Source organism: Bombina bombina, chromosome 1 (assembly GCF_027579735.1).
Source record: "Bombina bombina isolate aBomBom1 chromosome 1, aBomBom1.pri, whole genome shotgun sequence".
Taxonomy (NCBI): Eukaryota; Metazoa; Chordata; class Amphibia; order Anura; family Bombinatoridae; genus Bombina; species Bombina bombina.
Window position 1 is genome coordinate 984,906,563 of NC_069499.1, and position 72,089 is coordinate 984,978,651.

The window sequence follows — 72,089 nt, forward strand, 5'->3', positions numbered from 1 at the left end:
TCAACGCGTTTAATTTGCTCTTAGCAAACTTTCTCAAGAGGAAATGACGATGTGATGCATGTTCCTAGACGTACCATTAAGAGTCTAATGTAATGTTTTTCTATTCGCTATTAGTTGGCCAATCGGGTGAGTAGATTGGGACCTGCCTCTCACTTGGTACGTGTATACAAACACCATCACAATAGCGTAGCCCACTTACGGACACAAATATCATGGATATGCCGCACCATATAGTTGATGAGAAAACCAATATACATCAATCCATTGCATATTGTAATCCAGATCGATAAAAATACAAATACAAACGATTTAAGTATATATATATATATATATATATATATATATATATACATAAAACAATATATAAATCTCCTTAATAACATTTATAAAAAATAAGAATAAAAACGGGCCATTTCATAAACTATACAATAAACATTCCATATACATTATCGTTAAGATTACAATTCATAATAATGGGCCATTTCATATATTATACAATAAACGTTGCATATATATTATCATTAAGATCTGTATACAAGAATTTAAAAACTAATCATCAATTTCTAATACATTATTAATAATAAGGTTTGTTAAAAAGAACCGTTAAAATGTTAAAATTATATAATCTACAAGCACCAATTGATAGATTCTAACACAATTTATAGGGAATATTAAAGGGGATAGATCCATATTTATCCTAACATCCTGGCAAAATGTACTGTACTTATGTCATAAAAACCTGCAAGTCTACATCTAAATTTAACCCTTTGGTTTCACACTGTGTAAGTTTCATTAGCCTTTCTTGTTCATTTCCCACTGATAATGGTATGGTATCTAACACTCTAACAGAAAGATTCTTTGGATTTTTATTGTGTACCCTTCTAAAGTACTCTGATACACTATGGTTTTCATAGCCTCTGGTTATGTTCTCTATGTGTTCATATATGCAGCGCTTCACCCTCCTCTTGGCCCTGCCCACATAAATCTTATTACACTCGCAGGTAAGGCAATACACTGCATGCACGAACACACAAGAAGCCCTATCTTTAATTTTATATTCTTTAGAATGGTCCCAATTATAATCAATATCACCCTTATTTATTAGGCCACACATGCAGCAATTTAATCTACCACACTTAAAGGTCCCTCCCTTACTTGTACACCAGGCAGAAAGGTTCCCTTTACACATTTCTTTTTTGGTTCTTAGTTTTGAGGGGGCTATTATATTTTTTATATTCTTATTTTTCTTGAAGATAGTCACAGGGGTTGGCTTCAAGTGTGGCCCCACGATGGGATCAGATAAAAGAATATTCCAATGTTTCTTTAATGTGGATTTAATAAAACCTGCACCCAAATTATATGTTGTTATAAATTTAGCTCCCAGTTTTCTTTTTTTCATTTTGGAAATTATTTTCATTCTTATGCGTGCTATATATCAGATCTTTCCTGTCCCTGCTCTTACTATCATCTCTAGCTTTTTTGACTAGGCTAGCATCATACCCTTTCTTTATAAATTTCTGTTCCAGTATATTAGCTTCATTTTCAAAGTCTTCTAAAGATGTGCAATTCCTATGAATTCTAAGGAATTGACCGAAGGGTATGTTCTTCTTCCACTGGGGTAAGTGCCCACTTTCTGCATTTAAAAAAACATTACTGTCTGTAGTTTTTCTTTAATTTTTTTACTGCCGTTTTATTTGTAGTGTGATCTATAAACCGCACCAGATCTAGGGATTCAATCTGACTCTTGTTTACTTTTCCAGTGAATTCTAAGTTATAGATATTTTTGTTCAAGTGTCTAATAAAATCAATGGCATCTGTTTCATCTCCCTTCCAAACCATAAGAATGTCATTGATGTACCTGCGGTACATCAATACATTCTCATACGGTTATTATTCCACACATACTTCTCTTCAAAAGCAGCCATATAAATATTGGCATAGGAAGGGGCCATAGGAGTTCCCATGGCCGGACGTCCCCTGCGTTTGCTGATAAAATTTAGCCGCATAAATATTGGCATAGGAAGGGGCGACATATCCGTGATATTTGTGTCCGTAAGTGGGCTACGCTATTATGACGGTGTTTGTATACACGTACCAAGTGAGAGGCAGGTCCCAATCGACTCACCCGATTGGGCAACTAATAGCGAATAGAAACATGACATTAGACTCTTAAAGGTACGTCTAGGAACGTGAATCACATCGTCATTTCTTTTTAAAGATACGATGAGTCCACGGATTTCATCCTTACTTGTACTTGTGGGATTACGCATCCTGGTCAGCAGGAGGAGGCAAAGAGCACCACAGCAGAGCTATGTGTGTGTGTATATATATATATATATATATATATATATATATATATATATATATATGTATATATATATATATATATATGTATATGTATATATCTCCTCCCTTCCACTCCAGTCATTCTCTTTGCCTGTGTTAGTGATAGGAAGAGGTAAAGCGAGGTGTTAGCTTATATTCTTCAATCAAGAGTTTATTATTTTTAAAATGGTACCAATGAGTGCTATTTTATTATAGGGTGTAGCCATATTCCTTGTCAGTCTCTAGAGTAGAGCTATACTGGTGGCTTTAAAGCAATGGGAACTGGTGGGATATAATTCTCACTGCGTCTCCCATACTGTGCTGCCCTTTCTGTGATGGTTAAGCGGGATCTTACTCAGGTTTATCTTTTCTACAGGACTATAGGAGGGACCCAATGGACCTCTGAACCCTGTTGAGGCTGTCCTGCTGTCGGGCAGCATAAGAGGTAAGTGCAGCCTTTATTTCTCTACAGGAAATATTCCTCAGGGACTTATTTACCTCAGCGAGGTTTTTTCTGCACTTATGTACGCTTTTGGGAATTAGGGGCTCTGTCAGTGAAGAGCATTTTTCCCTGACAGCATTTAGCAGACTGTGCCACGCTTGTAGGGGGACTAAGTCTCATTATCAGTAAAAGGGACTCCTCATGGCGACTTATTATAGTAATGGTACATAACTATGGGCTTCACTACATGACAGACATGCCTTAGCAGTTGACATTAACATTGATGGCATTGGCTACCAGCTACCCGTTACATTGGGCATAGTGAGGTGTACAGTCTGTGTGGGTTTCCCTCCTGGCGTTTTCTGTGTTAAACTGTAATGGTGACCGGGAGATGGTTATTTACGCCCACGATGGGCGGGGTTTTTGTTGCGAATGTATGCATCGACTGCCATTTAGGCTGTTCTCAGTGGCAGCAGGCTGATCAGCTTTTCTTTTAAAGGACAAAAGCATACACTGCTGTTAGTTGCTCCCGGTGCCTTTACATACAATAACGGTGACCGGGAGCTGGCAAAACGCGCACGAGGGGTGGAGTTCATAAGGGGCGCCAAAGTAAAGGGTGCCAAGGTCTCTTCTTCCGCATTTCTATATGTAAAACAATATAGCAAGGATCTGAGGACGTTTCCTTTTCTAAAGATCTAGTGACACTTCTTCCTCCATACAATGCTATACGATAGCAAGGAACGGAGGACTCTAGCTTTAGACGTGTGCGCTCTGTATTGGGCACTTCCTCATATCACTTCCGGTTATCGGAAGCTATGGTACTACTGTTGACGCAATTGTTGCGTTCTAAACTTCCTCTGGGTACATAAAGGAATGTATACGCATTAGGATGGTACACTTTCTTAGTTACTTTTATTTTATTATTTGTTGGCTGCATTTAAAAATAAAACATTGCAGTTTAAACTTTTATAAGGAATTTCTGCTTATAAAAAAGCACAAAAAAAATAGTTACTTTTAATATTTAAAGAAACAGTAACGTTTTCTTTGTGTGACTTTATTACAGACTTTCAACTGTTCATTTGCTAATCCATCCTTCGTGATTTGGAGGGGACATAAGCATACACAACAATAAGGTTCTTTTTATGAAATTTAAAGAGACAGTAACGTGTGGTATGTGAATTCTCTTGAAGATTTTCAGCTGTTTATTTGTCTATTCCTCCTTGGTGTCTTAGGACGGAGTAAAAGCACAATACAATAATGTTACTTTTGAGATTAAAAAAGACAGTAACATTTTTTATGTGGGATTTTATTGTGATATTCTTCTGGCCTACTCCCTCTAAGGCGATTGCTGTTTAGGAGTCTGTTGAGGATAGGCCAGTTAGGCCATAATTTTCTTCTTTTGTGTCTCACAGTAATTTATGGCACACATGAAGTGCACTGCGCTTCCTTTTTCACTCCAATCGGAGTTACGGTATATTATATGTTTTTTCACATGCGGTGCAAAGCATTATCAGAGGAATTAGTTTTGTAGTTGCTATTCCTTGTTATGAAAGGAGGGAAATGAGCAGCGCCTTGAGACCCTTAAGGGTGATTAGCCGCGCTTTTCAAATACCAAATACAAAGGGACTCTGCACCCTAAATTTAACAGCTAAGATAAGTGAACTGCTATTCCCTTAGAGGATAGGTCCCATGTCAAGGATTACATGTGGGATGTACACCAGTTCTTACACGGGCAACCAAGGGTGTACTTGTCTACCGTTACTTGTGCGACGGCGGATTGTCTAGATGCTAATACTCAACAAAGCTTCCCTGTATACTATCCAGGAAAGGATTAAGGCTTTTGGATAATTCTTTTATTTCATATTCTCCAACTTATCAAACTGGGAGCACAGTTTGCTCTGTTCCAGCTCACAAGGCTTTCTGATTAGAGCCTTGTTCTACAGAGGTATGCTCTAAGTCTAAGCTTTAGTGATTCCTTACAAAGAACAGTTCCTGTTGGGACCTGGCTTGGGGGAAATAATGTCTTTTTGTATTTAAAAAAAAAAAAAAAATCCACAGCCTGATGACTCAGGACAACTTGACGGGCATGCTCCCGATCCGGCATCGGATCTTGTAGGGGAGGACCTTCCACCCTTGCTCAGGTTTGGGTTTGATCAAAAGCTCTCCTGAGGCAGGTTTTGTGTTTTTCAGGATTATCTGTAGTTCAGGCACACAGAGAGGTGTTCTTACTATGAGTAGGAGTCCTCTCCGATCTGGGAATAATTGTTCCAGTTCCTATATAGTTGGGGTTCCCAAAACAGGAGGGAACCTTCAGGCCACATTTTGAATGTCGAGAGGCTACTCAAATTTCTTAGTGGACCATCCTTCCATTGGGAAGCTATTCTTTTCGTTCTTTAAGGATTAAAAGATACGTACCTGCATGTTCCTTTCACTGGGATCATCACAGGTTTTTTTGTGGTTTCCATTTCTAGATAAACATTTACAGTTTGTGGTTTCCTCCTTAGGTCTTGCAACGGCTCCCTGAATCTTCTCAAAGGTTCAGGGGTCTTTGCTTGCAGCTCTTGGTTCAAAGGGCATTGCGGTGGCGATGTATCTGAACGTCATTATAATTCAGGCACCGCCATTTCAGCTAGCAAGATCGCTTAAGTGTCTTTCTTACGGTCACACGGGTGGGTGGTGAGAACAGAGCTCTTTGGTTCCTCATACAAGAGTCTCTCTGGCGTAGCTTAGGGTCTCTCTGGCATAGCTGGTGGCTAGCACAGCTACTTGGAAAACGGAAGTTTAATAATTCAAATCCACCCCCAGGTGCTGGTACTTTGTATGACAGAAACCTTCATGGTTTTTCTGTTCATGAGGTTTTTTCTGACAGATGTCATTTACCATACATCAATCATCAGGATGGACCAAGGAGTTCCTTGGCGATGACGGTCTCCAGAATGGAGATCCGTTATTGTTGTCTGTTGACAATTTGTTTTTTCTCATCCGGATGTGTTCTCCAGCCTGGTCCTTAAATAGGGTCAGCCGGAGTTGGATCTCGGAGCATACAGCACAGAATGCCAAACTTCCGTGGTACGGGTCGAGATCCAGAGTTCCTCAGGCGGCTCTGATAGATGCTCTGGCGGCCTCTTGGTCCTGTAATCTGACATAGTTTTTTTCCTCCATTTACTCTCCTTCCTCGAGGGATCGTACAGATAAGACGGAAAAGGGTTTCAGTGATTCTCATAGCTCCAGCCTGTCTTCACAGGATCTGGTATGCAGATCTTGTAGAGATGTCGTTTCTATCCCCATGGAGGGTTCTGTTTAGAAAGTTCCTTCTGATTCTGGGACCCTTTTATCATTTAAAGCTAGGTTCTCTGAAGCGGACTGCTTGGAGATTGTATGGTTGATTCTAGACAAACAAGGTTTCTCTGATTCGATCATAGATACCTTTAAAATCAGGCGTGTAAGCCTGTCGCTAGGAAGACTTGTCATAAGATATTGTGTACAGATCTTTATTGGTGTGAATTCTAGCGCTACTTATGGTGTAGACTTTGGTTTTCTAGGATTGTGTCTTTTCTCCATGAAGGATTGGAGAAGGGTTTATCAGACAGTTCCCTAAAAGGTCAGATATCTGCCTTATTTTTTACACAAGCGTCTGGCAGCTGTTCCAGATATTCATTCTTTTTGTCAGGCTTTGATTAGAATCAGGCTTGTGTTTAAACCAATTGCTCCTCCATGGAGTTTGGTTTTAGTTCTTAAAGTTCTTTAAGGTGTTCCGTTTGAGCCTATGCATTCCATAGATATTAAGTTGTTATCGTGGAAAATTTTTCTTCTTGTCACCATTTCTTCTGTTCGAAGAGTGTATGTGCTTTCGGCATCGCAATATAATACGCCTTCCCTTACTTTTCATTCGGATAAGGTGGTTTTCTCTTGTAAGGTGTATCCAGTCCACGGGTTCATCCATTACTTGTGGGATATTCTCCTTCCCAACAGGAAGTTGCAAGAAGACACCCACAGCATAGCTGTCTATATAGCTCCTCCCCTAACCCCCACCTCCAGTCATTCTCTTGCAACTCTCGACACGATAGGAAGTCTCAAGAGATATGTGATGACTTAGTGTATTTTTACATTCAATCAAGAGTTTGTTATTTTGAAACGGTACCGGCGTTGTACTGTTTTACTCTCAGGCAGAAATTAGAAGAAGAGTTCTGCCTGGAGGTTGATGATCTTAGCGGTTTGTAACTAAGGTCCATTGCTGTTCTCACACATAACTGAAGAGTATGGGAAAACTTCAGTTGGGGGAACAGTCTGCAGATTACCTGCTTTGAGGTATGTTCAGTATTTTTATTTCTAGAGAGATGAATAAGTTCTAGAAAATGCTGACAGAGCCTTGTGTATTTGAGGTAAGCTAGATGCAGTGATTTAATAACGACTGGGATCATGCTTACAAAACAGGGTAATACTCATGTTAATACTCGTATTACTTAGTGACAAAACGTTTACATGTTTTCATAAATAGAACGTTTTTTTCTCTGAGGGAGATAAGTCTTTATTTGGGGCCTAGTTTCCACATGGCTAGTCATTTGCTCCTAGGAGTATTTTCTTAAGGCCCCTCTGACATCCAGTACATGGTGGGAGGGGCCTATTTTCGTGCTCTAGATGCGCAGTTTCCTTCAGACTGAGACATCCAGCTTCCCTAGAGGAGTCCTCTGGCATCTGAGGACCATCATAAAGGGTTTATTTCTTCACTAAATCGTATTTGAGGGCAGGTAGGAGCCTCAGCAGAGCTGTGGCAAGGTGCTCAACCGTCTTTTACCGGTGGTTGACGTTTTTTAAATCCGGTTTGGTGGCTAAGGGGTTAATCATCCATTTGCAAGTGGGTGCAATGTTGCTTTATTCCCTTACACATACTGTAAAAATTTTGAAGACTTTACTATATTTTTACACTGTTTTGCAGTTTAAGTGCTAGTTTTTTTCTCTTAAAGGCACAGTAACGTTTTTGTTTAATTGCTGTTTTCACCTTTATTAAAGTGTTTTCCAAGCTTGCTTGTCTCATTACTAGTCTGTTAAACATGTCTGACATAGAGGAAACTCCTAGTTCAATATGTTTGGAAGCCATTATGGAACCCCCTCTTAGAATGTGTACCAAATGTACTGAAATTTCTATAAACTATAAAGACCATATTATGGCGCTATTGTCCAAACTGCCAGGGTTACAAAGAAAGCGAGACAGCTCTGGGGCTAGAACAAATCTAATTTCTCTGCGTCTGACTGCTTGGAGATTGAACGCTTGATTTTATCAAAACGTGGTTTCTCCGAGTCGGTCATTGATACCTTGATTCAGGCTCGAAAGCCTGTCACCAGGAAAATCTATAAGATATGATGTAAATATCTTCATTGGTGTGAATCCAAGGGTTACTCGTGGAGTAAGGTCAGGATTCCTAGGATATTATCTTTTCTCCAAGAAGGATTGGAAAAGGGATTATCGGCTAGTTCCTTAAAGGGACATATTTCTGCTCTGTCTATTCTTTTGCATAGGCGTCTGGCTGATGTTCCAGACGTTTAGGCGTTTTGTCAGGCTTTGGTTAGAATCAGGCCTGTGTTTAAACCTGTTGCTCCGCCATGGAGTTTAAATTTAGTTCTTCAAGTGGTTCCGTTTGAACCTTTGCATTCCATAGATATCAAGCTTTTATCTTGGAAAGTTCTGTTTCAGAATTATCTGCCTTACAGTGTGATTCCCCTTATCTGACCTTCCATGCAGATAAGGTAGTTTTGTGTACCAAACCTGGGTTTCTTCCTAAGGTGGTATCTAATAAGAATATCAATCAGGAAATTGTTGTCCCGTCACTGTGTCCTAATCCTTCTTCAAAGAAGGAACGTCTGTTACACAATCTTGACGTGGTTCGTGCTTTAAAGTTTTATTTGCAAGCTACTAAGGATTTTCGTCAAACATCTGCATTGTTTGTTGTCTATTCTGGAAAGAGGAGAGGCCAAAAGGCTTTGGCAACTTCTCTTTCTTTTTGGCTGAGAAGCATAATCCGTGTAGCTTATGAGAATGCTGGCCAGCAGCCTCCTGAAAGAATTACAGCTCATTCTACTAGAGCGGTAGCTTCCACATGGGCTTTTAAACATGAGGCCTCTGTTGAACAGATTTGTAAGGCGGCGACTTGGTCTTCGCTTCATACTTTTTCTAAATTCTACAAATTTGATACTTTTGTTTCCTCGGAGGCTATTTTTGGGAGAAAGGTCTTACAGGCAGTGGTGCCTTCCATTTAAGTTCCTGTCTTGTCCCTCCCTTCATCCGTGTCCTAAAGCTTTGGTATTGGTATCCCACAAGTAATGGATGAACCCGTGGACTGGATACACCTTACAAGAGAAAACAAAATGTATGCTTACCTGATAAATTTCTTTCTCTTGTGGTGTATCCAGTCCATGGCCCGCCCTGTCACTTTAAGGCAGGTGTTTTTATTTTTAAAACTACAGTCACCACTGCACCCTATAGTTTCTCCTTTTTCTTACTTGTCTTCGGTCGAATGACTGGAGGTGGGGGTTAGGGGAGGAGCTATATAGACAGCTCTGATGTGGGTGTCCTCTTGCAACTTCCTGTTGGGAAGGAGAATATCCCACAAGTAATGGATGAACCCGTGGACTGGATACACCACAAGAGAGAAATTTATCAGGTAAGCATAAATTTAGTTTTTCCTAACCTTGGTTGTCTTCCTAAGGTTGTTTGAACCCAGGACATTGCTCAGGAGATTGTTGTTCCTTTCCTGTGCCCTACTCCTTCCAGAAGGAACTTCTTTTGCACAATTTGGACGTGGTCTGTGCTTTTCTATTTTACTTTCAAGCGACTGAGGACTTTTGTCAATCGTTTTCTTTATTTGTCCTTTTTTCTGGACACTGTTAGGGTCAGAAAGCTACAGCTACCTCCCTTTCTTTTTGGTTAAAGAGTATCATGCGTTTCATTTATGATACTGCTGGACAGCAGCCTCTTGTACGAGTTACGGCTCATTTCACTAGGGTTGTTACTTCTTCATGGGAATTCAATTATGATGTTTCTGTTGACCAGATTTGCAAGACTGCAACTTGGTCCTCTCTTCACACGTTTTCTACCTTTTACAAATTTGATATTTTTGCTTCAGCTGAGGCTGTTTTTGGGAGAAGGATTCTTCAAGCAGTGGTGCCTTCTGTTTTAGGTTCCCTGTCTTGTCCCTCAGTTTTTCATCCGTGTACTATAGCTTTGGTATTGTATCCCACAAGTGAGGATGAAATCCGTGGACTCATCGTATCTTTAAAAAGTAAAGGAAATTTATGCTTACCTGATGATAAATTTTGTTTCTTTTTAGATACGATGAGTACACGGCCCACCCTGTTTTATGAGACAGGTTATTTTTTGTTACACTTCAGACACCTCTGCACCTTGGCTTTTCCTTTCTCTTCCTAACTTCGGTCGAATAACTGGAGTGGGAGGGAAGGGAGGAGCTATATATACAGCTCTGCTGTGGTGCTCTTTGCCTCCTCCTGCTGACCAGGAGGCGTAATCCCACAAGTAAGGATGAAATCCGTGGACTCATCGTATCTAAAAAGAAACAAATTTATCAGGTAAGCATAAGTTTCCTTTTCCTCTTGAGAAAGTTTACTAAGAGCAAACAAAACGCGTTGATTGGAGCTTCATACTGCTCCAAACAAAGGAACATTAGCCGGGACGAGGATCGAACAAACATATGTTGGACTGAACCAGAGTTGCTTATACTGGATTGGGACTCGTCACTCTTTCCCTAATTGGGATTCAGGCTGGGTTTTAATCTTGATCTTGTAAGTGTGTTATTTGCAGCGTGTGCAATAAAAGTTTAAAACGTCTACCTTGATGTGGGGCTGCGCTCTTTTCTTTTGTTTTTTGCTACAGGATCCTTACACAGAGAGTGTTCAGTGACACACCTTTGAAAGCAGCTGCATCCCACGTATCAAGAATTTGGAGAGAACCCTGGACTTTGGAAAACAACTATAGTTTAATTGGGACTTCTCTGAACTCCAATAATTTTTTATCTTTGAAGTGGTAAAAGTATTGTTTTTAGATAAATGTACATTTTTTAAAACAATCCTATTTTATATATCTATTTTGCATTATCTCATCAATTGTTTAATTTATTTATATATTTATATTCTCTACTTTCCATATACTGCAATTATAATTGCCATTAAGATTTAATATTTTTTTTTATATTTATAATCCTTTTAGCTGCGCTGTTAATACTTTGTGTGGGTTTAACCCATTTTTAAAGCATATCTATTAAAGTTGAATTTTTAACTAATTTTGATGTAAATTCTCCACATAGTTGTAACATATCAAGGGGGATAGAGTGCTAATTGTGTATCTTTCTTTACAACATTCTCTAGTTGTAAGTATTTAAGAGTTTTTCCGCTGCGTCATTCTCTGACATCTGTTTTCATCAGAACTTAGTTTTCCTTCCTCATGTGGTGGAGGATTGGAGCGCTTAATGCCCCTTACTGCAGTTGAGCGGTTTGGCCTTCATTTTTAGGCCTCTAGATTTATCCTTTTGGGCTTGATCCAACAGCTTGTACAGGATAGCTGTCTAGCATGCGGAAGGTTTGCAGTTTGAAACCAGTTGCAGCTCTTGACACCTTGCAGGTGTACGTGTAAGCTGTTTATAGTGTATCTAGCTCTTACTCTTTGACGTGTACTGTCTGAGTTATAAGAGACCTTTGGGTCTTCTTCCATTGTCTCCGGGTGAGTTGGATCTCCTTTTAGGGATCTGTGTTTCCGGCTCATGGTTGTTCCCTGCTGGGACTTTGTTTAGCTCAGGGTTTTCTGGAGCTGGGTAGGCTTAGTGCCTTTCTCTTCCTTGTGTCCTCTGCTTGTGCGGAAGTGATAGGGAGACTAGTCCTGTTAGTACGATTTTTTTTACCTCAAGGTATCCCTTGGTTGTCCTGAAGCTCTGAGAAGTATCTTCATACAACTTCTAGCCTTGCTCCTTGGAGCGTTGGACTTTAACTAGGGGTGGTTCCTTCCTTTGGTCAGGGCTTTCGAGTTCTTCTTGCTATCCGGATTTTCTGGATATGCATCCGTATCCCTTGTCTGGATTTTTGGCCAGCTGGGGTGTTTAGTTCTATGGTAAGGTTTGCCTGAACTATTAGGTGCCCAGACCTGTTTTTCCCCCTGAGACTTCCGGTTGCTGAAGCTTCGCTTGGCTTTTTTCCTAATCCAGTATTGGGTGGTTTTTGAAACTTGGATCTCAGGGCTGGTCGGGGTGTTCCACGGTAGTGGGGGCTTGGGCTATGTCCTTGGTCCATCTACCTAACCTGGTCATGGTTGGCCAGGTTTTCTGAGTATTTTTTACTCTTTGCCACCATCATCTGGTGGTTAGCCGTGTGGCTTGCGCCTCAAGGGTTATTGGTTCATATCCAGCTGCTGGCGCTGGATGTCCAATTTCTGGTGTGCCTTAGGGTTGCATTCCCCTGGTCAGCTTGCCAGTGTTCCTGTGGATTCCCTGCTCTGCAGGCAAATGGGTTGGCTGTGCCTCTGCTTGGCAAGCTACTTGTAGGGGGGTAGGACATCTGTGTTGTGAATTTCTCTTCCCATTAGAAGGTGATTTCGGGCCCTGAGTACAGTTGTTGCCCTTTCGGCATCATCCCTTTCCTTAGGGGATATTCTTCTCCCTATGGAGATAGTCCTTGCTTTGGGCTTCTCCTGGATGGGAGACGGAAAGGTGGGATGGGTTCCCCCTGGGGTCTTGCTGGCTCCAAGTCAGACTTATTGGGCCTTTATTTTAATAGATACTTGGGTCTATGGCCTTGCTGTCTGTTTTCAGAGTCGGATTGTACTTGTACTCTGTGGGGATGGCTGTGCTATCCTTACGCTCGTTCTTATACCTGTTTTGAGATTCTTTTGTTCCCCTGTCTAGGATTCCTGAGGCTGGGTTGGTCCAGCTGGGTGTGGGTCTGCAGGTCAGGATGGCCGAGCGGTCTAGGGCGCTGTGTTCGATCGAAGTCTCCCCTGAATGTGTGAGCCTTATTGAGTCTATCCTGTTAGCTCAGTCTGCTAGGGTATAGATTTTCCTTTCAACTTGCTCCATTGATTTCAGAAGAGGGTTTACTCTTCCTTCGGGTTCTGAGGGTATTCCCCTTCTCGGGGGCCTCGATTGAGGTTTGGTGTTACCCTTTTTAGGGACCTGTTTGTAGGTCCGGTGACTTAGGTTGCCTGGAGCGTGCCCTCTGTCTGGGGGTTGCTTTTGCAGTCTGTTTCTTGCTTGACTGTTGCTTCCTCCTCGCAAGTACCCTCTGTGTCATCCTGTTATGGAGTCTGTGTTCTCAAACTTGGGGTTTTTCACCTAGGTGTATTACACGCTTATTCATGGCGAATGCTTTGGTATTCTATGGTCAGACACTGGGAGGACTTTGCCTCTTCAGTTGCATTCCGTGCTTGCAGGATGTTAGAGACTTTTCTTCTTTTCTGTCTCTGTGCCAGTCTTCTCCCGGGTTACGCTTGGTATAGGCGGGGCCTCCTTCCCCTGTTTGAGCCCCTTTGGGTCTCCGTGAGATGGGCTCACTCGTAGAGGTGTTCTTTTTTGTATTGGGGGACCTTTCGGATTCCTTGGTTCTCCTTTACCTTGTCTCCTTGGTGTCTCCTTCATTTGTGGGGGATGAGCGGTGGGGGACCGTTTTGTTGGGAGACGGTGTCTCCTGGAGGACTGTTGGCTCAGTCGAGTCCGTTTGCGGTCTCTGGTTTGGCTTCTGGACTGACTGTGAGTCAGTGTCTTTGGGGCCTTTTCCTCTTCAAATTTTCTCTGCTTTGGACGAAGCAGGTTTTTTTTTTAAATAAAATACGAGTCCACGGATTTCATCCTTGTGGGATTACGCCTCTTGGTCAGCAGGAGGAGGCAAAGAGCACCACAGCAAAGCTGTATATATAGCTCCTCCCTTCCCTCCCACTCCAGTCATTCTTTTTGCCTGTGTTAGTGATAGGAAGAGGAAAACTGAGGTGTTAGTTATAGATTCTTCAATCAAGAGTTTATTATTTTTTAAAGTGGTGCCACAGTGTGCTACTTTGTTCTGGGGTGTAGCCTAGACCAGATCAGTCTCTACAGTAGCGCATTTGGTGACTTTAAAGCAATGGGAACTTGTGGGACATTATTCTCATTGCGCCTCCCATACATGGTTTGCTGCCCTACCTGCAAAAGAGTTTTCAGGTAAGTGCTGAATTTTGTTTTCTGGAGTAGATACACAGAAATATTTGGATCTATATCTATCTATCTTCTTGGATAACTGTATCCCTAAGAGAGGGGAAGTTATTGGGCAGTTGCTGCTAGGACGTGATGAGTGGCTATGTTATAATTTCGCCATGCTCCCTGCTTTCATCGGCTTGTATTACTAGAAATGGCAGCCGAAAGGGCGGTTTATTCTGTTTCAGCATGAACTGGTTGTGCATGTATGATTCATGTTCCTGCTCCTAACGGCTTGCAATACTAAAGTTTACAGCCATAGGGAAGGTTTATCTTAGCTCAGCATGAAAATGTGAAACATGCATGGTGCGTGTCCCGGCTCCCAACAGCTTCCATTCTAAATTAAAAGCTGACAGGGAGGTTTATTTCTCTTCAGTTTGAAGGTGTTAGGTTTGAGTAGAACGTGTCCCTGCTCCCAATGGCTTACAATCCTAAGATTACCAGCCGACAGGGGTTATTTTTGTTCAGTATAGCAAGGTAATACTTGAATGTTACATGTCTCTGCTCCCGACGGGTTACACTGCTAAAATTGGCAGCCGACAGGGAGGTTCTGATTGTTCAAAAAGAGAATGTGATGCCTGCATGATGCATGTCTCTGCTCCCAACGGCTTACAATACTAAATTTTGCAGCTGATAGGGAGGTTATGCTGGTTCAGCATGGAATTGTGATGCCTGACTGGTGCATGTCTCTGCTCCCATCGGCTTATAATTCTAAATTAGCAGCTGGCAGTGAGGTTTAGCACTAAAGTGTTATGCATGACTGGTACATGTCCGTGCTCCCAATGGCTTACTATAGTAATTTTAGCAGCCGACTTGGAGGTTTAGTTATCTTCAATTGAAGGTGTTTGGCATGATTGTTGCATGTTTTGATTCCTATGGCTTACAAGAAATTAGCAGCCGACAGGGAGATTTATACTGCTTCAGCATGAAAGTGTTATGGTTGGTGCAGGCTTCGCTCCCTATGGCTTACAATACTGAAGTTAGCAGCCGACTGGGAGGTTGAGTGAATATGTGTTACATGCATGGTATATAACCCTGCTCCTAACGGCTTTCATTACTAAACTGGCAGCCGATGGAAGGTTTCGCTCCATATAACTTATATTCAATTTGGCAGCGATAGGGTGATTTTCGATAATTATAATCAACTGTGTTATGCCACATTTCAAGGTTCCCAACGGCTTGTTTCTATTTGGAGCCTACTGGGAGGTTCGTTTATTTATACTTATATGTCTATGTTGGATACTAGCTCTCCCAGCGGCTTCTTTTTGTTATACTTTAAGCCACCCGGAAGATTTAGTGGGATACACCCACGATGGGCGGAGCTAAGATTTGCGCCTTTGTTTACACGCCTTTTTGGGCTCGGAGGGAGACAAATTTTCTAGATAGTCTCCAGATGTCTTCTTTGCTTGTACAGCAGAGAGGCTTTTGGCGCTGTTGGACAAATATTTTTTAGGTACTCGGGATGCCTTTTCTTCTGTGCTGGGTTATTCAGCAGAGAGGCTTTGCAAGCAGCTCTACTATGTGATGTCTTTGCTGCGTTAACTAATGTGCAGCAGAGAAGCTTCACAAGCACAAAGAACTTTAGAGTGTTTTTACTAATTCGGATCCTACTACTTATGATGTTCCATCCTGTGGCAAACAGACTCTTCAAGGATTAGCTGAAGTCTGGAGATTTTTATTATACGTTAAATAAAGCATTGCATTTAACATTTAAAGATACAGTATCATATATTTTTGATATATCATTTACAGTTACAGTAGTTCAATTTGATAAAGAGTGAATGGGGATGTGACTCGAACGTTATGTCTTTATGCTAATGTGGAGCATGCAAGGATTTTTCTGTTCCCCATGTCTTAGGAGATATCCTGTTTCATATCCAATATTGTCTCAGAAGCTACAAGAAGTGTTCTGACAATGTTAAATATTTTCCACAGGTTTTTTCTCTGCACTAGTCCTGAGAATTTAGCATCCATTTACCAGGTGTCTTGCTCTTCCTTCACAACCCCCTTTTGGAGTTCTCCTACTGGACATCTCTGCCCTTTTGGGTTTTTTGGGAGCATTGTCGGTTTCTTCCTTGCTGCAGGGAAAGCGCAAGGGGAACTATAAACGTTCAGTGAGCAAGGTTTCTTTCACGGTAGTGGTTATTTCAGGAAAGTACCCAGCAGAAAGGTTGACTCCTCTTCTTTCTCTAAACGGGAAGGAAACTATCTTAGTTCACTTGGAGTCCCAGCCAATCTTGGATCAGGTTGAGATGTTCTTTTATTGTGTAAGAGACCTTTATTGCATAAGAGTAATTGGTCCCATTCCACTTCAGGAACAGGGACTGGGGTCTTATTCAAATCTGTTTTGAAATTCCCAAAAAGGAACCCACAGACATATTTTAGGCCTCAGGAGTCTAAACAAGTTTCTCGGAATTCCATCATTCCGGATGGATACTATTCGCTCTATCCTTCCATTGATCCAGGAGGGTTAATTTATGACAGTGGATCTACAGGATGCATATCTGCATGTGCCTATCCACAGAGTTCTTCACAAGTTCCTGAGGTTTGCCTTTTTGGACAAACATTTTCAGTGCGTGGCTCTCCCCTTTGGTGTACAGCAGAGTGGTGCAGCGGAAGCGTGCTGGGCCCATGTCCCAGAGGTTGATGGATCAGAACCATCCTCTGCTAAAATGTTTTAACTGGCCATGGCACCCAGAATTTTCACTAAGGTTCATCTTGGACCTCTGCTGCTGAGCTTTCTCAGACAGAAGTGGTGTTTTTACAGATTTGTATCCTCGAATATCCATAGCTCAGGAGACGAGGGAATCTCTTCTATGGTGGTTGTCGTTGGTTCGTCTATTCCAGGGGACATGCTTTTGCGATCTCTCAGGGGAGATTGTGACAACGGAGGCCAGCCTGTTAGGATGGGGTACAGTCTGGAACTTCTTAAGAGCTCAGAGAGTATGGACTCAGACAGAGTCTCTCCTTCCCATCAACATCCTAGAGGTCAGAGCGGTATTTACTGCGTTTCGGACCTGACCTCAGTTGGCCTTGGCCAAATTCTTCAGATTCCTGTCGGTCAACATAACGACAGTGGCTTTCATCAGGGAAGAACAAGGGGTTCCTTAGCGATGAACGAAGTAGCCAGGATAATTCTGTGGGTGGAGAATCACTCCTGCCATCTATCGGCGATCTACCGCCAAGGGATAGAAAACTGGGAGACAGATTTTCTGAGCAGGCAGACCTTTCCTCCGAGGGAGTGGGGACTCCACCCGGATATATTTTCAAACCTGATTCTCAGATGGGGTCGGCTGGCGTTAAACCTTACGACTTCTTGTCAGGATGCCAAGCTTCCGAGATACTGGTCCAGGTCTAGGGACCCCCGGGCGGAGCTAATAGATGCCTTGGCAGTTCCTTGGTCCTTCAGCCTAGCATATGTATTTCCCCCGTTGCGCTCCTCCGGGTTTTTGTTCGAGTCAAACTGGAGAGGGTGTTGGTGATCCTCATTGTTCCTGCGTGACCTAGCAGGTTTTGGTGTGCCGGCTAGGTGGACATGTCAGTTCTGCCATCTTGGAAGATTCCATTGCGAAAGGACCTTCTCATTTAGGGTTTCTTCCTTCACCTGAATCTAGTTTCTCTGCAGCTGACTGCTTGGAGATTGGACGCTTAGTTTCTTCTACTAGATACGACGAGTCCACAGATTCATCCTTGTGGGATATTATCCTCCTGCTAACAGGAAGTGGCAAAGAGCACCACAGCAGAGCTGTATATATAGCTCCTCCCTTCTCTCCACCGCCATTCATTCTCTTTGCCTATACTAGTAATTGGAAGAGGTAAAGTGAAAGAGGTGTTAATATAATAGTTTTTATTTTCTTCAAGCAAGACTTTTATTTTAAATGGTACCGGTGAGTACTATTTTTCCTCAGGCAGCAGATGGAAGAAGATTTCTGCCTGGAGGTTGATGATCTTAGCAGTTGTCACTAAGATCCAGATGAGTTCCCACAGAATGGCTGAGGAGTACTAGAGAAGCTTCAGTGTGGGGAACGTTTTTCATGCTACAAACATTGAGGTATGTTCAGTCATTTATTTCTGGAGAGACTGTGATATTTCAGAACAGGCTGACATAGTTCCCATGAGGGAAGGGGTAAGCAGTAATCTTATAAATAAGTAGGGCCATTACTGGAGACATGTGTATGAATGATTATGGGCTAAATGCAGCAAATGATGGCAGCATGGTTAGACACTGGGGCAGCATAACGTTTTTTTGCACAAACGTTTTTATGTTCAATTGTGCTGGAGGGTTTTCACATGGCTTTATTTGGGATGCAAAAACCCACATGGCTAGTTCCTATACCGCTTCATAGCGTTTTTTTAGTCTGGGAGACGTTGCATATGATGGGCGGGGCCTAATTTTCATGCCTTAGATGCGCAGTTGATCTTCATAAGAAGGCAGACCCCTGAGGGGCAGGTAGGCGCCACAGCAGAGCTGTGGCGAGGTGCAGGGAGTTGTTAATCTATTTTTTATAACGTTTTGAGAATAACACTTTTCTTATAAGAGGGTTAATTTGTCCCTTACTTGTGGTGCAATCTTAGGCTACAATATAAGAAAGATGTATGCTAAAATTGTGAGCGTTATAGCATTTTAAAGCAGATTTGGAAAAATTGTGTGCTTTTTTTACTTCTTAAAGGCGCAGTACCGTTTTTCAAAATTAGTGTTTTTTCCAATAAATAAAGTGTTTTCAAGTCTTTTTGTGGTTATTACTAGCCTGTTCAACATGTCTGACATTGTGGAAAGTCAATGCTCTATATGTTTAGAAGCCATTGTGGAACCCCAACTTACATTGTGTCCCTCATGTACTGAAAGGGCCTTACATTGCAAAGAACATATTTTAGGTGATAAAAGTATGTCTAAGGATGATTCTCAGTCTGAAGAAAATCGGGTTATGCCATCCAATTCTCCCGAAGTTTCACAACCTTTAACGCCCACTCAAGCGACGCCAAGTACTTCCAGTGCGTCTAATTCTTTTACTCTGCAAGATATGGCTGCAGTTATGTGTACTACCCTTACAGAGGTATTATCTAAACTGCCAGGTTTACAAGGTAAGCGCAGTAGGTCCGGTCATTAAGGTAAATGCTGAGCCCTCTGATGCTTTATTGGCCATTTCCGATGTACCCTCACAGTGTTCTGATTTGGGGGTCAGGGGAATTGCTGTCTGAGGGAGAGCTTTCAGATTCAGGAAATGTGTTACCTCAGACAGACAGATTCGGACGTGATGTCCTTTAAATTTAAGCTTGAACACCTCCGCCTGTTACTCCGGGAGGTTTTAGTGACTCTGGATGATTGTGACCCTATTGTAATACCACCAGAGAAATTGTGTAAGATGGATAAATATCTAGAGGTACCTACTTACACTGATGTTTTTCCAGTCCCTAAAAGAATTTCGGACATTGTTACTAAGGAATGGGATAGACCAGGCATTCCGTTCTCTCCCTCTCCTACTTTTAAGAAAATGTTTCCCATATCTGACACCATTCGGGATTCTTGGCAAACGGTTTCTAAGTTGGAGGGATCTATTTCTACCCTAGCTAAGCGTACAACTATACCTATTGAGGACAATTGTGCTTTCAAAGATCCTATGGATAAAATTAGAGGGTCTAAAGAAATTGTTTATTCATCAGGGTTTTCTTCTACAACCTATAGCGTGCATTGTTCCAGTTACTACTGCAGCAACTTTTTGGTTCAAGGCTCTAGAAGAGTCTCTTAAGGTTGAGACCCCATTAGATATTTTGGCTAGAATTAAGGCTCTCAAGCTAGCTAATTCTTTTATTACTGATGGCTAAATTAGCGGCGAAAAATGCAGGTTTTGCCATTTTAGCACGTAGAGCGTTATGTCTTAAATCTTGGTCTGCTGATGTGTCCTCCAAATCTAAGCTTTTAGCTATTCCTTTTAAAGGTAAGACCCTATTCGGGCCTGAACTGAAGGAAATAATTTCTGACATTACTGGAGGTAAAGGTCATGCCCTTCCTCAGGACAAGACTGTTAAAATGAGGGCTAAACAAAATAATTTTCGTTCCTTTCGAAACTTTAAAGGCGGACCCTCTACTTCCTCTTCCGCCACAAAGCAGGAGGGGAATTTTGCGCAATCAAAGTCAGTCTGGAGACCTAACCAGGCCTGGAATAAAGGTCAAGAAGCCCGTTGATGCTACCAAGACAGCATGAAGGAGCAGCCCCCGATCCGGGACCGGATTTAGTAGGGGGCAGACTTTCTCTCTTCGATCAGGCTTGGGCAAGGGATGTTCAGGATCCCTGGGCATTAGAAATTGTGACCCAGGGGTATCGGCTGGAATTCAAGGATTTTCTCCCAAAAGGGAGATTTAATCTTTGTAGACCGGACAAAAAGAGAGGCGTTCTTACGCTGTGTAAAAGACCTCTATACCATGGGTGTAATTTGTCCAGTTCCAAAACTGGAACAGGGACAGGGGTTTTACTCAAATCTATTTGTGGTTCCCAAAAAAGAGGGAACCTTCAGACCGATTTTAGATCTCAAATGCCTAAACAAATTTCTCAGAGTCCCATCGTTCAAGATGGAGACTATACGAACAATTTTATCAATGATCCAGGAAGTTCAATATATGACCACCGTGGACCTGAAGGATGCGTATCTTCACATTCCTATCCACAAGGATCATCATCAGTTTCTAAAGTTCGCCTTTCTGGACGAACACTATCAGTTTGTGGCCCTTCCCTTCGGGTTGGCCACAGCTCCCAGAATCTTCACAAAAGTGCTAGGGTCCCTTCTGGCGGTTCTCAGGCCGCGGGGCATAGCAGTGGCGCCCTATCTGGACGATATTTTGATCCAGGTATCAACTTATCATCTGACCAAATCTCACACGGACATTGTGTTGGCATTTCTAAGAACTCACGGTTGGAAAGTGAATATAGAAAAGAGTTCACTAGTTCCACTAACAAGAGTTCCGTTTTTGGGAACTCTAGTAGACATGAAAATATTTCTGACGGAGGTCAGAAAGTCAAATATTCTAAATCCTTGCTGAGCACTTCAGTCCATTCCTCGGCCATCAGTGGCGCAGTGTATGGAGGTCATTGGATTAATGGTAGCGGCAATGGACATCATTCCGTTTGCTCGCTTTCATCTCAGACCACTGCAGCTGTGCATGCTCGGACAGTGGAATGGGGATTATGCGAATTTATCTCTTCAGATAACTCTGGATCTTTTTTGGTGGTTGTCACAAGATCATCTGTCCCAGGGAATGTGCTTCCGCAGGCCAGCATGGGTAATAGTGACGACGGATGTCAGCCTCTTGGGCTGGGGTGCAGTCTGGAATTCCCTGAAGGCTCAGGGTGTTTGGACTCAGGAGGAGTCTCTACTACCAATCAATATTCTGGAACTGAGAGCAATATTCAACGCGCTTCAGGCGTGGCCTCAGTTGGCTTTGGCCAAATTCATAAGATTCCAGTCGGACAATATCACGACTGTAGCATATATCAATCATCAAGGGGGAACAAGGAGTTCTCTAGCGATGATAGAGGTTTCAAAGGTAATCCGATGGGCGGAGGCTCACTCTTGCCATCTATCAGCAATCTATATCCAAGGAGTAGAGAACTGGGAAGCGGATTTTCTAAGTCGTGAGACTTTTCATCCGGAGGAGTGGGAACTCCATCCAGAGGTGTTTGCATCATTGATTCGTCAATGGTACACACCGGAAATGGATCTGATGGCATCTCATCAGAATGCCAAACTTCCTCGTTACGGGTCCAGGTCAAGGGATCCCCAAGCTGTACTGATAGATGCTCTAGCAGTACCTTGGTCATTCAACCTGGCTTATGTGTTTCCACCATTTCCTCTCCTGCCTCGTGTGATTGCAAGAATCAAACAGGAGAGAGCTTCGGTAAGCCTAATAGTGCCTGCATGGCCATGCAGGACTTGGTATGCGGATCTAGTGGACATGTCCTCTCTGCCACCGTGGAAACTTCCGTTGAGACAGGACCTTCTCATTCAGGGTCCGTTCCAACATCCAAATCTAAATTCTCTGCAGCTGACTGCCTGGAGATTGAACGCTTGATCTTATCTAAGCGGGGATTCTCTGAGTCGGTCATTGATACTTTGATTCAGGCTCGTAAGCCTGTCACTAGGAAGATTTACCATAAGATATGGCGTAAATATCTTTATTGGTGCGAATCCAAGGGCTACTCATGGAGTAGGGTTAGGATTCCTAGGATTTTGTCCTTTCTCCAAGAAGGATTGGAGAAGGGATTATCAGCTAGTTCCTTGAAAGGACAAATTTCTGCTTTGTCAATTCTACTACACTAGCGTTCGGCGGATGTCCCAGACGTTCAGTCTTTTTGTCAGGCTTTAATCAGAATCAAGCCTGTATTTAAACCTATTGCTCCGCCATGGAGTTTGAATTTAGTTCTCAATGTTCTTCAAGGGGTTCCGTTTGAACCCATGCATTCCATAGATATTAAGCTTTTATCTTGGAAAGTTCTGTTTTTAGTTGCTATCTCTTCTGCTCGAAGAGTTTCTGAGCTTTCTGCGTTACAATGTGATTCGCCTTATCTTATATTCCATTCTGATAAGGTGGTTTTGCGTACTAAACCTGGATTCCTTCCTAAGGTTGTTTCAAATAAGAATATTAATCAGGAAATGGTTGTTCCTTCTTTGTGTCCTAATCCTTCTTCTAAGAAGGAGCGTCTGTTACATAACTTGGACGTGGTTCGGGCCTTGAAGTTTTACTTACAAGCGACCAAGGATTTCCGTCAAACATCTTCTTTATTTCTTGTTTATTCTGGAAGACGTAGGGGTCAAAAAGCTACGGCTACCTCTTTCTTTTTGGCTGAAAGGCATTATCCGCCTGGCATACGACACTGCTGGACAGCAGCCTCCTGAAAAGGTTACGGCTCATTCTACTAGAGCTGTGGCTTCCACATGGGCTAAAAGCAATGCTTCTGTTGAACAGATTTGTAAGGCCGCAACTTGGTACTCCCTTCATACTTTTTTCCAAATTTTACAAATTTGATACTTTTGCTTCTTGTGAGGCTATTTTTAGGAGAAAAGTTCTTCAAGCAGTGGTGCCTTCCGTTTAGGTATCGGTCTTGTCCCTCCAGTTCATCTGTGTCCTGTTGCTTTGGTATTGTATCCCACAAGTAAGGATGAATCCGTGCACTCGTCGTATCTAGTAGAAGAAAAGGAAATTTATGCTTACCTGAAAAATTGATTTCTTCTACGATACGACAAGTCCACGGCTCTCCTTTTCGTTTTAGACAGATTATATTTTTGTTTTCAAAACTTCAGTCACCTCTGCACCTTTTAGCTTTTCTTTTCTCTTCCTATACCTTCGGTCGAATGACACGGGGTGGAGAGAAGGGAGGAGCTCTTTGCCACTTCCTGTTAGCAGGAGGATAATATCCCACAAGTAAGGATGAATCCGTGGACTCGTCGTATCGTAGAAGAAATCAATTTATCAGGTAAGCATAAATTTCCTTTTTTTTCTAGCGAGGTTTTTTTGATTCGGTCTTAGATTCTTTAGTCAGGCACGTCAGCCTGTTACTAGGAAAATTTGCCTTAAGATATGGCGTAAATATCTTTCTTGGTGTGCCTCCAAGGGCTACTCCTGGAGTAGGGATTGGATTCCCAGGATTTGGTCTTTCTCCAAGACATCTTGGAGAAGGGTTTTCTGCGAGTTCCTTAAAGAGACGGATCTCTGCTTTCTCTGTTTTGTTACATAAGTGTTTGGCAGATGTTCCAGCTGTCCAATCTTTTTGTCAGGCTCTGACTAGAATCAGACCTGTGTTTAGACTAATTGCTCCTCCTTGGAGTTTTTTTTTTTTTTTTTTTTTTTTTTTTAAATTGTATTTTTTATTGATTTTTATTGAAATAAAAGTGGAATAAATACAACAACTGTACGAGACAGTCGTACGTCAAATATAAGTACTGCAAATATCAAAGCATTTACATAATCAATACAGACATAATGTAAATTTCAATGAAAAGTGAGTCAGTGTCCTAACAGGACATAAGCTATCCTCAAGAGAGGGGGGGGGGAGGGGGATGGAAGGGGGAAAAGTGTAGGAAGGTGCACTGAGATGACTACAAGAGGGGGGTTAGTACAGATTTGTAAGGGTAAGGTCAGATCTACTGCTCATGTGGTTAGGGATGTACTGCCATTTAGGTTTCGAAGGTGGGGAGCCAGAGGGTATCAAAACTGCTTTTCCAATCGGACCAGATCAATTCAAAGAGGTCAGTCCTACCCGAGGCGTAGTAGATACTCTTCTCCATAGAGTACATGTATGCCATTGTGGATATAATATCCGACCAGGCTGGGGGAAGGGATCTTTTCCAAGATCTCGCTATATTAAGTTTAACTGCTGATAGCAGGTAAATGCAAAGTGCACCATAATGTTTGGGTAATGTACAAACACCCAAGTGAAACAGGGCCGTCTCGGGAGTTCTGGGTAGGTTAATACCAAAACTGGTTAGTGTAGAGAAACACTTGTTCCAGAGAGGTTTAAGTCTGGGGCAGCTCCACCAAATGTGGATCATATCTCCTACGTGCGAGCAGTCTCTCCAACAAGTGGGGGAGGCCTCTGGGAACATTTTCGCAAGCCTAGCTGGGACGTAATACCAGTGTGTGAGCACTTTAATGTAGGTTTCCAGGATGGTGATGCAATGAAGGGTTTTCTTTGTGAGAAGGAGCGTGCGTTGCCACTCTAAAGAGGGTTTCGTAAAGTCTAACTTCCATTCCCATTTCAGAATATGTTGGGCTTTGTCAACTGGGGCAGCGCCTTCCATGAGGGAGTAGTGTAAGGACATTGGTTTGCCCAATCTGAGCCCCTGTTGCCATCTAGCTTCCCAAATGGTAAGCTGTCGAGATAGAGATGGTTTGAAACCCCACCTAGATAAGAAACTAGTAACTCTGGAGTATTCAAATTTCATAAACAAAGGCGTAGATGGAATTATGCTGAGTTGGGTGTAGGGGGTGAAAGTTGTATGTAGTGGGGTTGACCAAAGGTCTCCCACCTTCGTAATACCCAGCCGGCCCAAGCGTTCGGGTGGGAGTCCGGTAAACCGGACAGAAGGCCAGTTACGGAGGTAATTGGGGAAGGGTGGGGGGCTACCTTGGGGTTATGCCTTAGGCGGTCCCAGGCAGCCAGGCATTCCTTAATAATCGGGTTAGAGGCACCTAGGTTCCTTCTTCAGTGGGATGGCGTCCATATTAGGTCCCTTAACGTAAGGTTATATGGTAGGGAGGCTTGCTCAATAGACCTCCATTTGCTGTCCGATTCCTTAACGCCCCATTGAGAGATATGAGTGAGCATAGCGGCATCCGCATACCTAAAAATAGAGGGGGAAGCAACCCCGCCGTGTATTTTGGGGTATTGTAGGACATTATGAGCAACTCTAGGGGGTTTACCCTGCCAAATGTATTTGGTACAGGCACTCTGGAACTGAACAAAAAGGGTTCTGAGAACTCTTAATGGTAGGCAGCGAAGGGCATATGTGAGTTTAGGGAGATAGCTCATTTTTAGAGCTGCTATGCGTCCTAACCAGGATACACATTTGAAGTTCCAACGTGCGGGGAGGGACCTCAGTTCGGTCAAAAGTGGTTTGAGGTTATCTTCAAGAATTTGGGGGAGAGAGTTGGATAATTTAACACCAAGGTGGGATACATACTTATGGCTGGGGATAAATTTATATTTTTTACATAGGTTTTTGGAGACCTCCTCGGGTAACCCAGAGGTGAATAATTCGGATTTCGAGTGATTTAATTTATAGTACGACAGGGAGCCAAATGTCTCTAGGAGGGACAAGAGTCTCGGAATCTCTCGTAAGGGTCTGGAAAAGAATAGGGTAGTATCATCTGCAAACAAGGCTACTTTGTGGACCGTACCGTGGAGGGTGATTCCCGAGGTCTCGTTATCTGTCCTGATGGCCGCAGCCAGAGGCTCCATGGCCAGTGCGAACATTATCGGGGAAAGGGGGCAACCCTGACGGGTGCCATTAGAAATAGGGAAGGGAGTGGGGTCAAACCCCAGTCCTCTCACTGAAGCCACTGGGGAGGAATATAGAGCCTTGATTGCTAGAATAACACGCGAAGGGAACTGGAAGTTCTCCAAGACCCGCCAGAGATATTCCCATCTGACGCGGTCGAAGGCTTTCTCGGCATCCAGGGAGAGCACCGCAAGTGGCCTATTCAGTCTCTTGGCCTCTAGGAGTATGTTAAGGAGCCTCCTGGTGTTATCTGGGCCTTCTCTCCCTGGTATGAACCCGACCTGGTCTGGGTCAATCAGCGTTGGAAGTAATTTTGCCAGCCGATTAGCCAGTATTTTGGCGTATATCTTAACATCAGTATTGATGAGTGAGATGGGCCGGTAGCTAGCGCAAAGGGTAGGATCTTTATTGGGTTTGGGGATGGTGATGATGGAGGCCTCAAGGAATTCCCTGTCGAATGTCCCTGTGGACAAATTTGGTAAGCAGAGGGACGAGTTCTGTTGGGTATGTCTTGTAGAAAATGGCCGTGAAGCCATCAGGTCCAGGGGCTTTAAGGGATTTTAGTTTTTTGATAACCGATTTAACCTCCTGGCAAGTAATCGGGGAGTCGATGCACTCTTTATGGGAGTCATCTAGGGTGGGGAGCTTGAGGGAGTGAAGAAAGGAATCTGTTTTCCGAGGGGGCTTTCTCTATCACCTCTGTATTGCCCATATTGTAAAGTTCAGAGTAGAACTGATGGAACTGTTGGCCAATCTGGGAAGGAAGTCGGACTGAACGGCCGCCCTGTTTAATTTCATGAATACGAGTGGCACCTGCACGCTGTCTGATTTTATTGGCTAGTAGGGAGTCTGCTTTATTGCCCTTGGAGTATAGGAGTTGTTCCAGCCGAAGGAGATTGGACTGTGTTTTACGGAATTCTAATTGGCAAATATGCCGCCTAAGGTCTTCCACCTCAGTTTTGTGGGTTCCCGAGTCAGGGGTCCGCCTTTGGGTTTCGAGTACCCGTAGTCTGCTATGTGCTTGTGAGAGGGAAATGCCTGCCTGTCTCCGGAGATGAGCCTGCTTACGGATGAAAAGGCTTCGTAGAGTAGCTTTAAATGCCCCCCATATAGTATTATCACTAATTTCTGGGGTATCATTGGTCTGGAGGGTGAAGCAGATCTCCTTCCTGATCTCTTCCTTAAACGGGACATCCGAGAGGAGATGGTGTGGCAGTCTCCATGGGGCTCTGGTTTTAGTCGTATGACTGGAGTCTATGTCTAAGGTGATAAGGTCATGGTCTGACCACGGGGTGAGATGGATGTTCACTGAACGGACCAGGTCCAGGTCAGAGGGGTGGCAGAAAAAGTAATCAAGTCTAGAGTGTGTAGAGTGAGGGTGAGAGAAGTGGGTAAAATCTTTATCTAGAGGATGTAAAGACCTCCATACGTTGAAGTATGTGAACTGACAGATAAGTTCCCGGAACCTACGACTGGTAGGGTCATGGTTGGAGAGGAGCCTCTTAGAGGAGCCTGTTTTCCTATCTATCTTTTCGTCCCATACCATGTTCAGGTCACCGGCGAGAATGACTCTGCCCTGTTTGACCTTCTCCACATGCAGAAGGACCTTCCTGAGGTATCTGGGTTGGAGAGAGTTTGGGAGATAGACCGAGACGAGGGTATATGTGACATGATCCAAATTACAAATAAGGATGAGATATCTAGCCTGTGGGTCTCTGAATATAAAGAGTGGCTCGTAAGCCACTCTTTTGTGTATTAAGACGGCCACCCCTCTGGCTTTCTTTGTAAAGGAAGCCGCCTCAAAGACTGGGAAGTCCTTGGAGATGTGGGGGGGGGAGTCCGCCAGAAGGTGGGTCTCCTGAAGGAATGCCACGTCTGCACCGTGGTGACGGAGGGATCGTGATAGGAGACATCTCTTGCCCACAGTTTTGAGGCCTCTGACATTATGAGTAAGGAGTCGGAGGGAGGCCATTTAGGGATCTTGGGGGGGGAAAAGGAAGGGTAAAATCAAAGGTAGGTTGGGAGGGGGGATAAGGGATAAAGGGAAGCAAGTGGAAATAGTCCACCTATGTGGGGCCCTAGAATGGGCACCAGAAATTGGGGGGGGAGTTAACCTTGTCTAAGAGACAGAGGGACTAGTGCGAGTAGCCCCGCTCAACTGTAAAGGAAACACAGAATAGATAATTAACCATACGTAACAGTTTGAACTCTAACTTAAATTAGTTACAACAAACATTGTAAATAGAAGCAAATCACAATAAATGAACCTGACAGTGGTGTTGAGGTGTATACCGACAATCTCAGGTGGGTGAGGCTTGAGGCCTCAGGGTGTGGTCAGGAGGGTTCGGTTTTGACCGCTTTGGTCTCTGTTCTTTGACAGACCATTCAGGAGCTGTAACCCTCAATCTGGAGCGAGAGTCCTGCTGGTTGCTGGGGGCAGCTTGAAGGCCCCAATTAGCTAGTAGAGTACCTCCCATAGAGGGTGAAGAGACTGTGTGGGTTTGATTGTCCTTGGTCACAATCAGCTTAGTGGGGAATCCCCACCTATATTTGATCCCTGCTTTCCTCAACTGAGTAGTAATTGGAGCATAGAGCTTTCGTTGTTGTAAGGTATGTGAGGAGAGGTCAGGTAGGAGCTGGATATCTTTGAGATTATCGGGTAGACTAGGTCTGTTGTATGCTGCCTGCATCAGCCGGTCTTTGAAGGTAAAGTGGTGGAAGCAGACGACCACGTCTCTCGGTCTATCTGAAGATACGGAACGTGGCCGAAGAGCCCTATGGGCCCTCTCCATAGCATGCATGTTGCCCTCCAGGGGGCCCAAGTATGCAGTGAACAAAGTAGTGAGAAATTCCTGTAAACCACCCGGATTTATCGTCTCAGGTATGCCCCTAAATCTTATAGTGTTCCTCCTAGCTCTGTCCTCTACATCTGCCAGCTTCAGCTCCAGCTGGGAGATTTGTTCGGCCAGATTTTCTGCGTAGGCCAAGAGGTTCGAGTTATCAGTGGCCAGGTCGTCTTGTTGCCGCTCGAGAGAGTCAACCCTGTCTCCTATTTCCTTCTTAAGTTCAGCCGAACTTCTCTGGATCTCAGCAGTGATAGATTTAGTCTGAGCTGCGAGGAGTTTCTGGAGAGTACTTTCCGTGATGTAGTGGTTGAGATGCGCAACAGACTGGGAGCTTGATTGCGAACCCTCATCTTGAGATTCTGGGTCGCTAATGTCTTTACTCATGGAGGGAGGTTTCTTGCTCGGTTGAGAGAAATGATCTAGAACAGTCTGCTTCGAGGCCGCTTGGGACTTGGTATTTTTTCTAGTTGAATGTGACATGATTGATATTTAAAGGAGACCAAGGAGTTTGTCGGTATGGTGGAGGTGTGGTCCACCCTGACCACGTACCCACAGAGAAGTCGTTCGAATCCTGGAATAACCTCAGGGAGAAAAAAGGGTTAAACTTCAACACATGGGTGGTACATTAGCATAATATGGTATATTGTAAGAGCGGGGCCTGCACTGTCCTCAAAAGGAGTGACACCTAGCACATAGTTCTACACCTCAATAATGTTGGTGGCTCCAAAGAGCCCCCACGCACCTCGGGGAGAGGGATACGACCAAGAGGAAGGGGAAAGGGGAAGTGGAAGTGACCAACCCAGACAAGCTGGGCCGGAGCGGTGGAGGCGCGAGGGGGACCAATGCGGCCCGTCCCATTCAGCGGGACCCACAGAATTATCACAAAAACACAAAGCAATAAGGGCACACAACAGAATGTTTCAATGTTTAGAACAACTCTAGTTAGCAAAGGTCCCAGTAGATAACTGGGTATAAGTGATGGGGAGCTCCTCACCTGAGGTGTTGGGATTTAAGTACTCTGAGGCCAAAGCTAATAGGTTATCCTCTAATATACTGAGTAAGGGCCTAAGTGTCGGGTTAGTAGGAAGAGGGTGGGGAGGTGAGGGGAAATTACAGATGTGACAGATTACTGTAGTCCTCTATGTAGCTAATCCAGCTAAAATGATATTCTAGGTGAGTTACATCATTGGTATGCAAGAAAAAAACCCGTAGCCAAGGAGTGTGACACTCGTGTTAGCCCCTCACCTCGGGGAACCTGGGGATACTACCCAAAGGAAGGGGAAAAGGGAAGTGGAGGTGACCCACCCAGACTAGCTGGGCAGGAGCGGAGAGGTGAGGGACCCACGTACACAATTTGTGAAGACAAGAAGTACTACAGGCCTAACTAAAAAGTGAGAATTTAGCAGTCCACTCCTTAATATAGACAACCTGAAAAGGAAGAAATGGTAAAGCAGAAGTACAATGTACACAACCTGTTAGGGGCAAAAGTGGTTAGCAAAGCAAATATATGAAGCTACACTCCACTTTAGGTTAGGAACCTAAAGGCACATAAGCTGTCGCAGCAGCCAAAGGTGATCAGTAATGAACCAAAATAAGCCAAGTTACAAAGTGCACCAAGTCAGTGTGAGTTTATACACGGAAGTTCCTGTGTGTAGGAGGCAGTTTTGATGCAAATTGGCTCCTGGCAGCCTATATCCTTTCGCAGAGGGCCCCATTATAACCGTGTGAATACTAATAAGGCTGATGGGGCTATAGAGCATATAGTCTAGGCTCCAGGACTCTAGTGTCTCTATTACTGTGCCTCTGTTAAACAGGTTGTTCCCCTCTGAGCAGGTGAGAAAGGAAAGGAGAACAGCAGGGAGACTTGCAGCAGCATCCAAGGTTAAATCTGGTTTTCTGGCGGCCGTGCACAAGCTGGTTATGTGAAGGGGTAAGCCCAGGCCGCAATGGTCCCTTAGTTAAAGTCTAGCAAGTGTGCAGTGACCCTTGTCAGAGACCTACACTAAGATGGCCAGCTAATAGGTCACTTTATTGAATCCCACTATTGTGGCTAGGGGCCCAGCAGACGGCAGTTAACTCAACTCTGCTATGGGGTGCAGCCTGATAGAAATGCTGCTATGTAGTGCCTTAGAGTGTGGACATGGATATACTCAAATAGACACAAATAGTTCTTACCCTTATTGTCCAGAGTGCTCTGCTCCTATAATGCCGCTCTACTGCATGGGCCCCTCAGCTGAGTCTGAGGAGTCTGATGATCAGTCCGCAGGGTGTTGGAAGTTCGCGCCACAGGGATTGTGGCACACTTAGAGGTCTAACTTAGAGGTCTAACTGACACACCATATCCTCAACAAAGACCAGCGGAAGCTAATCTGCGGAGTCAAGAGGGCAGCTGGTCAAGGTGACAGTCCGGCTCCAAGGCAGATCCTCTCCAAGTAGGCCGGTCCCCGCAACTCGGCAACTGACAGTGTCACAGCAAAGGGAGACAAAGATACCTTCACAGGTCCAGGTAAGCAGTTAGGAGCACAGCGTTTCGCTCTCAAATGCCACTATGTCCAAAGTAGCGTAACGGATGGAAGTAAAAGCTAGGCTTTAGGCTAGTCCTCCAACGAGCAGCAGGCAGGTAGGCCCAAGATGGCGTCTTTCCGTGCCGTTTACCACATCAGGCACCTCTCCAGGGGCACCGGAGACAAACTGGTGGCTAAGTTCGTCAGGCAAGGGGCAGCGACTTGAGGGTGCGGCCAAGCAGAGCACCCAACCTCCAGGTCCCTGTGTAGTGGACGGCCGGTCTTCTAGGTGTGTGCTCCGGAGCGGATCCCCGACCCTCCGGAGCAATGCGGAGAGAAGCATGTGAGTGGTGTCAGCTGGGGTCACAAGGGTTCAAGTCTCCGGAGCGGAGCCCCGACCCTCCGGAGATGGCATCCCTCAGCAACGTATCCCTGTAGGAGACTGTAGTGTTTGTGGGTTGGTAGCTCTCCTCCAGTGCAGCGCGGCAGTCTCTCTCCAAAGGCTCCGTATAGGGGCTGCTCCCGGTGAGGCCAGATGTTAAGTCCTCAGTTAACTTTTTTTAATCCGAAAAAAGTCAGCCAAACTGTAGAATGGGGTAGGGGTCCACGTTTATGCCCACTTATCACTGATTTAGATGCAAAAAAGTCAGTTAAAAGGGTATTTACACCTATAACTGCTCAGGAGCTCAGTCAAGCACGTCCATGCTGTGCTGCGGCTAGCTCCGCCCCCCCTCGGAGTTTTAAAGTTTTATTTCTGTTTGCAATACTGCAACTTGGATTGCTATTTCTTCTGTTCGAAGCGTATCCGACCTTCGGCATTTTAGTATAATTACCCTTACCTTATTTTTCATTTGGATAAGGTGGTGTTGTAAACTTGAGTTTCTTCCTACGGTTTTTTCATACAGGAATATTAATCAGGAGATTGTCGTTCCTTCCTTGTGTCCTAATCCTTCTCAGAAGGAACGTCTGTTACTCTATTTAGACGTGATTCATGCTTTCAAGTTCTACTTACAAGCGTCTACTCTACGGATTTTCGACAATCGTTTTCTTTGTTGTTTTTTCAGGGAAACTTTGGGGTCAGAAAGCTACGGCTCCCTCTCTTTTTGGCTGTTGAGTATCATCTGTGTTGCATATGAGACTGCTGGACAGCAGCCTTCTGAAGGAATTAAGATTCATTCCACTAGGGCCGTTGCTTCCTCATAGGCATTCAACAGTGATGCTTCCGTTGCACAAATTTGCAAGGCTGCAACTTGGTCTTCTCTTCTTACTTTTTCTAAATTTTTCAGTTTTGTTAATTTTGCCTCAGCTGAGGCTGTTTTTGGGAGAAGCAGTGGTGCCTTCCGTTTAGGTTACCTGTCTTGTCCCTCCCGTTTTTATCTGTGTACTATAGCTTTGCTATTGTATCCCACAAGTAAGGATGAAATCCGTGGACTCATCGTATCTTGTAAAAGAAAAGGAAATGTATTCTTACCTGATAAATTTGTTTCTTTTACGATACAATGAGTCCATGGCCCACCCTTTTCCTATAAGACAGGTCTTTAATTTTGTTAAACTTTAGTCACCTCTGCACCTTGGCTTTTCCTTTCTCTTCCTAACTTCGGTCGAATGACTGGAGTGGGAGGGAAGGGAGGAGCTATATATACAGCTGTGCTGTGATGCTCTTTGCCGCCTCCTCCTGCTGACCAGGAGGCGTAATCCCACAAGTAAGGATGACATCTGTGGATTTATCGTATCGTTAAAGAAACAAATTTATCAGGTAAGAATAAATTTTCCTTTTTTTTTTTTTTTAATATTATTATTGGGTAGAGGTTCAGGCCTGGTGCTCTCAGTATGGGCCACCTATTGTACCCTCCTGTCTTGGCATTCAATGTCCTCTATAGCTTGGGTATTTTCCCAAAAGTAATTAATGCAGCTGTGGACACTTTCCATTTAAGAAGAAAAACATAAATTATGCTTACCTGATAATTTCCTTTTCTTCTGATGGAAAGAGTCCACAGCTCCCCACCCGTAATTTTATGTGGGGCGTCCTTATTATTCTTCTGGTACCTTTCACCCTGATATGCCTTCTACTGTACCTTGTTCCTCTGCAGAATGACTGGGGGATGAGGGGAGTGGGAGGAGTATTTAAGCCTTTGGCTGGGGTATATCTGCCTCCTCCTGGTGGCCAGGTTCTTATTCCCCAAAAGTAATGAATGCAGCTGTGGACTCTTTCCATCAGAAGAAAAGGATATTATCAGGTAAGCATAATTTATGTTTTTCTACTGTGGTTTAGACATGGGGGTGTTTCTTCTCTGTGCCTTAAATGGACAGTCTACAATAGAATTGTTATTGTTTTAAAAGATAGATAATCCCTTTATTTCCCATTCCCCAGTTTTGCATAATCAACTCAGTTATATTAATATACTTTTCTCCAACATAGGTGTGTCCGGTCCACGGCGTCATCCTTACTTGTGGGATATTCTCCTCCCCAACAGGAAATGGCAAAGAGCCCAGCAAAGCTGGTCACATGATCCCTCCTAGGCTCCGCCTTCCCCAGTCATTCTCTTTGCCGTTGTACAGGCAACATCTCCACGGAGATGGCTTAGAGTTTTTTAGTGTTTAACTGTAGTTTTTATTATTCAATCAAGAGTTTGTTATTTTAAAATAGTGCTGGTATGTACTATTTACTCTGAAACAGGAAAGAGATGAAGATTTCTGTTTGTAAGAGGAAAATGATTTTAGCAACCGTTACTAAAATCGATGGCTGTTTCCACACAGGACTGTTGAGAGGAATTAACTTCAGTTGGGGGAAACAGGGAGCAGACTTTTGCTGCTTGAGGTATGACACATTTCTAACAAGACGATGTAATGCTGGAAGCTGTCATTTTCCCTATGGGATCCGGTAAGCCATTTTTATTACATGAAGAGAAAAAAGGGCTTCACAAGGGCTTTTAAGACTGTAGACATTTTCTGGGCTAAAACGATTTATATATAAGCATATTTTATACTCCATAGCCTTGAGGAATTATTTTAATCTTGGGAACTATGTAAAATAACCGGCAGGCACTGTATTGGACACCTTATTCTCTAGGGGCTTTCCCTAATCATAGGCAGAGTCTCATTTTCGCGCCTCTATTGCGCACTTGTTTTTGGGAAGCATGACATGCAGATGCATGTGTGAGGAGCTCTGATACATAGAAAAGACTTTCTGAAGGCGTCATTTGGTATCGTATTCCCCTTTGGGCTTGGTTGGGTCTCAGCAAAGCAGATACCAGGGACTGTAAAGGGGTTATATAAAAAAACGGCTCCGGTTCCGTTATTTTAAGGGTTAAAGCTTCCAAATTTGGTGTGCAATACTTTTAAGGCTTTAAGACACTGTGGTGAAATTTTGGTGAATTTTGAACAATTCCTTCATACTTTTTCACATATGCAGTAATAAAGTGTGTTCAGTTTAAAATTTAAAGTGACAGTAACGGTTTTATTTTAAAACGTTTTTTGTACTTTGTTATCAAGTTTATGCCTGTTTAACATGTCTGAACTACCAGATAGACTGTGTTCTGTATGTGGGGAAGCCAAGGTTCCTTCTCATTTAAATAGATGTGATTTATGTGACACAAAATTTAGAGAAAATGATGCCCAAGATGATTCCTCAAGTGAGGGGAGTAAGCATGGTACTGCATCATCCCCTCCTTCGTCTACACCAGTCTTGCCCACACAGGAGGCCCCTAGTACATCTAGTGCGCCAATACTCCTTACTATGCAACAATTAACGGCTGTAGTGGATAATTCTATCAAAAACATTTTAGCCAAAATGCCCACTTATCAGCGAAAGCGCGACTGCTCTGTTTTAGAAAATACTGAAGAGCATGAGGACGCTGATGATATTGGTTCTGAAGTGCCCCTACACCAGTCTGAGGGGGCCAGGGAGGTTTTGTCTGAGGGAGAAATTTCAGATTCGGGGAAAATTTCTCAACAAGCTGAACCTGATGTGATTACATTTAAATTTAAATTGGAACATCTCCGCGCTCTGCTTAAGGAGGTGTTATCTACTCTGGATGATTGTGAGAATTTGGTCATTCCAGAGAAATTATGTAAAATGGACAAGTTCCTAGAGGTCCCGGGGCCCCCCGAAGCTTTTCCTATACCCAAGCGGGTGGCGGACATTGTAAATAAAGAATGGGAAAGGCCCGGTATACCTTTCGTCCCTCCCCCCATATTTAAGAAATTGTTTCCTATGGTCGACCCCAGAAAGGACTTATGGCAGACAGTCCCCAAGGTCGAGGGGGCGGTTTCTACTCTAAACAAACGCACCACTATACCCATAGAAGATAGTTGTGCTTTCAAAGATCCTATGGATAAAAAATTAGAGGGTTTGCTTAAAAAGATGTTTGTTCAGCAAGGTTACCTTCTACAACCAATTTCATGCATTGTTCCTGTCACTACAGCAGCGTGTTTCTGGTTCGATGAACTAGAAAAGGCGCTCAATAATAATTCTTCTTCTTATGAGGAGATTATGGACAGAATTCATGCTCTCAAATTGGCTAATTCTTTCGCCCTAGACGCCACTTTGCAATTGGCTAGGTTAGCGGCGAAAAATTCTGGTTTTGCTATTGTGGCGCGCAGAGCGCTTTGGCTAAAATCTTGGTCAGCGGATGCGTCTTCCAAGAACAAATTGCTTAACATTCCTTTCAAGGGGAAAACGCTGTTTGGCCCTGACTTGAAAGAGATTATCTCTGATATCACTGGGGGCAAGGGCCACGCCCTTCCTCAGGATAGGTCTTTCAAAGCCAAAAATAAACCTAATTTTCGTCCCTTTCGCAGAAACAGACCAGCCCCAAGTGCTACGTCCTCTAAGCAAGAGGGTAATACTTCTCAAGCCAAGCCAGCCTGTAGGTCGATGCAAGGCTGGAACAAAGGAAAGCAGGCCAAGAAACCTGCCACTGCTACCAAGACAGCATGAGATGTTGGCCCCCGATCCGGGACCGGATCTGGTGGGGGGCAGACTCTCTCTCTTCGCTCAGGCTTGGGCAAGAGATGTTCTGGATCCTTGGGCTCTAGAAATAGTCTCCCAAGGTTATCTTCTGGAATTCAAGGGGCTTCCCCCAAGGGGGAGGTTCCACAGGTCTCAATTGTCTTCAGACCTCATAAAAAAACAGGCATTCTTACATTGTGTAGAAGACCTGTTAAAAATGGGAGTGATTCATCCTGTTCCATTAGGAGAACAAGGGATGGGGTTCTACTCCAATCTGTTCGTAGTTCCCAAAAAAGAGGGAACATTCAGACCAATCTTAGATCTCAAGATCCTAAACAAGTTTCTCAAGGTTCCATCGTTCAAAATGGAAACCATTCGAACAATTCTTCCTTCCATCCAGGAAGGTCAATTCATGACCACGGTGGATTTAAAGGATGCGTATCTACATATTCCTATCCACAAGGAACATCATCGGTTCCTAAGGTTCGCATTCCTGGACAAGCATTACCAGTTTGTGGCACTTCCGTTCGGATTAGCCACTGCTCCAAGAATTTTCACAAAGGTACTAGGGTCCCTTCTAGCGGTGCTAAGACCAAGGGGCATTGCAGTAGTACCTTACTTGGACGACATTCTGATTCAAGCGTCGTCCCTTCCACAAGCAAAGGCTCACACGGACATTGTCCTGGCCTTTCTCAGATCTCACGGGTGGAAAGTGAACGTAGAAAAAAGTTCGCTATCTCCGTCAACAAGGGTTCCCTTCTTGGGAACAATAATAGACTCCTTAGAAATGAGGATTTTTCTGACAGAGGCCAGAAAATCAAAACTTCTAAACTCTTGTCAAATACTTCATTCTGTTCCTCTTCCTTCCACAGCGCAGTGCATGGAAGTAATAGGTTTGATGGTAGCGGCAATGGACATAGTTCCTTTTGCGCGAATTCATCTAAGACCATTACAACTGTGCATGCTCAGTCAGTGGAATGGGGACTATACAGACTTGTCTCCGACGATACAAGTAGATCAGAGGACCAGAGATTCACTCCGTTGGTGGCTGTCCCTGGACAACCTGTCACAGGGGATGAGCTTCCGCAGACCAGAGTGGGTCATTGTCACGACCGACGCCAGTCTGGTGGGCTGGGGCGCGGTCTGGGGACCCCTGAAAGCTCAGGGTCTTTGGTCTCGGGAAGAATCTCTTCTCCCGATAAATATTCTGGAACTGAGAGCGATATTCAATGCTCTCAAGGCTTGGCCTCAGCTAGCAAAGGCCAAGTTCATACGGTTTCAATCAGACAACATGACGACTGTTGCGTACATCAACCATCAGGGGGGAACAAGGAGTTCCCTGGCGATGGAAGAAGTGACCAAGATCATTCAATGGGCGGAGACTCACTCCTGCCACTTGTCTGCAATCCACATCCCAGGAGTGGAAAATTGGGAAGCGGATTTTCTGAGTCGTCAGACATTTCATCCGGGGGAGTGGGAACTCCATCCGGAAATCTTTGCCCAAATTACTCAGTTGTGGGGCATTCCAGACATGGATCTGATGGCCTCTCGTCAGAACTTCAAGGTTCCTTGCTACGGGTCCAGATCCAGGGATCCCAAGGCGACTCTAGTAGATGCACTAGTAGCACCTTGGACCTTCAAACTAGCTTATGTATTCCCGCCGTTTCCTCTCATCCCCAGGCTGGTAGCCAGGATCAATCAGGAGAGGGCATCGGTGATCTTGATAGCTCCTGCGTGGCCACGCAGGACTTGGTATGCAGACCTGGTGAATATGTCATCGGCTCCACCATGGAAGCTACCTTTGAGACGAGACCTTCTCGTTCAAGGTCCGTTCGAACATCCGAATCTGGTCTCACTCCAACTGACTGCTTGGAGATTGAACGCTTGATCTTATCAAAGCGAGGGTTCTCAGATTCTGTCATTGATACTCTTGTTCAGGCCAGAAAGCCTGTAACTAGAAAAATCTACCACAAAATATGGAAAAAATATATCTGTTGGTGTGAATCTAAAGGATTCCCTTGGGACAAGGTAAAAATTCCTAAGATTCTATCCTTTCTTCAAGAAGGTTTGGAGAAAGGATTATCTGCAAGTTCTTTGAAGGGACAGATTTCTGCCTTGTCTGTGTTACTTCACAAAAAGCTGGCAGCTGTGCCAGATGTTCAAGCCTTTGTTCAGGCTCTGGTTAGAATCAAGCCTGTTTACAAACATTTGACTCCTCCTTGGAGTCTCAATTTAGTTCTTTCAGTTCTTCAGGGGGTTCCGTTTGAACCCTTACATTCCGTTGATATTAAGTTATTATCTTGGAAAGTTTTGTTTTTGGTTGCAATTTCTTCTGCTAGAAGAGTTTCAGAATTATCTGCTCTGCAGTGTTCTCCTCCTTATCTGGTGTTCCATGCAGATAAGGTGGTTTTACGTACTAAACCTGGTTTTCTTCCGAAAGTTGTTTCTAACAAAAACATTAACCAGGAGATAGTCGTGCCTTCTTTGTGTCCGAATCCAGTTTCAAAGAAGGAACGTTTGTTGCACAATTTGGATGTAGTTCGTGCTCTAAAATTCTATTTAGATGCTACAAAGGATTTTAGACAAACATCTTCTTTGTTTGTTGTTTATTCTGGTAAAAGGAGAGGTCAAAAAGCAACTTCTACCTCTCTCTCTTTTTGGATTAAAAGCATCATCAGATTGGCTTACGAGACTGCCGGACGGCAGCCTCCTGAAAGAATCACAGCTCATTCTACTAGGGCTGTGGCTTCCACATGGGCCTTCAAGAACGAGGCTTCTGTTGATCAGATATGTAAGGCAGCGACTTGGTCTTCACTGCACACTTTTACTAAATTTTACAAATTTGATACTTTTGCTTCTTCTGAGGCTATTTTTGGGAGAAAGGTTTTGCAAGCCGTGGTGCCTTCCATCTAGGTGACCTGATTTGCTCCCTCCCTTCATCCGTGTCCTAAAGCTTTGGTATTGGTTCCCACAAGTAAGGATGACGCCGTGGACCGGACACACCTATGTTGGAGAAAACAGAATTTATGTTTACCTGATAAATTACTTTCTCCAACGGTGTGTCCGGTCCACGGCCCGCCCTGGTTTTTTAATCAGGTCTGATAATTTATTTTCTTTAACTACAGTCACCACGGTATCATATGATTTCTCCTATGCAAATATTCCTCCTTTACGTCGGTCGAATGACTGGGGAAGGCGGAGCCTAGGAGGGATCATGTGACCAGCTTTGCTGGGCTCTTTGCCATTTCCTGTTGGGGAGGAGAATATCCCACAAGTAAGGATGACGCCGTGGACCGGACACACCGTTGGAGAAAGTAATTTATCAGGTAAACATAAATTCTGTTTTTACCCCTGTGATTACCTTGTATCTAAGAACCTTCTTCCAGCCTCCTGATCATATGACTGTGACCGTTTGTTTATTATCTATTGTCTTGCATTCAGCATTGTGTTAGGCTAAATCTTAAATAACTCCTTGTGCCTGGACACAGTGTTATCTATATGGCCCACGTGTACTTTCAGTCTCTTTGTGTTGAAAAGGAATTTAAAAAGCATGTGATAAAAGGCAGCCCTCAATTGCTTAGAAATTAGCATATGAGTCTGCCTAGGTTTAGTTTCAACCAAGGATACCAAGAGAAAAAAGCAAATTTGATGATAAAAGTAAATTGGAAAGTTGATTAAAATTACAAGTCCTATCTGATTAATTGAAGTTTAATTTTGACTAGACTGTCTCTTTAAACTGCATTGAGAGGTGTTTGCAGTATGCGGTTATGTTGATTCATTTCAGTTTATGAAGAAAGTGCAGGAACCTATTTCCTTTTTAAAGACACAATGAATCCACAGATCATCATCCTTACTTGTGGGAATTCACCTCCTGGTCAGCAGGAGGAGGCAGAGAGCACCACAGCAGAGCTGTTAAATCGCTCCTCCCTTCCCTCCCACCCCAGTCATTCTCTTTGCCTACTTTAGTGATAGGAAGAGGTAAAGTGAGTTGTTAGATTAGATTCTTCAATCAAGAGTTTATTATTTTCAAAGTGGTGCAAGATTGTGCTGCTTTGTTCTAGGGTGTAGCCGTAGTCCATATTAGTCTCTACAGTAGAGCTATTGGTGGCTTTAGAGCAATTGGAACTTGTGGGATATAATTCTCACTGTGCCTCCTATATATTTCTGCTGCCCTTATCCTGATGGCCTAAGCAATCTTAACTCAGGCTCTATCATTTCCCACAGGGCTATAGGAGGGAGAGGACCTCTTAAACCTGATGGACTGTCCTGCTGTCGGACAGTATTAAGGTAAGTGCTGACTTTTTTCCCTGGGATTACCAAAGGACTCAGAGGAGAGTGGGCACTTTAATTGATATAACACTTAAGGCTTTGAAATATGGGGCTCTTTGTGTTGGGACGTTGTGTTCTCTATTTATGGAGGATTATGTTGGCAGCTTAAATACAGGCACTGGGCCTTGGAGTTACGCTACATTTTTTGTACATATCGTTTTTAATTATGTTAAAACGGTCTGGTTGTATGCAGTTACTGACGCCCACGATGGGCGGGACTACTGTTTTCGCGCATTTTCTGAGTCACTGTGCAGTTGTTAGCCCTTGTCTGGTGTACGGAACTGTTCCGGTATAGTGGAAGCATCGCACTAGAACTACATGGTCTTTTAGTTCAGAGCAAGCGGTTGCGTTGTACTTCTGAGCCTTTTTTCATCGCCAACTTGTTTGGAGATCACCGGACTATAGCAGTGGAAATCCGGGTGGCAGGTAGACTCCTCAGCAGAGCTGCTGAGGCGTAGAGGTGTCTGAGGCTTATTTTATTTAACAAGGAAAATGGTTGCCATTTAAATTTTAAAGCCACAGTATCGTTTTTTTTTTAGACATTTAATATTACTTGAGCTATATTAATCTGTTTAACATCTGTTGTTTATTTGGGCCTCATATTTTTCTACCTGCAGAAAAAAATCTTATTTTTAAAATTTTAACGGCCAGTAACAGTTTTTTTGTAATATTTGTTTGTATAAAGGAAAAGTTTTATTGCATTACTGTTCTACTGTTCTTCATCATGGACATAGGAGCTGTACAAAATGTTACTTGATGGGCGGAGCCAGCTGCTAAAGTGAGCGGTCATGTTTTGGAGGAGCTCCGTTTTGAATATCTAACTACTTTCATAAAACTAACTTTGCTCTCCTTATATTTAATAACCCTTCAGACCTCACTAAATCTAGAAGACTTATACATGAAGATATCTGAGTAACATGGCGATTTTGCACTGCAAATAGCGGATTAACTACCCGATATAGGCTGACCGGCTGATGCTATGGAATACAGTGATACCGCATTCAGGCATTATGCTCCGCAGCAGGTCTGAGGAGACATCAGCTGGATTTCAAATTTGAAGCTACAGAATGCAGTTCCTGTGCAATCTTCCTGCTTAACATAGGTCACCTCTCTAGAGTATACGAAGGGTACTTCCAGCAAAATATCGTCAATATTTCCTCTAGGCTGGAGTTAAGATGGCGCCTGCCACGTGGGGAGAGAAACTTATAGCATTAATTGATGCCCATTTCCTCAGTCTGGATCGGATGCTCGTGGCAGCCTTTGAGAGTGTTACCTGTTCTCCTGACCTATCTAGCAAAACACACAGCACAACCTGTGAAAGTGGCTTTGCGATGCCTCTGACACACATTACCAGCTCTGCAGACTCCGACCAGTTGGAACGTCAGAAAGAGGTGAGAGTACATATTGAACCTCAGCCTACACAGGGAGATGATAAGCTGACCCTCACTAAAATGGGTGAGATTCAACTCACTATACCGTCAACACGGGAAGTTTGGGAGACAGAATTCCTTCCCTCTAGTGCCGATAAAATTATGAGTGACTCTATGATCTTGACAACAGCCAGAGGTGTTAGGAATCTCAAATTCTTACTTAAAATCAAGCCAAGCACCGCCAGTAATGACGAGATGCCCTTTGGCCTACCTTCACAGTCAGTCCTGCCTCTTAAGCTTGCTATGGTGAGTGAGGGTGTTTCTGGCGAGCTGACAACTACCTTACAGATATGTGGTGAAGACAGACACTTATTATACCATGGTTTGTCACGTCTACACAGAGTAGCACGGAGGACATTGCCCCGAAAATTATGGGACCCTGGTAGTTCCTATATCATATGCAAGAGCAGTGACCTGATCTTGTTTACTATGGATGGTTATGGAGCGTGTTGAAAGAACAGGGACTAGGATAGTGGTGTATAATGACATACCGCTAGCCACTGGTGCTGCACAAGGAAGCTACAGGGAGATCGGTCTTAGAGACATTTCTGTGTGTTTATATTTGTATATAGAGATGAGTCTCCCTAATTCACTAATGGTGGCTGCCAAAGTTTGCATATAGTTAGACTCTTCTTCGTATCTTAGCTCACACTAATCCCTACTGCATTGGCCATTTTTACGATGTTCATGTTGCTCCTGTATTTTTCCTTGTCAATGCTACAGCAGTACGTGTATTGTACTTCTGTCAGTTCACACTATCATTGTTTATATCATATTTCTACTTATTTGCGATGTGTTTGATACTTTAATGTTTTAGACTCAGCATACAGGTTCCTCACTTACACATTACAGGCTATATATTTAGCTATCAGGTGGGGATTAGTTAATAGATGTCCCCTTAAGACACCTTGGTTATTACTTTTATATCACAGTACTGCTAAACAGATATTACGCTGTTCACAGATATCCCTAAATGTTCTGTTTATGTGTTTAGACACTTCACGTTCATATACAATCTATGTACTCTATTATTTTGCTGACACTTACTAAGCTCACATTATGGTATATATTATCGAGGAGAGGTATTCTGAAAAGATGTCTTAATGCTTCATAATGTTACCTAACTTCTTATATTTAAGCATTAGTTAAAGGGTGCTTTTACTCCAGTGGAAGTACCTAGGTGCCAAAAAAAAAAATAATAATAATAATTTACAGCTTTTTCTGTTATTGAGACGTGTCAGCTTAGGTGGTAGTCTGTAAATACCAAACTTCAGGAGATTACCCTTCTACTTTGTATCGGTAACTCTTTATTAATATAGCTACTGGATGACTGCACGCTTGCAATAGAAGTTTCCCTCTTTCAACTTATAGACATTATCTCTCCTGGCCCTCTAGATGGCAGTATTGATACATATTAACACTCATTCATGCTTTAGACGTTTTCTTCTCATGAGCTCAAGTGTCTTTTCACGGATCTCAGAAATATCTGGCAGTCTGTACTACCTCCATTTAAAATTGAACATATTAGACAAGCAGATCTCCTGGAAACTGGACATGAGAACATATCATAATCATGGTGAGAATAGTTAATAAATTAGTTAAACACTTGCTCATTTTATCTCCCACAGACTTCAACAAACTTGGAGATTCTTTTGTAAATATATGTCAGTATGATTATATCTCACACTTAAACTTTAGAGGTCTTTTTTTCACTTCTACTACTGCTTTATGGAGAACCTATAAACCCCATGTTAGATTACTTCATATTTCTTGTCTAACATTGTTTGGGGGATACCAATAGTATCACATATATATTTGCCTATCATAGATTATATTTAAGTCAGCTCAGTTATTGGGTTTTTGTACAAGATTCATGCAATAGCTGAATAACACTTTGCAGCATTATGGTACAAATAGGTTAATCACAGTTTAATTTAGAGTTTTGCTTCATGGGTTGGTCACTTATCTTTCCCCTGGGTTTCTCTCCTTGTCTGCCCAACTCCATGTGTTCCCATACTTTTAGCCATTCAAAGCTATACTATCATAGTTGCCTGCTGGTGAGAGAGAGAGACACTACCTTAATATGCCCATTCACTCTATATATCCAGCTACAGATGTAGGAGGTATGATTGTGTATTCCAAGCAGTTTGGCATTAGGTGTTTCTTAGAGGTTCTCGCTCTTAGTTGAATATTAAATCAGACAGAGCTCACTACTATATTATATTGTTATCCCTTAGGACATAGACGTATATGTTTCCATCTGGTTCTTAGGTTGCTGAGTGTAGGGCCCACGCTCAGCTAATAAGACTTACTTTGTTGCATAATGGTATGTTTATGACTAAGCAGTACTAGGGCAGACCATGTTATATCATGTTGTCATGGAAACTGGTGCACCAATACAATGGAGTTACAATGATTTCTTCTTTACACTTCTACCTCCCAACACGCATTAACAACAAATAGAGCACACTTTTCTATCTGCAAAGATGTGAGGTTCACGTGGTCAATAGGCAGTGCTTCCTTTAATATTGCATTTGTCCTCCTCAGGTACCGTCTGTTACCGCATTGATCCATACTAACCCATACCACAAGATCCTAAACTAATCAAAGTAGCCTTCTTATAGTTAAGTATGTCTCTTCAATTACCACCTCCTCCCCCCCCCTCCACATAATAAACCTCCTAATTTAGGAGGGCTCACTATGCGGTTCTTCTCACCTATACCGCACCCTAACTTTATACATACATCTTACAGCATAACACAAGATTGATCATATTTCCCCTCTGTAGATTAGCAGGATTATCTAAAATTTTTCTTTTACATTATCACCAGTTTTTATTGCAGCTTTTGAATCTACCGCAATGTATGTATATCTTTTACCATACTACTTATGCACTTGAAAATAATTTCTCCTCTATAGTATTTAAAACCCTGCAGGGTCCATGAGTGGCCCATTTGTTGTTGGAGGAAATCACATTTGTTATAAAAAAAAGAGGTTCTACCTTTATATTGTACTGTAACATTTTTGCTGTTATATACCTTTCAATGTTAAGTATTGTTATTGTCTTTGTATGAGTATAATCGGCAAACTGTCATCCCTACTTTGATGTACATGAGCATATTAGTGTACCTGTTGAAAAACCTCAATAAAAAACTTATTTTAAAAAAAAAAAAAAAAAAAAAAAAAAATGTTACTTGATCTATGTGTTTGGATGCCAATGTGGAACCACCAGTTCCTTTTTGTCCCTCATGTATTGAGAGGGCTTTAAGTTATCGAGAGAAGATTTTTCATGCACAAAATTTTTCAACAGCGGATGCTTCTCAGGAATCTGACGAGATTCAAAGTATGCCACAGCTTTCTCCCCAAGCATCCCAAACTTTTACGCCTGCACAAGCAGTGCCCTGTACTTCTGCTCTAGCGCCTGCTGGAGTTACTTTAAATGACATAGTTACTCTTATGTCCTCCACAATTTCTGATGCGTTGTCTGCTTTTCCTATGTTTCAAGGCAAACGTAAGAGGAAAGACAACCATGCGGTCAGTGAGGTTTCTGATGCCATGTTGGCAATCTCGGATGCATCCTCCCAGGGAACTGAGATGGAGGGTATTGAAGTTCTATCGGAAGGTGAAATTTCAGACTCTGAAAGTTCATTACCTTTGACTGATTCAGAGGTTGTATCTTTCAGGTTTAAACTAGAACACCTCTGCCTGTTACTCAGGTAGGTTTTGGTTACTTTAGACGACTGATTCTACAGTAGTGGTCGCTCCTGCGAAGTCGAGTAAATTGGATAGGTATTTTGAAGTTCCCTCTTACTCAGACGTTTTTCCAGTGCCATAGTGAGCTTCGGAGATTGTTTCCAAAGAATAGGAGAGACCAGGTATTCCCTTCTCTCTGTCGCCTATTTTCAAAAAGATGTTTCCTATAGCTGACGCTGTCAGGTGGAAGGAGCTATTTCCATTTTAGCCAAACGAACTACTATTCCCATTGAGGATAGTTGTGCTTTTAAAGATCCCATGGACAAGAAGTTGGAGGGTCTACTTAAAAAGATTTATGTTCACCAGGGTCTGCTATTGCAGCCGGCTGTGTGCATTGCTACTGTCACCAGTGCGACGGTTTGATGCTCTGTCCAAGTCTCTTAAGACTGAGACTTCTTTAGAGGAGATCCAAGATAGGATTAAAGCTCTGAAATTAGCCAATGCTTTTATTATGGATGCTTCTCTGCAAATTACTAAATTGGCAGCTAAGAGTTCAGGGTTCTCTGTCCTAGCCCGCAGAGCCTTATGGTTAAAACCTTGGTCTGCAGACGTATCATCTAAGTCTAAGCTTCTAGCTATTCCTTACAAGGGAAAGACCTTGTTTGGACCTGGCCTGAAGGAAATTATCTCGGATATCACAGGAGGTAAGGGTCATCTCCTTCCTCAAGATAAGAGAAGTAAACAAAAAGGACAACAAAGTAATTTTCGTTCCTTTTGAAATTTTAAGGGAAATTCCTTCTCTTCCTCCTCTAAACAGGAAGGAAACTATTCGCAATCTAAGCCTGCTTGGAGACCCAACCAGTCTTGGAACAAGGGTAAGCAATCCAAGAAGCCTGCTGCTGAATCTAAGTCAGCATGAAGGGCTTGCCCCCGATCCGGGGCCGGATCTGGTAGGGGGCAGACTTTCTTTCTTCACTCAGGCTTGGGTGCGGGACGTTCAGGATCCCTGGGCTATAGAAATAGTGTCTCAGGGATACAAACTGGAGTTCAAAAATTTTCCTCCCCGAGGAAGATTTCTTCTTTCAAGATTATCTGCAGACCAGATAAAAAGAGAGGCGTTCTTACATTGTGTAAGAGACCTTTCTTCCATGGGAGTGATTATTCCAGTACAGGAACGGGGGCAGGGTTTTTATTCAAATCTGTTTGTGGTTCCCAAAATGGAGGGAACCTTCAGACCTATCTTAGACCTCAAGAGTCTAAACAAGTTTCTCAGAATTCCGTCATTCAAGATGGAAACTATTCATACTATTGTTCCATTGATGCAGGAGGGTCAATTTATGACAGTTGATTTAAGGGATGCATATCTACATGTTCCTATCCACAGAGATCATCACATGTTCCTGAGGTTTGCCTTTCTAGACAAACACTTTCAGTTTGTGGCTCTTCCGTTCGGTCTGGCCACGGCACCCAGAATTTTCACAAAGGTTCTGGGGTCTCTGCTGGCGGTTCTAAGACCGCGGGGCATTGCGGTGACGTCTTATCTGGACGATATTCTAATCCAGGCGCCATCTTGTCAACAAGCAAGATCTCATACCAACGTTGTGCTATCCTTCCTGAGAACTCATGGGTGGAAGATAAATTTGGAAAAGAGTTGCTTAATCCCGAAGACAAGGCCAACTTTCTTGGGAACTCTAATCAATTTTATATCCGAGGATTTTTCTGACAGAGGTCAGAAAATCAAAGATTCTCGATACCTGCCGAGCCCTTCAGTCCACTCCTCGGCCGTCAGTGGCTCAGTGCATGGAAGTAATCGGACTGATGGTGGCGGCAATGGACATCATCCCGTTTGCTTGGTTCCACCTCAGGCCTCTGCAGTTAAACATGCTCAGACAGTGGAATGGAGATTATGCAAACTTGTCTCCTCGAATAACCCTGGAACAGGAGATGAGGGATTCTCTTAAATGGTGGTTGTCTCTGGATCATCTGTCCCAGGGAACCTGCTTTCGCAGACCTTCCTGTGTGATTGTGACAAGACGCGAGCCTTCTAGGATGGGGAGCGGTCTGGGATTCCCTAAAGGCTCAGGGAGTATGGACTCAAGCAGAGACTGTTCTTTCGATTAAACATCCTGGAACTAAGTTCGATCTTCAATGCTCTTCTGGCCTGGCCTCCGTTGGCTTCGGCCCAGTTCATCAGATTTCAGTCGGACAACATAACGACAGTGGCTTACATCAACCATCAGGGAGGAACGAGGAGTTCCTTAGCAATGACCGAGGTAGCAAAGATAATTCGGTGGGCGGAGGCCCATTCTTGCCATCTGTCAGCGATCCACATCCCAGGGGTGGACAACTGGGAGGCGGACTTTCTGAGCAGGCAGACTTTTCACCTGGGAGAGTGGGAACTCCATCCGGAAGTATTCTCCTGCCTGATTCTCAAATGGGGTCGGCCGGAATTAGATCTCATGGCATCTCATCAGAATGCCAAGCTCCCGCGATACGGGTCAAGATCCAGGGATCCCTAGGCAGAACTGATATATGCTCTGGCAGTTCCTTGGTCCTTCAGCCTAGCATATCTTTTCCCCCCGTTTGCTCTTATTCCTCGGGTCATTGCTTGAATCAAACAGGAGAAGGCATCAGTGATCCTCATTGCTCCTGTGTGGCCTCGCAGGATTTGGTATGCCGATCTGGTGGACATGTCATCCCTGCCACCTTGGAGACTCCCATTTAGGAAGGATCTTCTCATTCAAGGACCCTTCCTTCATCCAAATCTAATTTCTCTTAAGCTGACTGCTTGGAGATTGAATGCTTAATCCTATCCAAGCGGGGTTTTTCTGATTCGGTCATAGAGACCTTGATTCAGGCGCGTAAGCCTGTAACTAGAAAGATTTACCATAAGATATGGCATAAATATCTTTATTGGTGTGAATCCAAGGGCTACTTATAGAGTAGAGTTAGGATTCCCAGAATTTTGTCTTTTCTCCAAGAAGGTTTGGAGAAGGGTTTATCGCCAAGTTCCCTAAAGGGTCAGATCTCTGCCTTATCTATTTTATTACACAAACGTCTGACAGATGTCCCAGATGTTCAACCTTTTTGTCAGGCCTTGGTTAGGGTCAGGCCTGTGTTCAAACCAGTTACTCCTCCATGGAGTTTGAATTTAGTTCTCAAAGTTCTTCAAGGGGCTCCGTTGGAGCCTATGCATTCCTTAGATATTAAGTTGCTATCTTGGAAAGTTTTATTTCTTGTTGCTATTTCTTCAGCTCGAAGAGTGTCTGAGCTTTCGGCATTGCAATACAATTCGCCTTACCTTATTTTCCATTCGGATAAGGTAGTTTTACATACTAAACTAGGGTTCCTTTCTAAGGTTGTTTCAGACAGGAACATTAATTAGGAGATTGTTGTTTCTTCCTTGTGTCCTAATCCTTCTTCTCAGAAGGAACGTCTTCTGCACAATTTGAACCTTGTCCATGCTTTAAAGTTTTACTTACAAGCTACTAAAGACTTTTGTCGGTCTTCTTCTCTGTTTGTAATTTACTCTTGAAAACCTAAGGGTCAGAAAGCTACGACTACCTCTTTCTTTTTGGTTGAAGAGTATCATCCGCTTTGCATATGAGACTGCTGGACAGCAGCCTCCTGAAAGAGTTACGGCTCATTCCACTAGGGCTGTTGCTTCCTCATGGGCATTCAAATATTAAGCTTCTGTAGAACAGATTTGCAAGGCTGCAACTTGGTCTTCTCTTCACACATTTTCTAAATTTGACAAATTTGATACTTTTGCCTCAGGTGTGGCTGCTTTTGGGAGAAAGGTTCTTCAAGCAGTGGTGCCTTCCGTTTAGGTTCCCTGTCTTGTCCCTCCCTTATCATCCGTGTACTCTAGCTTTGGTATTGTTTCCCACAAGTAGGGATGATGATCAGTGGACTCATCGTGTCTTTAAAAAGAAAAGAAAATTTATGCTTACCTGATAAATTTGTTTCTTTTTAGACACGATGAGTCCACGGCCCGCCGTGTTACTTTAAGACAGGTTATTCATTTTTGTAAACTTCAGACACCTCTTCATATTGGCTTTTCCTTTCTCTTCCTAACTTTGGTCGAATGACTGGAGTGGGAGGGAAGGGAGGAGCTATTTAACAGCTCTGCTGTGGTGCTCTTTGCCTCCTCCTGCTGACCAGGAGGTGAATTCCCACAAGTAAGGATGATGATCCGTAGACTCATTGTGTCTAAAAAGAAACAAATTTATCAGGTAAGCATACATTTTCTTTTTCCTTATAAGGGCTGCTAAGGGAAGGTAGAACATTCTTACACTATCATCTGTTCCATTTTATTATATTTTTTTTATTTAAAATGTTCCATTTTATTTCTTAATAAAGTATTTCAGTATATTATAAATAATATAAAATATAAGATTTTATAAGATAATTTCTTTATAGAAATCAGTTATTCTTTCTGGAATTTACCTTTTAAGAAGTAGGTTTGTCTGTTTAACATGCCAACATTTTTTTGTACCATATTGTCCGTTAAACTATTGATGGTACACCTTTTATCTTAGCCTTATGTCTCCCAGGGTGATGCTGTTTTTGGAAATACCACTGCTCTCTACCTTGACGTCCCAAGCCTTTTTGGCGTCACATGCGGTGCTCTGCAGCTCCTCTAAATCTCCAGGAGGAGTATGTTTATTTACAGTTTGAAGCTGCAATATCTGCTTCTTTACCTGTTGGTCTGTTTTTTCCTTTTCTCAATGAAAGCACAAGAGGGCATTTTATCATTTCAGAATTTGAGGGTTTCTATTCCACTTTTGGCTACACAGTGGTCCCTCTCCTAGGCTGGCGAGGAGGATTCGGTAGTTTCTGAGGGTGAAATCTCAGACCTGGGCAGTAGAATTCCTTCAATCTGAGGTTGAAGTTGTACACTTCAGATTAAGCTTGAACATCTTTGTGATGTTAAAGGAGATTTAGCTACCTTGATGCGACATTGACACGTTGTGTCGTTATTCTTAAAAAAATTTTTTACATTGTATGATTCTGGGATTCCCCTGTGGAGTGTTTTTCAGTTCCAGACCGTGCTAGGAGGAATAGGAAAAGGTTCCAGCCTCAATGGTAGTGCTCTGCGGTTCCTATCAATCTTCTGGAGGAGTTTATTTGCCTGCAGAAGTTGCTGCACAGATATCTTCAGCAGTATCTGCAGCATTATATGCTTTTCCTAAGTTTAGGGAAGATGCAAGAGGAACTTAAAGATTCAGCTAGTGAGGTTCTTGTCCCATCTAATGCTACTCAGTTTGGCTTTCCTCTTAAATTGGACGGGGAGAATACGCCGGTAGTCTCTGAGGGTGAAATCTCAAATTCGGACAGTGTAATTCCTTCATCTGATGCTGAAGTTGTATCATTTCAGATTACACTTGAACACCTTTGTGTATTGTTAAAGAAGGTTTTGGCTACCTTGGAGTGACTCTGATACGCTGCTGTTGTCCACCCAAAGAATCTAGTAAATTTTTATATACTAGGATTCCTTTGTGGATATTTTTTTCTATTTCAGACCATGCTGGGAGATTTTTCACAGGATTGGGAGAAGTCAGGGATCCCTTTTTCCCTGTCTCCTATCTTTAAAAAGATGTTCCTTTTTAATGACACAATGAGTCCACGGATCATCATAATTACTAATGGGATATTCACCTCCTGGTCAGCAGGAGGCGGCAAAGAGCACCACAGCAGAGCTGTTAAATATCACCTCCCTTCAATCCCAACCCAGTCATTCTCTTTGCCTATGTTGGTACTAGGAAGAGGTAAAGTGAGGTTTTAGATTAGATTCTTCTATCAAGAGTTTATTATCTTTAAAGTAGTACAAGATTGTGCTGCTTTGTCCTAGGGTGTAGCTGTAGTCCATATCAGTCTCTTCAGTAGAGCAGTGGTGGCTTTAGAGCAATGGGAACTTGTGGGACATAATTCTCACTGCGCCTCCCACAGATTTTTTGCTGCCCTGATTATGAAATTCTGAGGGGATATACTCAGTCATTTCTTTTCTTCTGTTAAGTGTGATCAGTCCACGGGTCATCATTACTTCTGGGATATTACTCCTCCCCAACAGGAAGTGCAAGAGGATTCACCCAGCAGAGCTGCATATAGCTCCTCCCCTCTACGTCACTCCCAGTCATTCTCTTGCACCCAACGACTAGATAGGATGTGTGAGAGGACTATGGTGATTATACTTAGTTTTATATCTTCAATCAAAAGTTTGTTATTTTAAAATAGCACCGGAGTGTGTTATTACCTCTCTGGCAGAGTTTGAAGAAGAATCTACCAGAGTTTTGCTATGATTTTAGCCGGAGTAGTTAAGATCATATTGCTGTTCTCGGCCATCTGAGGAGTGAGGTAAACTTCAGATCAGGGGACAGCGGGCAGATGAATCTGCATAGAGGTATGTAGCAGTTTTTATTTTCTGACAATGGAATTGATGAGAAAATCCTGCCATACCGATATAATGTCATGTATGTATACTTTACACTTCAGTATTCTGGGGAATGGTACTTCACTAGAATTACACTGTAAGAAATACATAAAGCTGTTTAATAACTAGAGATTATGTTTAACGTTTTTGCTGGAATGTAAAATCGTTTTCATTTGCTGAGGTACTGTGTGAATAAATGTTTGGGCACTATTTTTCCACTTGGCAGTTGCTTAATCTGTTTTTCTGACAGTTTCTGTTCTCCCTCACTGCTGTGTGTGAGGGGGAGGGGCCGTTTTTTGGCGCTTTTTCTATGCATCAAATATTTCAGTCAGCAACTCATTGTATTCCCTGCATGATCCGGTTCATCTCTACAGAGCTCAGGGGTCTTCAAACTTATTTTGAGGGAGGTAATTTCTCTCAGCAGAGCTGTGAGAATTATAGTTTGACTGAGATAAAAAACGTTTATTCTGTAATTTGTTTCCTGCTTTCAGAATTTGTTATCTTTGCTAATGGGATTAAACCTTTGCTAAAGTTGTGTTGTTTTCAAGGTTTTATATTGCAACCCCTTGCATGCATTGCGCCGATCACGGCTGCAGCGGCATTCTGGATTGAGTCTCTGGAAGAGAACATTGGTTCAGCTACTCTGGACGACATTACGGACAGGCTTAGAGTCCTTAATCTAGCTAATTCATTCATTTCGGAGGCCGTAGTACATCTTACTAAACTTACGGCGAAGAATTCAGGATTCGCCATTCAGGCACGCAGGGCGCTGTGGCTAAAATCCTGGTCAGCTGATGTTACTTCTAAGTCTAAATTGCTTAATATACCTTTCAAAGGGCAGACCTTATTCGGGCCCGGGTTGAAAGAGATTATCGCTGACATTACAGGAGGTAAAGGCCATGCCCTGCCTCAGGACAAAGCCAAAGCCAAGACTAGACAGTCTAATTTTCGTTCCTTTCGTAATTTCAAAGCAGGAGCAGCATCAACTTCCTCTGCACCAAAACAGGAAGGAGCTGTTGCTCGCTACAGACAAGGCTGGAAACCTAACCAGTCCTGGAACAAGGGCAAGCAGACTAGGAAACCTGCTGCTGCCCCTAAAACAGCATGAATTGAGGGCCCCCGATCCGGGATCGGATCTAGTGGGGGGCAGACTTTCTCTCTTCGCCCAGGCTTGGGCAAGAGATGTTCAGGATCCCTGGGCGCTAGAGATAATATCTCAGGGATACCTTCTGGACTTCAAATACTCTCCTCCAAGAGAGAGATTTCATCTGTCAAGATTGTCAACAATCCAGACAAAGAAAGAGGCGTTTCTACGCTGCGTACAAGAGCTCTTGTTAATGGGAGTAATCCATCCAGTTCCACGATCGGAACAGGGACAGGGGTTTTACTCAAATCTGTTTGTGGTTCCCAAAAAAGAGGGAACTTTCAGACCAATCCTGGACTTAAAGATCCTAAACAAATTCCTAAGAGTTCCATCGTTCAAGATGGAGACTATTCGGACAATTTTACCTATGATCCAAGAGGGTCAATACATGACCACTGTAGATTTAAAAGATGCTTACCTTCACATACCGATTCACAAAGATCATTATCGGTACCTAAGGTTTGCCTTCCTAGACAGGCATTACCAGTTTGTGGCTCTTCCATTCGGATTGGCTACAGCTCCAAGAATCTTCACAAAGGTTCTGGGTGCTCTTCTGGCGGTACTAAGACCGCGGGGAATCTCGGTAGCTCCATACCTAGACGACATTCTGATACAAGCTTCAAGCTTTCAAACTGCCAAGTCTCATACAGAGTTAGTGCTGGCATTTCTAAGGTCACATGGATGGAAGGTGAACGAAAAGAAAAGTTCACTCGTTCCACTCACAAGAGTTCCCTTCCTGGGGACTCTTATAGATTCTGTAGAAATGAAGATTTACCTGACAGAGGACAGGCTAACAAGACTTCAAAGTGCTTGCCGCACCCTTCATTCCATTCAACACCCGTCAGTGGCTCAATGCATGGAGGTAATCGGCTTAATGGTAGCGGCAATGGACATAGTACCCTTTGCACGCTTACACCTCAGACCACTGCAACTGTGCATGCTAAGTCAGTGGAATGGGGATTACTCAGACTTATCCCCTTCTCTGAATCTGGATCAAGAGACCAGAAATTCTCTTCTATGGTGGCTTTCTCGGCCACATCTGTCCAGGGGGATGCCATTCAGCAGACCAGACTGGACAATTGTAACAACAGACGCCAGCCTTCTAGGTTGGGGTGCCGTCTGGAATTCTCTGAAGGCTCAGGGACAATGGAGTCAGGAGGAGAGTCTCCTGCCAATAAACATTCTGGAATTGAGAGCAGTTCTCAATGCCCTCCTGGCTTGGCCCCAGTTGACAACTCGGGGGTTCATCAGGTTTCAGTCGGACAACATCACGACTGTAGCTTACATCAACCATCAGGGAGGGACAAGAAGCTCCCTAGCTATGATGGAAGTATCAAAGATAATTTGCTGGGCAGAGTCTCACTCTTGCCACCTGTCAGCAATCCACATCCCGGGAGTGGAGAACTGGGAGGCGGATTTCTTAAGTCGTCAGACTTTTCATCCGGGGGAGTGGGAACTTCATCCGGAGGTCTTTGCCCAAATACTTCGACGTTGGGGCAAACCAGAGATAGATCTCATGGCGTCTCGACAGAACGCCAAGCTTCCTCGTTACGGGTCCAGATCCAGGGATCCAGGAGCAGTCCTGATAGATGCTCTGACAGCACCTTGGGACTTCAGGATGGCTTACGTGTTTCCACCCTTCCCGTTGCTTCCTCGATTGATTGCCAGAATCAAACAAGAGAGAGCATCAGTGATTCTAATAGCACCTGCGTGGCCACGCAGGACTTGGTATGCAGACCTGGTGGACATGTCATCCTGTCCACCTTGGTCTCTACCTCTGAAACAGGACCTTCTGATACAGGGTCCCTTCAAACATCAAAATCTAACTTCTCTGAAGCTGACTGCTTGGAAATTGAACGCTTGATTTTATCAAGACGTGGATTTTCTGAGTCAGTTATTGATACCTTAATACAGGCTAGGAAACCTGTTACCAGAAAGATTTACCATAAGATATGGCGTAAATACCTATATTGGTGTGAATCCAAAGGTTACTCTTGGAGTAAGGTTAGGATTCCTAGGATATTGTCTTTTCTACAAGAAGGTTTAGAAAAGGGTTTATCTGCTAGTTCATTAAAGGGACAGATCTCAGCTCTGTCCATTCTGTTACACAAACGTCTGTCAGAAGTTCCTGACGTCCAGGCTTTTTGTCAGGCTTTGGCCAGAATTAAGCCTGTGTTTAAAACTGTTGCTCCACCATGGAGTTTAAACCTTGTTCTTAATGTTTTACAGGGCGTTCCGTTTGAACCCCTTCATTCCATTGATATAAAGTTGTTATCTTGGAAAGTTCTATTTTTAATGGCTATTTCCTCGGCTCGAAGAGTCTCTGAATTATCAGCCTTACATTGTGATTCTCCTTATTTGATTTTTCATTCGGATAAGGTAGTCCTGCGTACTAAACCTGGGTTCTTACCTAAGGTAGTTACTAACAGGAATATCAATCAAGAGATTGTTGTTCCTCCTTTATGCCCAAATCCTTCTTCAAAGAAGGAACGTCTACTGCACAACCTGGATGTAGTCCGTGCTCTAAAATTTTACTTACAGGCAACTAAGGAATTTCGACAAACGTCTTCTCTGTTTGTCATTTACTCTGGGCAGAGGAGAGGTCAAAAAGCTTCCGCTACCTCTCTTTCTTTTTGGCTTCGTAGCATAATTCGTTTAGCTTATGAGACTGCTGGACAGCAGCCTCCTGAAAGAATTACAGCTCATTCTACTAGAGCTGTGGCTTCCACTTGGGCCTTCAAGAATGAGGCCTCTGTTGAACAGATTTGCAAGGCTGCAACTTGGTCTTCGCTTCATACTTTTTCCAAATTTTACAAATTTGACACTTTTGCTTCTTCGGAGGCTATTTTTGGGAGAAAGGTTCTTCAGGCAGTGGTTCCTTCTGTATAAAGAGCCTGCCTATCCCTCCCGTCATCCGTGTACTTTTGCTTTGGTATTGGTATCCCAGAAGTAATGATGACCCGTGGACTGATCACACTTAACAGAAGAAAACATAATTTATGCTTACCTGATAAATTCCTTTCTTCTGTAGTGTGATCAGTCCACGGCCCGCCCTGTTTTTAAGGCAGGTAAATATTTTTTAATTTATACTCCAGTCACCACTTCACCCTTGGCTTTTCCTTTCTCGTTGGACCTTGGTCGAATGACTGGGAGTGACGTAGAGGGGAGGAGCTATATGCAGCTCTGCTGGGTGAATCCTCTTGCACTTCCTGTTGGGGAGGAGTAATATCCCAGAAGTAATGATGACCCGTGGACTGATCACACTACAGAAGAAAGGAATTTATCAGGTAAGCATAAATTATGTTTTTCTACACAGGCCCATGTGAGGGAGAGGACCTCTCAAGCCGTGTGATCTGCCCTGCTGTCGGCAGAATGGTCAGGTAAGTGCTGACTTTAATTATATTCTGGGGAAGGATTTCACTCAAAGTGGGCACTTTATTTCCAAGGAGAGAATGAAAGGGGCCATTTTTAAAGTTTAAGCTCTTTATTCTCTGGGACATTTGACTCTCCTATTGGAGAGGAATTGACAGCATAGCAGGCACTGGGGTTGAGATAGCTGTGTTTTGAACATTTTGTGGCGGTTCCACTTCTCCCGGCAGGTAAACTTACATTTACCGACCGGGAGATTGTTAGTTACAGATGCCCACGAGGGGCTGAGCTAAGTGAGGCGGTAATCTTGGCATTACGCACAATTTTTCTTCACTCTGGGTACGGAAGTGATTCAGTTCAGGCCACCTAGAAGCGCTTGAGTTAGATTAAGACAAGCGACAAGGAGCGGACTGTTACTTAGATCGTTTCCCTGCTGCAGCCGGATCGTTTAGAAAATACTAAAAGGATCGTTGCTTCAGGTCACTGGGCAGGTAGGCACCTCAGCCAAAAGCTGAGGTGTAGAGGTGTTAGTTATTTTTGGCTAAATTTCAGTTTACCGCATTCTGCAGTTTCAAAGTAAAATAGTTACGGTTTAACTTTTAAAGACACAGTACCATTTTTTTTGCCAGTTTTTCCCTTTATTAAAAATTGTTTTTAATGTTGATAAATTGATCCACTAAGTGTTAGAATGGACCAAGAGACTTTGCAAAATGCCACCTGCTGCCTGTGCTTTAATGTGGAACCACCAATTCCTTTTTGCTCCTCTTGTATTGAGAGGACCTTAAATCGACAGTCTACCATAGAATTGTTATTGTTTTAAAAGATAGATAATCCCTTTATTACCCATTCCCCAGTTTTGCATAACCAACAGAGTTATATTAATATACTTTTTACCTCTGTGATTACCTTGTATCTAGAAACCTTCTTCCAGCCCCTGATCACATGACTGTGACTGTTTATTATCTATTGTCTTAAATTTAGCATTGGTTTGTGCTAAATCTTAAATAACCCCCTGTGCCTGAACACAGTTTTATCTATATGGTCCATGTGTACTTTCTGTCTCTTTGTGTTGAAAAGAGATTTAAAAAGCATGTGATAAGAGGCCGCCCTCAAAGGCTTAGATATTAGCATATGAGCCTACCTATGTTTAGTTTAAACTAAGAATACCAAGAGAAAAAAGCAAATTTGATGATAAAAGTAAATTGGAAAGTTGATTAATATTAAAAGATATACAAAGTGTGACCTAATCACCCAAGGGGGGGTGCTAGATGATAAAAATTCAATATAATAAACAAGAGAAATTGGTGTACAATTCAAACATATAAATATGATCTTGATTTGAATATATATATGTATAGTATCCTTGAAAAAAATGAAAACATAAAGTCCTTTTGTTAGTGTAGACTGATTTCAAGTAGTGGCGGCCTCCTCCTCACTGGCTGGTCCAGGTGAAACTATAGAAAATTAACAAAGACAGAGGGGCGCCTCATGTGAAGTATCGTCAGGTGGAGACACAAAAAAAAAATAACAAAATAGCCAAATAAGTACTCACATACTCTAAGAACACACTTATGTGTTAGTAGGGACAGGCTGCAGATTTGTAAAGGTGTGACAGCTCACCCGTTCAGTCACGCTCTCAATGTTGTAGTGCTGAGGATGGAGAGGAGACACAGAAAAAGGGCACTACATGTGCAGACCATTAAACAAAACTAACAATGTATGCTTAGTAGTATAAATGGGTACTCACATACTCCAAAAGCACACCAATGTGCTTGTAGAAACCGGCTGCAGATTTAGGCAGGTGTGGCAGCTCACCCAAAGGAACAGTCTCTAGAAGCTGGTGCTGTTGTGACACGGTTGGCACAGTAATCAAAAAATGAGCTGTACCAAATGTTAGGACTACCTCTTGTAAGTAGTATCAGGCAGTAGGTAGGTAGAGAAATCCACTCATGAGTAAAAATGCAGGTATTTATTAAAAAAGGGTTTAAAAAAACAACACATAGGTTTGTTATAAAAAGTGGATAAAGGGGTTAACAATATCACCCCAATACTTGCAACGTGTTTCTCGGTTAACAAACCGTTTCATCAGGCATAAATAAATCTGACTCCTACCTCTGCCTTTAAAATTAAAGTCCTATCTGAATAATGAAAGTTTAATTTATACTAGACTGTCTCTTTAAGTTACAGGGATAAAAAAATTTCGGAGCCAGTATTTTCTAAGGAGGATGCTGTTCAGGAATCCAATGAGAATGTTCAATTTATGCCGCAGCTCTACATCGCCTCTCTTATGTGTTCTGCAGTTTCAGATGCGTTGTCTGCTTTTCCTATGTTGCAGGGAAAACGTAAGAGGAAAATCAGACATTCAGTAAGTGAGGTTTCTGACGCAGTTGTTGCTATTGCGAATGCTCCCTTCCAGAAGCCTGAGGAGGGGGATACCGTAGTAGCATCTGAAGGTGAAATTTCAGATTCTGACAGTGTAATTCCTCTTTCTGATACTGAAGTGGTTTCCTTCAGGTTTAAACTAGAACACCTCCGTTTATTACTAAAGGAGGTTTTAGCGAGATTTCACGGTCGTTGTTAATCCTAAAAAATCTAGTAAGCTTAACAAATATTTCGAGGTACCTTCCTCGATAGATGTTTTTCCGGTACCAGACCGAGCTTCTGAGATCATTGCTAAGGAGTGGGAGAGACCGGGTATTCCTTTTTCTCCATCTCCTTTAAAAAAGATGTTTCCCATAGCCGACTTTGTCAAGTAGGCTTAGCAAACAGTCCCCAAGGTGGAAGGAGCTGTTTCCACCTTAGCTAAGAGAACTACTATTCTCATAGAGGATAGTTGCACTTTCAAAGATCCTATAGATAATAAAATTAGAGGGATTACTCAAAAAGATGTATGTACATCAGGGCTTACAATGGCAACCAGCTGTGTGCATTGCTACCCATCACTAGTGCGGCGGCATATTGGTTTGATGCGTTGTCTGATGCTATCAGGACAGAAACTTCCCTGGATGAAATCCAGGATAGGATAAAGGCTCTTAAATTGGCTAATTCCTTTATTACGGATGCTTCCCTTCAAGTTATTAAACTGGGAGCAAACATTTCGGGATTTGCTATTCTAGCTCGCAGGGCCTTATGGATAAAACTTTGGTCTGCAGATGTATCCTCTAAATCTAAATTGTTAGCGATTCCTTATAAGGGGAAGACCTTGTTTGGACCTGGCTTGACGGAAATGATCTCTGATATTACGGGAGGTAAGGGTCACCTTCTCCCTCAGGATAAGAGAAACAAAAAGAAGGGACGGCAGAATAATTTTCGTTCCTTTCGAAATTTCAAAGGAAACTCTTCCTCTTCCATCTCCAAGCAGGAACAGTCTAAACCTTCATGAAGACCAAATCAGTCTTGGAATAAGGGAAAACAATCCAAGAAGCCTGCGATTGAATCTAAGACGGCATGAAGGGACTGCCCCTGATGCGGGACAGGATCTTGTAGGGGGCAGACTTTCCTTCTTCGCTCAGGCTGGGGTTCGAGATGTTCAGGATCCCTGGGCGGTAGATATAGTGTCCCAGGGATACAAACTAGAGTTAAAAGGTTTTCCTTCCAGATGCAGGTTTCTGCTTTCAAGATTATCTGTAGACCAGACAAAAAGAGGCGTTCTTACACTGTGTAAGAGACCTCTCTGACCTGGGAGTGATAGTTCCTGTTTCGATTCAGGAACAGGGGTTGGGATTTTATTCCAATCTGTTTGTGGTACCCAAAAAGGAGGGAACCTTCAGACCAATTTTAGATCTCAAGAGTCTAAACAAATTTCTCAGGGTACCGTCCTTCAAGATGGAAACTATTCGTTCCATTCTTCCTTTGATCCAAGAGGGTCAATTTATAACAACAGTGGATTTAAAGGACACGTACCTGCATGTTCCCATTCACAGGGAGTATCACAAGTTCCTAAGGTTTGCCTTTCTGGACAAACACTTCCAGTTCGTGGCTCTTCCTTTCGGTCTTGCCACAGCTCCCAGAATTTTCACAAAGGTTCTGGGATCGCTGTTGGCGGTGCTTCGGTTACGGGGCATTTCAGTGGCGCCCTATCTGGACGACATCCTGGTTCAGGCACCATCCTTACAAAAAGCAAGATCCCACACGGACATGGTGTTATCCTTCCTGTGATCTCACAGGTGGAAGGTAAATTTGGAAAAAAGTTCCTTAGTCCCAAATACAAGGGTAACTTTCTTGGGAACCATAATAGATTCCCTATCAATGAAGATTTTTCTGACAGAAGTCAGGAAATCAGATTATCGATATTTGTCTAGTCCTTCAGTCCACTCCTCGGCCATCAGTGGCTCAGTGCATTGAGGTAATCGGGCTGATGGTGGCGGCAATGGACATCATCCCGTTCCGCTCGGTTCCACCTCAGACCTTTGCAGTTAAGCATGCTCAGGCAATGGAACGGAGACTATGCAGATTTGTCTCCTCGAATACTACTTGAGCAGAAGACAAGGGATTCCCTTCAATGGTGGTTGTCTCTGGATCATCTTTCCCAGGGAATCTGCTTTCGCAGACCATCTTGGGTGATTGTGACAACAGACGCCAACCTTTAAAAGTAGGGAGCCGTCTGGGGCTCCCTAAAGGCTCAGGGAGTTTGGACTCAGTCAGAGTCTGTTCTTCCTATAATCATTCTGGAGCTGAGAGCGATCTTCAATGCTCTTCTGGCCTGGCCCCAGTTAGCCTTGGTCCAGTTTATCAGGTTCCAGTCGGACAATATAACTTCAGTGGCTTACATCAATCATCAGGGGGAAACGAGGAGTTCCTTAGCGATGACAGAGGTAATCAAAATAATTCAGTGGGTGGACAACTGGGAGGCGGACTTCCTGAACAGGCAGACCTTTCATCCGGGGGAGTGGGAACTCCATCCGGAAGTGTTCTCCAGCCTGATTCTCAAGTGGGGTCAGCCAGAATTAGATCTCATGGCTTCTCGACAGAATGCCAAGCTCCTGAGATAGGGATTGAGGTCCAGGGACCCCCAGGCGGAAATGATAGATGCTCTGGCGGTTCCTTGGACCTTCAGTCTAGCATACCTATTTCCTCCGTTTGCTCTTCTTCCTCGGGTCATTGCTCGAATCAAGCAGGAGAGGGCATCGGGGATCCTCATTGCACCGGCTTGGCCTCGCAGGTTTTGGTATGCAGATCTGGTGGACATGTCATCTCTGCCACCTTGGAGACTTCCGTTGAGGAAGGACCTTCTAATTCAAGGGCCCTTCCTTCACCCAAATCTAGTTTCTCTGAAACTGACTGCTTGGAGATTGAATGTTTAATTTTATCCAAGCAGGGCTTTTCTGAATCTGTCATTGAGACTATGATTCAGGCTCGTAAGCCTGTAACTAGAAAGATTTACCATAAAATATGGCGTAAATATCTCTATTGGTGTGAGTCCAAGGGCTACTCATGGACAAGAAGGGAGGGGGCGCCCTATCAGGGGATATGGCAAATCTCCTGTCAGGGTAATATTATAGCCAATGGTAGTACAAGTCTCAATAGAGAGAGATAATATATCTATACTAGTCAAAGACAGGGTAGTCTAAATATTGTAATATTAGTAACAAAAAATATATATATACGCCTCTTAAGAGAAAGATATAGTGATATAATAAACACACAATGATGATAGGTAGCCAAAAATGCCTATGTACCTCTAAGAGAAGGATAAAAATATCAAACAATCAGATTATAGTATTGAACAGATAGGTCAGTCTCTGATAAGGAGTTCACAATGGAGTGTGAACTAATAAGTCCAATACAATGTATAGCCAACTTGTGGAGGACAAACGGTCCTAGATTTGGTAGTAATAAATCTCTAGTAGTGGTGGTGGACAGTCACTGAGATGAGTGCAGGCAGCTATCTGTGGAGATCCAGGCCGGGATCCAAAGCAGCAATCTACAAAGACAAGAAGGAACAGAAGCGCCACATGGCCCAATATTGTCTGGTCCAGTAGATATATATGTATATATATATATATATATACAATGTAAACTCACATTTGAGAAAGCACCTCAAATAGTGCTGTAGCAGCAGTCTGGGATTTCTAATAGTCACCCAGGGGACCAAACTCCGGTGTAGATGTGGTGTCTAGATGAACATAAAAGGACATAGATGCCTATATGGCCTAGTATTGACACAGGTGAGTCGGTAAATGATTGAAAAAGGTACTCACATTTGTTGTAGCATCTCCTTTGATGCTATAGAGGCAGGATGGGATCAATATGGTCACCCACCAGACTTATTCAGGGGCCTGCTGGATACCAGGAATCCAAAAACCACCAATGATTCAGGGAAAAAGCCCAATCCAAGGGGCTCCTCTCAGCGAAAGGATATGTGGCAGCAAAGAGAAGTAATAGCAAGTGTCCCAATATAAAATAGCTTTATTTAAAATGATAAAAACAGAGCTACGCGTTTCTCAGCTCAAGGCTGTTTCATCAGGCTTAATAGAAAGATTTAAGAACACTTGCTATATATACACACAGAAAACCTAATTAGTGTTAATTGGCATCACATATTACCAGGAGGAGCCTGGGAGACACATGAGACCCTATTGGTCATAAGTTGTCAAAATCTTAACCAATATGGGGAGAGTAGTATGTTTTTTACCAATCAGGTGTCATGTCAACGCCCTTCTTATAAATAGAGCATTTGTTCCAATAACTAATATGGCTATATATATATATATATATATATATATATATACACACAAACAACAACATTGCACTATTTCCTATTTAGTGCAATCAAAAGTGAAAGCACACAATGCCAAATCCAAAGTTCCTCTCGCAAATCTGTACAAAAATATATAATCCTATATGGATATCTGTAACATAAACTAAATTACCATTACATACATTGTTGATCAGATAATGCACACCCAAATTCGTACATTCTTATAATCACAGTTCATAATGTGAGTGTAATACAAAGATCGTTATAACACATAACAGTTCAAAAAAGACAAACCTTAATAGATCGTATGATAGGCAGAGAGACCACTGGAGATATTTGCTAACATATTAAAAATGCTGCTAAACCAGTGTGATCACTTGAAGTTGTTTGGCGTGTTAGTGTGCTTACTGCGCATGTCTATACCGGCATATCGTCTACACTCAACATTCGTAGTTCATATACCCAGTGCTATTAAAAAAAAAAAAACCCCTTGTAGCGGGGGCAAGGACTGAACAAATTCAGTAAAGAACGTGGTTGATGAAACTTACATATTTAAACTATATCGCTATATAGCAGCTATACCATTTCCTGGTACTCTGAGCCAATAGCTATCAGCACATTGTAACGTGAGCCCATTGGTTCTAACATTTTAGTTATGAGATGGAGCAATGAGATTTGTTTGCAAAGTGGTGGGCGTGTGCATAGGCGGGACAAATATATCCGATCAGACACTGTGTTATCGTAAAGTGATTGAGTCAAAAGTCAAACCACATTTAATAAATGTTTAGAATTGCACAATGTCGCTTTCTTGTTAAACTGTACAACTAATCAAGCCCTCGGCATTGGCACTGTCTGCGCTTGACCGCACTAGATTTGTCGGCAATATGTCATTCAGTAATAGTTGGTAACTATAGCAACATTTGTAACAAACTGAGAAGTTGTTAGATTATCATTTGAAACTGCCTGATTGTTCTATAATCGATGATGCAACGCTATATATATCTATATATAAATATGATATAGTGAGTGAATATTATATCAGGGGTGAATTTCTTCCTAATGCTCAATATTTTAAATGACTTAGTAATAAAAATATACTAACAGAAAGATACTAGCCGGATTACCTACAGAGTGTGATAAAGTACGATTAATACTGGTGTTACTGGGACAATATTATTTACTTGAGTAACAGTGTATAATGTGATGAGGATATATGTGATAATATAAAGATATGGGAGTGCAATAGTATATACAGAGGTAGCGTGTGTGTGTGTGTGTAAGTTAGTAAATAGTGCACATCGTGATATTGGTACAGTGTCAGTGTCATATGGTCAACCAAAAGTAGATAGTATCAGTGTGATATCTAGTGCTATCTATTACATGTCAAATGTGTCATACCCTATGTAATATATGTGAGATAGAGTAGTATCAGAGGAGGTACATGTCAATATGTCATAACCTATGTGATGATATGTGATATGGTAATGTCAAGAGTGTTTGCTATTTATTATGTGAGATGTGCTACTATCTGATAGAACCAATATATATAGAAAAAAACTAATATAGTGATGTAATGAGTGTTTAAATGTAAGTGTTTAAGTGATGTGTATGACTAACCTGTGAATAAATGTAAAAAATGTGTATTACTAACCTGTGAATAAATGTAAAAGAAGATATTTCTCTTGTTAAGTGTGTTCAGTCCACGGGTCATCCATTACTTATGGGATATATTCTCCTCCCCAACAGGAAGTTGCAAGAGGATCACCCAAGCAGAGCTGCTATATAGCTCCTCCCCTCACATGTCATATCCAGTCATTCTCTTGCAAGTCTCAACATAGAAGGAGGTCCGCGAGAGGAGTAGTGTTTTATACTTAATTTATTTCTTCAATCAAAAGTTTGTTATTTTTAAATGGCACCGGAGTGTGCTGTTTTTTCTCTCAGGCAGTATTTAGAAGAAGAATCTGCCTGCGTTTTCAATGATCTTAGCAGACGTAACTAAGATCCACTGGCTGTTCTCGCACATTCTGAGGAGTGGGGTAACTTCAGAAAAGGAAATAGCATGCGGGGTCCCCCGCAAATGAGGTATGTGCAGTAATATTTTCTAGGAATGGAATTGACTAAGAAAACACTGCTGTTACCCATATGATGTAAGTACAGCCTTTAATGCAATAGTAGCGACTGGTATCAGGCTGATAAATGTATGCGCAGTTGAGTTATTTTCTAGGGACTAGAATTTGACTGAGAAAATACTGTTAATACTGAAATAAATGTATGAGCCTTAACTGCAGTAGAAACGACTGGTAGCAGGCTTAGTGATAACTTTGCATAACACTGGAAAGTTGTTTTTAAAACGTTTACTGGCATGTTATTCGTTTTGTGAGGTACTTTGGTGATAAATCTTTTTGGGCATGATTTTTTTCCATATGGCTAACGTATAATGGCTTATGTGTTTCCACCATTTCCGTTGCTACCTTGACTGATTGCCAGGATCAAACAGGAGAGAGCATCAGTGATTCTGATAGCGCCTGCGTGGCCACGCAGGACCTGGTATGCAGACCTAGTGGACATGTCGTCCTGTCCACCATGGTCTCTGCCTCTGAGGCAGGACCTTCTAATTCAGGGTCCTTTCAACCATCCAAGCCTAATTTCTCTTAGGCTGACTGCATGGAGATTGAACGCTTGATTCTATCAAAGCGGGGTTTTTCGGAGTCGGTTATTGATACGTTAATACAGGCTCGGAAACCTGTTACCAGAAAAATTTACCATAAGATATGGCGTAAATATTTATATTGGTGTGAATCCAAGAGTTACTCATGGAGTAAGGTTAGGATTCCTAGGATATTGGCTTTTCTACAAGAAGGTTTAGAAAAGGGTTTATCCGCTAGTTCGTTAAAGGGACAGATTTCTGCTCTGTCTATTCTCTTACACAAACGTCTGGCAGAGAATCCAGACGTCCAGGCTTTTTGTCAGGCTTTGGCTAGGATTAAGCCTGTGTTTAAAACTGTTGCTCCTCCGTGGAGCTTAAACTTGGTTCTTAAAGTTCTTCAGGGTGTTCCGTTTGAACCCCTTCATTCCATTGATATTAAGCTTTTATCTTGGAAAGTTCTGTTTTTGATGGCTATTTCCTCAGCTCGAAGAGTCTCTGAGTTATCTGCCTTACATTGCGATTCTCCTTATCTGATTTTTCATTCAGACAAGGTAGTTCTGCGTACTAAACCTGGGTTTTTACCTAAGGTTGTTTCTAACAGGAATATCAATCAAGAGATTGTTGTTCCTTCATTGTGTCCTAATCCTTCTTCAAAGAAGGAACGTCTTTTGCATAATCTGGACGTAGTCCATGCCCTGAAGTTCTACTTACAGGCAACTAAAGATTTTCGCCAAACTTCTTCTCTGTTTGTCGTTTATTCTGGTCAGAGGAGAGGTCAAAAGGCTTCGGCCACCTCTCTCTCTTTTTGGCTTCGTAGCATAATACGTTTAGCCTATGAGACTGCTGGACAGCAGCCTCCTGAAAGAATTACAGCTCATTCCACTAGAGCTGTGGCTTTCACCTGGGCCTTTAAGAATGAGGCCTCTGTTGAACAGATTTGCAAGGCTGCAACTTGGTCTTCAATTCATACCTTTTCAAAATTTTACAAATTTGACACTTTCGCTTCTTCGGAGGCTGTTTTTGGGAGAAAGGTTCTACAAGCAGTGGTTCCTTCTGTTTAATGTTCCTGCCTTGTCCCTCCCATCATCCGTGTACTTTAGCTTTGGTATTGGTATCCCATAAGTAATGGATGACCCGTGGACTGAACACACTTAACAAGAGAAAACATAATTTATGCTTACCTGATAAATTTATTTATCTTGTAGTGTGTTCAGTCCACGGCCCGTCCTGTCTTTTTTGAGGCAGTTCTAAATTTTAATTAAAACTCCAGTCACCACTGCACCCTATAGTTTTTCCTTTCTCGTCTTGTTTCGGTCGAATGACTGGATATGACATGTGAGGGGAGGAGCTATATAGCAGCTCTGCTTGGGTGATCCTCTTGCAACTTCCTGTTGGGGAGGAGAATATATCCCATAAGTAATGGATGACCCGTGGACTGAACACACTACAAGAGAAATAAATTTATCAGGTAAGCATAAATTATGTTTTTAATTATTTTGAGATTCCATATTGGATCGGTGTGATAGAATAATATAGTGACTAATTATAGAGGACATTTGAGAACTAGGAGGATATGTGACTAAATAATGTATGGTCTTGAGTATAAGAGTGTGATAGAATAGTGGGGTGACTAATTATAGAGGACATTTAAGGACTGAGAGAATATGTGTCTTTTTTGAACTGTTATGTGTTATAACGATCTTTGTATTACACTCACATTATGAACTGTGATTATAAGAATGTACGAATTTGGGTGTGCATTATCTGATCAACAATGTATGTAATGGTAATTTAGTTTGTTACAGATATCCATATAGGATTATATATTTTTGTACAGATTTGCGAGAGGAACTTTGGATTTGGCATTGTGTGCTTTCACTTTTGATTGCGCCAAATAGGAAATAGTGCAATGTTGTTGTTTTGTGTGTGTGTGTGTGTGTGTGTATATATATATATATATATATATATATATATAGCCATATTAGTTATTGGAACAAATGCTCTATTTATAAGAAGGGTGTGGACATGACACCTGATTGTTAAAAAACATACTACTCTCCCCTTATTGGTTAAGATTTTGACAACTTATGACCAATAGGGTCTCATGTGTCTCCCAGGCTCCTCCTGGTAATATGTGATGCCAATTAACACTAATTAGGTTTTCTGTGTGTATATATAGCAAGTGTTCTTAAATCTTTTTATTAAGCCTGATGAAACAGCCTTGAGCTAAGAAACGCGTAGCTCTGTTTTTATCATTTTAAATAAAACTATTTTATATTGGGACACTTGCTATTACTTCTCTTTGCTGCCACATATCCTTTTGCTGAGAGGAGCCCCTTGGATTGGGCTTTTTCCCTGAATCATTGGTGGCTACTCATGGAGTAGATTTAGGATTCCTAGAATTTTTTTTTTATTATATATATATTTTTTTTTTTTTTTTTTTAATGATTTTTATTTGAGGCTCAAAATAAGGCATACATAAATATAAAACAGTGATAAATGAGAACAATGCAATATTTGCATGAAATAAGAGTTTCAGGCTGGCAATAAATACATCATAAAATAAATATAAAGAAAGTAATATATCAACAGTCTGCCAAAAAATAGATAAACCTCTTAAAAAGACACAAGAGGTCACTTGGGCCTCAGCAGTGTAGAAAAATACAAATCACAGAAGGTTATCTTTGATCAAAGGAGACCACTTTTGGGTCTCGGATGACTGGCCTCATTTTCCAATTTTTATATACAGTGCATAGAAAAAACAATAAGCTGCACATATGTTACAGAACCCAGATCAATATTAAATATACATTGTTATGTTTGGGGAGAAGCACTACTATTATTGACATAGCATATATAAATAACTCTCCTACAAGTTTAATCCCTCTATAACACTTTAAAGAGCTACATGCTAGATAGATACCCATCAAGCCCCACCTTTACCAACCGATATCAGAATGGGAAATACAAACAGAAGGCTTAAATAAAATAGTTCAGGTCATATGAGTATACTTAGGAGTAAGATATTAGCCAAGCATAATAAGTGTTATGTAAATACAAGTACGCACACATACACCCAGACACATATTCACCCATCCATACATACAGACACATGCGTGCGCACATATACACCCCATGTTGGATAAGGGGATCTACCTGTTAATAACATGTTAGGGATTCGAACAGATAACGTTATATCCAACATTAGGAGAATACTAGAGCTTGGATCTATATAAATAACAAGAGAAGAAACATGGCTCTCAATGCTACATGTCATTATGTCTAACACAGAAAAACATGTGTACCCCTTGAACAGTCCAAGGACAGTAACTCCGACAGCTTATGTATCAGTTTATGGAGTCTGTACGGATCATACAACCGCCATGTATATATCACAGTTCTGAGGGCGTCCCAGTCATTTCTGAAAAGCATTTTTCAGCCCATCCACAATGTCCCTCGAATCTCAAAGAGTCTGTAAGTATACTTAGGGGTGTACTGATGGGGTAGCCGAGTCTCTAGTGTCATAACTGGATGAACGGGCAGCCCCAATGTGTAATAGATTTATCCAATGCCCTTTTTCCAGTGACTTTGACCCCAGATGCGTTTACCAAAGGTTTAGTGGAAAACAGGTGCAAAGCGGCTGCTCGCTCCAACTCCGGCAGCTAGTAGACTCCCGGATCTCAGGAGGATGATCTGTGTTCCCTTCGGCAGTGTAGATTTCATGTTTCTGAGACCACGGAGGGTTCCGTAGGGCTCGTTAGTGTATAAGCAGGAGCTAGGTAAGTCAATGGGGGCCCAGGTTCATACCGGCTGGGGAGCCTTATCTCAGCAGTGCTCTGGCTACTGATATCTATGTTAGGAGATCGGTAAAGCAATGGTTTAAATGCTTCTGCTATAGTGTTGCACAGCTCTCTTTCAAAGTTCTCTAGCAAGATCTGTATTACTTGGCAAGACACCTCCATGTCCCACCCGAGAAAATCTTCTAAATTGCTCAAGTCGAGGCAAGTATCAGAGGGCAACCATCTACTTGCAACTTCTGCGACTGTAGTGTTAGGAATTGGGGACAGCTCTCTGAGCTGCTAAACCTGATCTATCAGGAGTTAGGGAGGGTAGATGTGGGCCAGGCCGTTTAGTAGGCCTCCGCTGCGTACCACATCTACTCCGGTCTGCGTGGCTGAGATTCTAGATAAGAAGTAGATAAATCTGTTCCTTAGGTATTAGTCTTCAAAACGTCTGTCAAATAGGACACAGATTGCTAATCAAATGGGTGATAAACAGCAGATTTATCGGCACCAAGTCCCAGCCGTTATTAAAAAGCAGCCATCTTGGTCGGTGTACGGACTGCCCACCAGATTCCTAGAATTTTATCCTTTCTCCAAGAGGGTTTGGAGAAAGGAGTATCAAAAAGTTCCCTAAGGGGTCAGAGCTCTGCCTTATCGATTTCTCTTGTAAGGTGTATCCAGTCCACGGATTCATCCATTACTTGTGGGATATTCTCCTTCCCAACAGGAAGCTGCAAGAGGACACCCACAGCACAGCTGTCTATATAGCTCCTCCCCTAACTGCCACTCCCAGTCATTCTCTTGCAGCTCTCGACAAGAAAGGAAGTATCAAGAGATATGTGGTGACTTAGTGTAGTTTATCTTCAATCAAAAGTTTATTTTTAAATGGTACCTGCGTTGTACTTTTTTTGCTTCAGGCAGAAATTAGAAGAAGAGTTCTGCCTGAGGTTTTTGATGATCTTAGCAGGTTGTAACTAAGGTCCACTGCTGTTCTCACACATAACTGAAGAGTATGGGAAAACTTCAGCTGGGGGAATGGCCGGCCGGATTACCTGCTCTGAGGTATGTTCAGTATATTTTTTTCTAGAGAGATAAGGTCTAGAAAATGCTGACAGTGCCTGATATATTTAAGGTAAGCCTGATTATAGTGATTTAACAAACGACTGGGATGATGCTTGCAGTAAAGGGTAAGATTCATGTTTATTGCTCTTATTACTTAGTATGTAAAACGTTTGCATGAGCTATAAAAAACGTTTTTTACTGAAGGTGATAAATCTTTATTTGGGGCCTAGTTTTCCACATGGCTGATTAGATTTCTCCTAGGAGTAGTTATTTATGGCCCTTTCACTTAGAGTGCATGTTCAATCATTCTGTCAGGCCTTGGTCAGAATCAGGCCTGTGTTCAAACCTGTTACTCCTCCCTGGAGTCTTAATCTTGTTCTTAAGGTTCTTCAGCAGTCTCCTTTTAACCTTTGCATTCCTTAGATATTAAGTTGTTATCTTGGAAGGTTTTGTTTCTTATTGCTATTTCTTCTGTTCATAAAGTCTCTGAACTCTCAGCTTTACAGCATGAGTCTCCCTATCTTATCTTTCACTCGGATAAGGTTGTTTTACGTACTAAATTGGGTTTTCTTCCTAAAGTAGTTTCAGATCGGAACATTAATCAGGAGATTGTTGTTCCTTCTTTATGTCCTAATCCTTCTTTTCATAAGGAACGTCTTCTGCACAACCTAGACATGGTTCGTGCTCTGAAATTCTATTTACAGGCGACTAAGGATTTTCGTCAGTCTTCTGCTCTGTTTGTAGTTTTCTCTGGGAAACGTAAGGGACAGAAAGCTTCGGCTACTTCTCTTTCTTTGTGGCTGAAGAGTATAATTTGCTTCGCCTATGAAACTGCTGGACAGCAGCCTCCTGAGAAGGTTACGGCTCATTCTATGAGGGCTGTTTCCTCTTCCTGGGCATTCAAAAATGAAGCTTCTGTAGAACAGATTTGCAAGGCTGCAACTTGGTCCTCTCTATATACTTTTTCAAAATTCTATAAGTTTGATACTTTTGCCTCGGCTGAGGCTTCCTTTGGGAGATAGGTTCTTCAAGCAGTGGTGCCTTCTGTTTAGGTTCCCTGTCTTGTCCCTCCCTTATAATCTGTGTCCTCTAGCTTGGGTATTGATTCCCAATAGTAATTAGATGATCCGTGGACTCCTCAAGTCATTAGAAAGAAAACGAAATTGATGCTTACCTGATAAATTTCTTTCTTGACACGATGAGTCCACTGCCTGCCCTGTTT